At 33.9% G+C, this 71240-nt stretch overlaps 7 protein-coding genes across 12 annotated transcripts; 5 read left to right on the top strand and 2 right to left on the bottom strand.

Annotated features, from left to right (window-relative positions):
* Positions 1-1108: 1108 nt before the first annotated feature.
* Positions 1109-13225, top strand: LOC140884440 (uncharacterized). 5 transcript variants are annotated; one of them, XM_073291205.1, is made up of 17 exons: positions 1109-1180; positions 5018-5106; positions 5718-5806; positions 8389-8776; positions 8850-9059; positions 9155-9247; positions 9370-9486; positions 9569-10029; positions 10120-10371; positions 10461-10595; positions 10853-10907; positions 10996-11103; positions 11180-11249; positions 11326-11433; positions 11524-11610; positions 11926-12028; positions 13003-13225. In XM_073291205.1, the coding sequence occupies exons 4-8, from the start codon at positions 8453-8455 to the stop codon at positions 9695-9697; spliced, it is 873 nt and encodes a 290-aa protein (XP_073147306.1). In that variant the 5' UTR covers positions 1109-1180; positions 5018-5106; positions 5718-5806; positions 8389-8452; the 3' UTR covers positions 9698-10029; positions 10120-10371; positions 10461-10595; positions 10853-10907; positions 10996-11103; positions 11180-11249; positions 11326-11433; positions 11524-11610; positions 11926-12028; positions 13003-13225. The 5 variants fall into 5 exon arrangements, with proteins under 5 accessions (XP_073147306.1, XP_073147304.1, XP_073147308.1 ...); XM_073291203.1 differs by having other exon boundaries at positions 10716-11103; XM_073291204.1 differs by lacking the exon at positions 1109-1180 and adding an exon at positions 4342-4424 and having other exon boundaries at positions 10716-11103.
* On the top strand, positions 6206-7117 carry LOC140884078 (uncharacterized). Its single transcript, XM_073290745.1, has one exon. The coding sequence runs from the start codon at positions 6206-6208 to the stop codon at positions 7115-7117; it is 912 nt and encodes a 303-aa protein (XP_073146846.1).
* Positions 13226-42543: 29318 nt separating the features above from the next.
* On the top strand, positions 42544-45781 carry LOC140879401 (probable protein phosphatase 2C 60). The gene is made up of 5 exons (XM_073283097.1): positions 42544-42922; positions 43393-43810; positions 44265-44632; positions 44741-44977; positions 45242-45781. The coding sequence occupies exons 2-5, from the start codon at positions 43492-43494 to the stop codon at positions 45494-45496; spliced, it is 1179 nt and encodes a 392-aa protein (XP_073139198.1). The 5' UTR covers positions 42544-42922; positions 43393-43491; the 3' UTR covers positions 45497-45781.
* Positions 45782-49143: 3362 nt separating this feature from the next.
* LOC140879423 (V-type proton ATPase subunit B2-like) lies at positions 49144-54925 on the top strand. Of its 2 annotated transcripts, none has more exons than XM_073283122.1 (15): positions 49144-49419; positions 49801-49865; positions 50376-50431; positions 50556-50654; positions 50880-50939; positions 51620-51731; positions 51822-52030; positions 52518-52673; positions 52773-52910; positions 53190-53340; positions 53446-53528; positions 53854-53901; positions 54004-54057; positions 54184-54267; positions 54355-54925. In XM_073283122.1, exons 2-15 carry the CDS (start codon positions 49808-49810, stop codon positions 54538-54540), a joined length of 1494 nt encoding a protein of 497 aa, XP_073139223.1. In that variant the 5' UTR covers positions 49144-49419; positions 49801-49807; the 3' UTR covers positions 54541-54925. The 2 variants fall into 2 exon arrangements, with proteins under 2 accessions (XP_073139223.1, XP_073139224.1); XM_073283123.1 differs by having other exon boundaries at positions 49147-49419; positions 52545-52673.
* Positions 54926-55079: 154 nt separating this feature from the next.
* Positions 55080-58085, bottom strand: LOC140879424 (probable hexosyltransferase MUCI70). Its single transcript, XM_073283124.1, has 7 exons — positions 57921-58085; positions 57637-57807; positions 57087-57155; positions 56794-56990; positions 56049-56464; positions 55723-55907; positions 55080-55534 (listed from the first exon to the last, which is right to left on the bottom strand). The coding sequence occupies exons 1-7, from the start codon at positions 57988-57990 to the stop codon at positions 55164-55166; spliced, it is 1479 nt and encodes a 492-aa protein (XP_073139225.1). The 5' UTR covers positions 57991-58085; the 3' UTR covers positions 55080-55163.
* Positions 58086-60921: 2836 nt separating this feature from the next.
* LOC140883921 (uncharacterized) lies at positions 60922-66708 on the top strand. Its single transcript, XM_073290544.1, has 14 exons — positions 60922-61116; positions 63124-63235; positions 63850-63962; positions 64061-64183; positions 64264-64469; positions 64903-64978; positions 65289-65375; positions 65474-65554; positions 65666-65698; positions 65812-65865; positions 65955-65996; positions 66104-66182; positions 66293-66363; positions 66457-66708. Exons 1-14 carry the CDS (start codon positions 60952-60954, stop codon positions 66538-66540), a joined length of 1326 nt encoding a protein of 441 aa, XP_073146645.1. The 5' UTR covers positions 60922-60951; the 3' UTR covers positions 66541-66708.
* A 1492-nt stretch (positions 66709-68200) lies between these two features.
* On the bottom strand, positions 68201-70796 carry LOC140880896 (subtilisin-like protease SBT1.6). Its single transcript, XM_073285752.1, has one exon. The coding sequence runs from the start codon at positions 70766-70768 to the stop codon at positions 68468-68470; it is 2301 nt and encodes a 766-aa protein (XP_073141853.1). The 5' UTR covers positions 70769-70796; the 3' UTR covers positions 68201-68467.
* Between the last annotated feature and the right edge of the window lie 444 nt (positions 70797-71240).

Genomic DNA, 71240 nt, shown 5'->3' with positions numbered 1-71240 from the left:
AAATTGTTCTTCTCAAGTTCAAAAATCCTCTGTTCATGTCATAGAGGGAAAAAAATTATTGTTTATTTTTTATTGAATTTGGAATCCCTTGGATTTGGAAATGGAAACCCCAATCTGGTTATACCAATAGAGGTATTCCTTGCTTATGGCGCATCAGCCTAACAAAATTCTGGGAAAAAATGATGAGAAATGACCCAGAAACTGGTAAAATATATGGCGATGAAACCATAAAGTCTATAGAGGTCAAAATCAAAGCTTATAAGCAAGACAGAAAAGAAAAAGAGACTCCTAGTCCTTTCAAAATCATTACCCAAAAATATTCTGAAATATATTATCAGAAAGAAATGATTGAGTTATATATAGAAGAAATGAAGAAAGACATATGTAAAAATTTCTCTTATTCAGATTCAAAATCTGACACTTCAATGGCATCAGACTCTAGTGATATCAAATTTCATAAACAAATGATGCAAGATGCTCAAGATCCTCAAGAGGATATTACGGAATTTTCTATTGAAAAAGTATTCAATACTTTAAAAGAATCTTTGAAGGACAATATTAAAAAAGGTTGATGGAAGAACAACATGAGAAGATTTGTCCCAGATGTTTCTGCTATATTCAGTGGAAAAATTTTTGATCAAATTGTTATTGAAGGTCACAATAAGCGACAAAAAAGCTTTGAAGAAAACTACTCATATTTACAAAGGAAGAGGATTGTTAAAGACACCAAAAAATTGCTTCGACAACACAATGCTAAATTTCAGCTTTGTATGAGGAAATATCCAAATACACCAATTTGCATTCAGCAAAATCTTCCCAAAGATATGATGTAAAAATCATGGAAAAAGATGCCAAAAGCTCCTTATCATAATTCCACTACAAGTTAAAGTTTTTTGCTTTGGTGGTCACGGAAATTCTCCAAGCATTCCAAAAATGTCTATGTCTACTTTGATAAAGTAGTATTATTATGTATCCACTTTAATAAAGTTGTTTTGCACTATGTATTGCACTATGTATTTTTGGTTTTGAAGTCCGGGGTTTTATGTCCGGATTTTTTTTCTATTTATAGGATGAGTCTTGTTAGTAATTGCAGGACTTGAATAAGTTTCTAGCTACGTTTTCCTTTTTTCTTTTGTAAAAAAGTGTTCTTGAAGAAATAATATTACTACTGGTTTCCTTTGTAAGTTTTCTTGTTCCCTTTAAAAAATTTTGTTTTGTTATTTAATTTTTATAAATTTTGTGAATCTAGCCTGAATGGCAGGCTAAACTATTTTGTACTAAATCATGATCTGACAATATAATTATTTATAACTTGGTTCTTATGTTGTTTATGGATTCATAAAACATAAATCAAGTTATTATGAGTTAAATAACAGGTTCAAATATTTGATTAAAAGTTTTATTTCAGCTCTTTAGCCGTTTTAGCCGTGTGTTGGCGTTTAGGCGTTTCCGAGCGATTTTTTTAGAACTGATAATCAAACTATTTGGTAATATCCTATGTATGATTTTGTAATATCCTATATTGATTTGTACTATCCCATGATAATGCGATCTCTAGAATGGTTAAGGAAAAACGACAAAATTTTTACTCTAATTTTAAAATATTGGGTGTTATTTAGCTTTATTTTCATCAAGCTAGATTTCAATGTTTATAACATAGCTTTAGTTGTACTAAATGCGTCTCGTAAGAGAAAATAAGTATCAAATAAATAATGTTTTTAGTGTCTTTCGACTTAAAAAAATAAATAAACAAAAAAAATCCAAGTTACTATATGAAATCAAACACTTCAATAATTTAAATCACTAAATTATAACATTCCTCAGACAACTAAAATTGCAATTTTCTGTAATATACTAGTATAGTTGTAAAGTAATGTACGGTGTAAATGTGTACAGTGGCCAAAAGAAAAGTCAAATAAAAAATATAAAATGATGAAAACATATAATATGTACGAACAATATTAATATTATTGGAAATTATATATTAAAATTAGATTGAAAATTATTGTGATGGTGATGTGATGATATTTTAATTTTTGATTATGTAATGGATGACATATTTATTTTTGGACATTTCTCAATTGAGTATCTATAAATAGACCTCAACATTTGTGAAGAAAGTACACAAGTTTAGAGAGAAGATTTTATAAGTGTTTGGTTTGATATATATTTTGAGTTTTAGAGTTTTTAGTTTTTACCATAAATTTTTACTTTTCACAACACGTTATCACCACGATCGCTCGAAGGTTCTCTATAATTTCCGACGCTCCAAAACACAAAGAGAAGACAAAAATATTTAACAAGTAAGTATATTTATTTTATTGTTTATTTATTTGTTGTGTATATATTTAATATATAATATCATGTTATTATCAGACATGATAAAAAAAATAAGTTTTTTTAAAAAAACTTGTTATAAATCCTGGAGGATGTTAAGACGACATCCCACACTCCCAGTAAGGGATACGACAAGTATAAAAACTTCTAAGGTTTTTAAATAATAACGTGATATGATTATACATTAATGTTTGTATAATTTTATTGTGTAATTATATTTGTATAATTTCATGTTATTATATAAGAGGCTGTCTATGACACCGACCTTATAATAACGTGATATGATTATACATTAATGCTTATATAATTTTATTGTCTAATTATATTTGTATAATTTTATGTTATTATATAAGAGGCTGTCTATGACACTGACCTTGTAATAACGTGATATGATATATATTTTATTGCGTATATTAATTATGATTATCATTATATGCATCACATGATTATCACAAATTTTTATTCAACACAACTCGATTTTTTCTTACCCCCAACGGTAACAAACGACTAGTTTTTGCCCTATAAATATGTTCACTCAAACTCATTTTCAATCACAACAAATTCACTCTTTCTCTCAAAATAATTTCTCCTCGATTTTTCGAAGATGAAGATGATGACATTTATAAGACTATTTTTCATAACGACAATGATCATCATACTCGCGAGTCTTGTACTCACCAGCGATCACTACAACAAATATATTAATTAACCACACTGAAACGACAACAGTTTTATATCTAAACTATTGCCTTTTAGTCTTTAACAATGGTTTTTATAAAAAGCGTTGTTGTTGGCCATATTTTATTTAAAAACGACAATGGTTTTAACAAAACCGTTGTCTTATATGTATCAAAGACAACGAAAACCGTTGTCTTTGAGCGGATTTTTTATGATCTACGACAACGGTTTTAATTAACCGTTGTCTATGAGCGTTTTTTTGAAGGTCTAAGACAACAGATTTTGCAATCTGTTGTCGTTGCTATTTATTTATTTATTTATTTTTATTTTTAATATTTTAAAAAATATAATACATATTTTAAAAAATATAATACATATAATAACCATATAGTACTACACGCCTGCCTTAAGAAGAAACGAGAGAAACCCAATCCCTAGCCAAACCCTTCGCCCCCTTCAACCCAGCTCACCTCTGGCACCGATCGATCGCCGAAAAATGGTTGTCTGACCTCTTTGCATCTAGCCCAAGCCTTAGCAACTTTCACTGTGTAAGTTTCGTTGCTTTCTTCTCTTGCTTCGGGCTCATGCTTCGTGGTATTTTTAGTAGATGTTGAGGGTCTAGATTTATTGTTGTTTGGGTTTTCGGTGAATGTCGAGAAAAGGGTGAAAAACGAGACTCTGTTTTGTTTTTTTTTTTGGGTTCTTTCATTAGCTCATCTGTTTGGGCTTATTTTTTTGGGTTCCTTCTTGTTTGGGCACCTCCGAATGTCGAGATGTTCATAGCATAGACGAAGCACATTATATTTGTGCTTTACTCTCATTGACTGACTTGTGTGAAGTTTTGAGTAATTTGACACACGACTCTCGGAAAATAAGCTAGCAGCTGCAAAATTTCCTCCACAATCACTTTTTTTTTATTCTAATAAAGATATTTTTAAACACTATCTTCACGTATTTGAAAGAAGAAAATTATTTTTAAGAGCAGAATTTATTAAATGAGATGATTCAAGTGACATTATTGAATTGAGTTTGGCAGATTTCAGCTGCACTGCTCCTCGCTGCTTTCTGTTGTTTGGGGACACACATATAGGATAATAATAAACTAGAAAGTAAGCGCATAAATTGATTCTGAAGTATAGGTATGATTAAATTAATCAAAAAAGGAAAAAAAGTGAAGTTTAATGAATTTGCCTTGATGTTAGAGTTTCTAGCAGTGTCAGCTGATGCATTATCTTGGGATGAATAACAGTTAATAGGAGTTATAGCTTGTGCCTTGCATTGACTTGTTCCTATGATTTTGCTTGCAGGCGATGCACAATCATTCCTAATGCTTGCAGCTTTAGCTGTATAAGCGCCATCATTGGAGAAGTTCTCCTTCTCCACAAGTTCATCAATACCATCGACGACGGGTGACTTTTCTGTTGACACACCACTGTTTGCGGCATTCCCACTTAGTTTAGACTTTACGTTGGATTTATTTTTGTGGGCCGTCAAGTTAGCTGCTTTCTCAGGAGAAATAGAGTTCTTTGGTTGACGTTTTGGAGCATAGCCAATTTTATGGCAATTGAAAGACCTATTACCAATTCTAATTATCCCAATGAGCTAGTAGATATAAAAGTTTAAGACTCATGTTAAAAGAATAGCTTGGGATGAAGAATCAAACCAATAAGCCTTTTGTACATGTATTAGTCTGGCCTAGAGTCTTGACAGTGCAGTTGTGCGCTCAAATACTTGTTTATTATGCGCTGGTTCAACAAATCCGATCTATAATGCTCGCAAATTTAAAATCTACGAGAAAATAATATGTTTTGATTTTTACATTTGATGGTTTGCTGGCTGTCATTAACAAATCATTTATATTTCGAATGCAACAGTACTCAAGGTATCCATGAAAGAAAAAGGTGGAAATATTTGCATAAAACAACGATTATTTCCAGCTGTGTTAGATAACTTCTTTGTGTGTTTTCTTGGCCATAATGGTGCGTGTTCTAAATTGATACAGGATTATTTCCAGCTGTGTTAGATAACTTCAGTGCCAATGTCTCTGTGGATGGGAACTGATCTGTGAATCTTGCCTGTGGTATACTGCTGGTAAGACAATCCTCTTCTTCATTTCTTATTTTTGATTTCTGAAATATGACCATAAAAAAGTGGTTCTTACTTGGTAAATTCATTTTGTTTGTCAAAAAATATAAATATTTAATTTTTATCATCCTTTTTTAAAATGACCATGCTTATAAATTTCATTGCATAAATTTTTTAATGTCCAGAAATGATATTTTCAATCAAATAAGTTATAGAAGCATGGTCGAAAAATATAAATATTTTCCACTGGGAAATTAAAAATACCATTGGACATTAAATATACCATTTCTGGACATTGAAAAACAATCATGTTCTTCATTTCTTATTGCTGATTATTGAAGTATAACCATCAAATTTGCGCTGGTTCAACAAATCTGATCTATAATGCCCGCAAATTTAAAATCTACGAGAAAATAATATGTTCTGATTTTTACATTTGATGGTTTTCTGGCTGTCATTAACAAATCATTTATATTTCGAATGCAACAGTACTCAAGGTATCCATGAAATAAAAAGGTGGAAATATTTGCATAAAATAGCGATTATTTCCAGCTGTGTTAGATAACTTCTCTGTGTGTTTTCTTGGCCATAATGGTGCATGTTCTAAATTGATACAGGATTATTTCCAGCTGTGTGAGATAACTTCAGTGCCAATGTCTCTGTGGATGGGAACTGATCTTTGAATCTTGCCTGTGGTATACTGCTGGTAAGACAATCCTCTTCTCCATTTCTTATTTTTGATTTTTGAAATATGACCATCAAAAAGTGGTTCTTACTTGGTAAATTCATTTTGTTTGCCATTAAATTCTTTTCACAATTTTTCATTATGTTTCTGGTTGAATATCAAATCATAAAATTTATTTTTCTGAGAAATTCGCTCATTTTCACTCAAATATTTTTGCTTAGTAGAATCAGTTCTTTCCTTATTTTTCCAGAGTCCGTTGGTTGGTGGATTAGATCAATATTTAAGGATTTTATTATAAAGATTAGAAAATTAGTGTTAACTAGTATATTTCTTCAACAAACTAGAATGATAAAACATTGATTAATTTTTTTTAAGTTTTGAAGGATTAGACTCAGTGTTGGTTGCTTATTTGTATGAGTAATGGACAAAGCTTGGATGTCAAAGAACAGATTATCACATGAATATGAGGTTGGGGTAGAATCTTTTCTGCAATTTGCAATGCAAAATGCCAACGATCCAAATGAAATACCTTGCCCCTACACAAGATGTGGTAATCTACAGATGAAAAATATTCGCACTATAAGGGCACATTTGTGTTGTAATGGCATGGATTTAACATATCATACATGGATTTGGCACGGGGAAAGATCTACGGTCAAGAACCCAATGAATGATAGTTATCAAGTAGGACCAGATGAACACAAATATTTTGCCGAGGAAACTATAGATATGGTACATGATGCATATGATATCTATGCTGAGAATCCAAGCCAATTTCATAAGATACTTGAAGATGCCGAGAAACCTTTATACTCTAGATGCACAAAATTTACAAAGTTAACAACACTTGTGAAATTATTTAATTTGAAAGCAAAATATAGTTGGAGCGATAAAAGTTTCACTGACTTGCTTAGTTTGTTAGGAGAAATACTTCCTGATCACAATGAATTGCCTTTATCCTACTATGATGCAAAGAAAAGCTTCAGTGCATTAGGAATGAATTATGTGAAAATACATGCTTGCCCTAATGATTGTATCTTGTACCGGAAAGAGTTTGAGGACTTGTCCAATTGTCCTATTTGCGGTATGTCTAGGTGGAAGTTGGGTAATAATTCTATGGTGAATGAAGGTATTCCTGCAAAGGTTCTTTGGTACTTTCCACCTATTCCAAGATTTCAAAGATTATTTCGGAACAAAGAGGTGTCTAAAGAGTTAACTTGGCATGCTGATAAAAGAATTCGTGATGGATACTTGCGTCATCCAGCTGATTCGCCGGCTTGGAAAGTAGTGGCACAAATGGCCGGATTTTGCATTGGAGTCAAGAAATCTTAGATTGGCCATATCAGCAGATGGGATCAATCCCCATAGTTTGATGAGTTCTGCATATAGCTGTTGGCCAGTTGTGATGATCACTTACAACCTTCCTTCATGGTTGTGTATGAAGAGAAAATTTATGATGCTGACTTTATTGATTTCTGGACCCAAACAACCGGGAAATGATATTGACGTTTATTTAGCACCTCTAGTTGATGACTTAAAATGCTTATGGGAGATAGGTGTTGATGCGTATGATGCATATCGGAAAGAATATTTCTCGCTCAGAGCTGTCTTAATATGGACAATAAATGATTTTCCTGCTTATGGGAACATGTCAGGTTGTGTTGTGAAAGGATATCAAGCATGCCCTATCTGTGGGGAAGAAACATATTCGATCAGGTTGAAGCATAGTAGAAAAATGTCATATACAGGTCATCGAAGGTTTTTCCTAGAAATCATCCTTATCGAAGGCAAAAAAAAAGCTTTTAATGGGAAACAAGAGTTTAACCCCGCACCAAAACCATTAACTGGGCTTGAAGTGTTGGAAAGAGTTGATAAGATTAACTATCGATCGGGAAAAATGAGTGGGAAGCTTCAGCGCAAGGAGTTGGAAACAAAATCATGTTGGAAAAGAAAATCTATATTCTTTGAACTAGAGTATTGGAAACATCTACATGTTCGACATGTGCTTGATGTGATGCACATTGAAAAAAATGTTTGTGAAAGTCTTATTGGTACGCTACTTAATGTTCCAGGAAAAACAAAGGATGGGGTAGCCGCTAGACTAGACCTTGTGGAGATAAATGTGAGGACTGATTTGGCACCAAAGATGGAGGAGAATAGAACTTATTTGCCAGCAGCTTGTTATACACTAAGTAAGGCTGAGAAAAGAAAACTTTGCAATTCTTTGTTTGGAATGAAAGTCCCGACAGGTTACTCATCCAATGTTAAAAATCTGGTGTCAATGAAGGACTTGAAACTTGTTGGCCTCAAGTCACATGACTACCACACTTTGATGCAACAATTGTTTCCAATCGCCATCCATGATGTCTTGCCTAAACATGTTAGAGATACTATCATCCGGTTGTGTGGGTTCTTCAATGTTTTATGCAATAAAGTGATAGATGTCTCAAAGTTGGATGGTCTGCAAAGAGAGATTGTTACCCTATTGTGTATGCTTGAAAAATATTTTCTTTGTATTTTATCTTGAAATTTATAGTTCGTTTTCATTATCACTCTTTTTTTCTTTGTAATATGTATGCCTAACAAGATGTCAACTTTTGCAGGAACTGTGATTGGGGAAACTTGAGGTCTGATTTGGCATTGAATAATCTTATAATTTCTGGCACTATGGAAGCTCGTGAACAGTTTCGTAAGGGTTATCACAATGGTAAAGCTGCTGAAAACAATGAGGGAGAACCGGTGGAATCTACTGAGACCGAGATGACAAGAAGTTCTAGAGGACGTACACGTTTAGATAAGGTCATTAGGCAAAGGGTGCAGGGAGTTAGAAAGGATGTAATGTTCAATAAAATTGGACAGCCAATAGGAGAGTTTGCGGTTGAAATGCAGAGTTTTATAGGAGTTCTCGCTCGAGAAAAGATTAAGATCAGTTACAAGACTTGGAAGCAAGTTCCAAGTGATGTTAAAGAATTAATATGGGAATCAATTAATGTAAGTAAGAAGTATTTGACAGTTTAAATAAATTAAATATTATGTATGGGTTGATATCTACTTTTCTTTACAGCTGACATACAATATTAGCCCAAGCTGGAAGAGGGGCTGTTTGCATTCAGCGAATAGTAAGTGGCGGCAATACAAGGCGCATCTCACTGAGAAGTTCATTTTCTCGAAGCTTGATAAGCCAGAGGAGTTGAAAGAACCGCCAAGTGGCTACGGTATTCCACGGGATGATTGGAGTTCATTTGTAATCATTCGCATGTCCGTTGACTTCATGGTAAGATCGATTATTAATTAGTTCTTAAAAACAATTTAACATGTCATTATTATATATACCGATACATTAACACACGTGGAGGATTATTTAACTAGAACTTAAGTGCTGAGCAAAAGAAGAGAAGAAAGCAGAACATATACCCACATCGGCTTTCCCGTAAAGGTTATGCACAATTTGCTGATGAAATAGTAAGTATTTTTTCATAGCCTATCTTCTATAACAATGGCAATCATTTGATAATTAGCTTTGAATAATTATTACCCCCTACAAGAAAAAACGACAAAAATAATATTTTTTATCTTGTTTGAAGGCAAGTGAATTATGTGATGATGATGATGTCAATCGGGCTCTTATTTGGAAGAAAGGACGGGTGAATAAGGAGGGTGAAGTTGAAGGAGATGATCTAAAAATGAAATTAGAAAAGATTGTATGTAATAAGTACATGAATCCAATAGTATTTATTCAACTAAACTGGTTTTTGGTAAAAAAAAATTTCTTGTGCTTGACAGGATGAATATGTGCAAAAAAAAAAACGGGATGGTAAGTTGCACTTTGAAGGGTCAAAAAAGGATATCCTTTCAAATGTATTGATTCAGAAGAGCATGTTGGACGTGTCAGGGGTGTTGGACGTCATATAACTCCAACTGTTTACTTTAATGTTGGTACATTATGGAAGAGTCCTACTGGTGATGGCCACTTATTGATGAAGCATAAAAAGGAGTTGTCAGAGGCAAAAATATTGATTTCAGAACAATCTACTCGCATTGCAGATCAAGACGAACGCATAAAAAAATTGGAAAAAATGTTCAAAAATGGTGCATGCGCCTCTGAGATTGAAGAGAAAGGTAGTTGCTCCGTAAAGTTACATCTCAGGAATGAAGACAAAATCAAAACAGAAAAGAGTGCCCCAAATTATGAAACTTTCATTGATGATGACATGCAAATTCTGAGCAAAGACGATTTCTTGCAGGTATTTCCTACGCTACTGTTATTATGTAATTAAATGAATGTCACCCGGGAGTTGAATCAATTTATAACATGATGAAACTTTGCTTTATAGGGCAAGTTGGTTACGTTGACACTGGAATCTAATATTATAGTTGCATACGGTACAATTTTTCATGTCAATGGAGGTGGTAACTTACTTCATGGAGTTCCATTGCCCGTAAATTGTATGCGCATCGCCATTGATGAGGTTTTGGAGAAATCAGCACAACTGCCATTCTCAATTCCAAATGAATGTGATACTATTGGTGATGCTATAGGTTGTCACGTGGCTTGGCCTGCGCACTTGGTATTGATGCTGGATGAGGTAAATATGATATTATAGTTGGACTTAACTTGTCCAATAAAATTTAGTGAACTGTACCTAACATATACATCTACATTTGCAATTTTTAGAAGCATGGAAAGAAGAAAAATGTGAAGAAAAAAAGTAGTTGTGTTTTGGCATGAACTACTTGTGCACCTTGAAGACATCATTCCCTTTTATGAGTTGGAGCCAGTATCTGCCAATTGTATGGTTGTTTACATTTGGTAGGTGTTCAATTAACATGAACTTTTATACATTAATTTTTTTAGCATATACGTTGTACATACTTTAATTAATTCAGCATAATAACATTTTTCTGTTGATAATGGCAAACATCTTTACAGAAAGATGAAAAGTGATAACAAGGTTGAGAAATATAGGTTCATGAATCCACACACCATCCAATTCATTCCATTTGTGACCAACCTTGACAGAAATGGTAAAATCGAACACTTCAATGAAAGAGTGACTGTTTTGGCAGATAGGTTGAGTGGTTCATCAAGAAATCAACTAGTTTTGGTGCCAGTTAGTGTTGGGTAAGCAAATGTTATAATATCATATGAAATTGATTTTTGAAAACTGTTTAGGGAAATGTATGCACTAATAATATATTTTTACGCATAGGTTTCATTGGATTCTCACTATTATTGATCCTTACATAGAGATGGTTTATTTTTTGGATCCACTGAGTCATCGTAATCGTTATGAGGACTGAAAATATGTAGTGAATATGTGAGTACATATTTTTGTCTTTATCAAGGACTTAATTATGTGATTCAACATTGATGTGTTAATATTATGTATGAAGGAGCTTGAAATTGTTTAATTCAAACAAAGAAAGAAAAGGCAGAAAACAGGCAATATGGGAAATAGTAAAGGTATGTATGCATGTCTACTTATGATTCATCTACAAATATTATTTGTAGCTGAGGCATTCTGCTTTCTTCTACACAGGGTCCTCGACAACCAGATACAAAACAATGTGGTTATTATGTGAAGAGATTTATGAAAGATATTGTTGAAGAAAATGTTAACAGTGAAAAGCATTCACTGTCCGCTATAGTAAATCTTCTCAAATAATTGTTTTTTTATTTTTTTTCAAAGTCATTTACATTTATTTGGGTAATAATATAATTTATTTGTGGTTTGAAGTTCGTGAAAACAGAGTACTCAATGGAAGAAATTAATGAAGTTCGTTCCGAATGGGCGGAATGCATACAAGATTATATTGATTACTAGGTACGTATATTTATGGATGAACAATGAAGTATTTTTGTAAGGATGATTACTAGGTAGAAAGATGTCATGCTTTTACATAATCACGTTTTCGAAAATTTTCTGAAGCTGATGTGCCTTCATCTTAGTATGGCGCTTGAATATAACTTTAATATATCATATTGTCTTACCTTACCCGTGTAAGTTTTTGTTGTCAAACTACTTTGCTGATCTAACTTTCTCTGTTTTTTGTATTGTTGGTGCAAATTCTCGTCCATTAGATAAGGTACTCTACCTATGCCTGTCACTGTGAATTAAGTATTCTTTTATGCTTATCAGATTTAAATCTCCAGCTGCATGTTTATGCCAAGACCTACAGGACCTGATGATTTTGTCTGGGATCTGTTAATTCTAGAGTAATGTGCTCACATAATAAATATTGGTGAGTCCACTTAGTTGCTATTTCTACTGGCCAAGTCAAGGCTCCTTGTAGAATATTTTCCATTTGCATGTTGTGCATTATAGGTTTGTTGAATTATGAAGTGGTGTAACATGACGATTGGCAGAGTATTCTTGTTTATATGTTCAAGATTCCTTGGTTTAATATTTAAGTGTTGTGTTTAATTTGGTTATATGCAAGATTAATTTGGTTCAAATCTTGCATTTTTAAACAAAGTTTTGCACCTTTTGGTTATTCTCAATGATGTTAATTTCTTATACATTAGTCTTACTGAAGTATTTTTGTAAGGATGATTGATTTTTTAATCTTTTAAGTCTCTGTGGAAACTTGTATAATTTTTTTCATTGTCTGAGAGTTAGAATGAAGGAAAGTAACATTAAAGGACTTTTTATTTATGTTTATAAATTTTTGGTCAGGTAATGATTTAATGCTTCTCGGGTGGTTGGACCTTTAACTAAATGTGTTGTACCTCTTTCCAGTTATATATTATTTTGATAAAAACCTATGTCCAGTTATGATAATGAGATAAAAGAACTTTCTTGCTTAAATAGGTTGCTTGCTTGCACTTGGAACTGAAGGATCAGTTTGTTTTATTGTAATGAGTTTCCTTAGAAATAGAGTTCAGTTTATAAAATAGTGAACTATTCGATCTTAATTTCTATGAATTGACATGGTTTCGGAGTTTTTTTATAACTTTCGGTTGTGAGTTTTTTATGCTTTTGGATGTATACTTTTGTTTGCTAAAGAGGAATAATCTTACAGCATGTGGTGAAGTACTGATATTCATCGTATTTGGTTTGTGATAGATAATTCATTGTGTTTGATAGTGTCATAGTTTACAGATAATTATAGTATACAGCTCTTATTTTCGCTCAAACTATTGATAACTCGTGTGGTGTGTGGTTGAGTTTCGTAATTGGATTGTAACACTATTTGGTATTTGCTGTTACTTGTAGTTTTGGTTGTCGGGTGACTGGAAGTCATGTCGGGCATGGGCATGAAGCTGTGGAATGAACTAGCTGTTTTGGGAAATTGAGGAGAAGCGCTTTGTTTCAAGATCGAACTCTTAACAATTGAGGTGAAGCTGTTTTTGAAAATCGTGATCGAAAATACTTGTAAATTCAGTCAGATAAGTAGATCTATATTTTTTGTACAACTTCCATGACATGTTGGGTTCGAAGTTACTAGCGCTACAATTTCTTCGAAAGTATTTAGATGTATGTAACAGCTTTTGAGACTTGAAGATATATATTATTTCACATATTTTATGCATGTAGTAAATATTTTATTTTGTATGGGTATATACCACTAATTAAATTAGACAATGGTTTTGAATTCATAGTGAAAATTAAATAATGACAACATTTTTAAAATGTTGAGGGCAACGAATAATAACTGTTGTGAAAAGGCAATTTAAGACAATGGTTATAAATTGTTGTTAAAAATAACATACGAAAACGGTTTTAAAACGTGGTTGAATAATAAGCAAACGACAACGGATATAAGAAGTTGCATATGTGTTGTCGTACACCTACATAAGACATCATTTTTAAAATGTGGTTATTTCTCATCATACGACAACGGATATAAAGTGTTGCAAATCTGTTGTCGTATGCCAACATAGACAACAGTTTATAACTGTCGTAAAAGCAGTGTTCTAAAAGGCGCCGCCTAGGCGGTAGGCGGATGCCTTTCGCCTCGCCTTTTGTAAATGCGAGCCTCTAGGCGCAAAGAAATTAATCGGCCGCCCAGGCGGTCCGAAATCCGCCTAGGCGGTCCCAAATTCGCCTAGCCCACCTCGTGTTTTAGGTTTTCTTTTATTTTTTTTAAATTTATTTGCCCAACTTATTATTTTGAAGGTTGTAGACTTGTAGTAAACATATATATGATGGTAGTTTATTGATATTAAAAAACTATTAATATGATAATATTCGTATATTATTATTAATTTATTATTACAACTTTACAAGTATATATATTTTATATAAAAAACATAATAAGAAAACATAAAAATTATATTTTTATGGTAAAACTTACTAATATTCCAAGAAAAATTTACACTTTAGGCTATTAAAAAAAAACCTAGGCATCGCCTAGGCGCTAGGCTATGGGTAGCCGTCCGCCTACCGCCTAGCGCTTTTTAGAACATTGCGTAAAAGACAACTTAAGACAACGGTTATAAACCGTGGTCAAAAAGTGTGTACGACAATAGATATTTACTGTTGCATATCCGTTGTCATATGTTGGAATCCACAACGGATATAAACCGTTGTCGTATGTTATACTTACGACAACACATAAAAGTACAACGGTTTTCTGACCCCTACGACAACGGATTATATCCGTTGTCATTTCCGTTTTTTCTTGTAGTGGATTTTCCACCACATACTTTTTCTCTATTTGTAACACGCACTTGTAATCTTCGTTATTCCATTATTTTTTATTGTCGTACTAATAGAAATTAACTAATAAAATGCATTGTTATTTTTCTAGTACCACCATATCAAATTTGGCAAAGATTGAATTTGTTGCGCTCGATATCACAGGAAAGAATTATATGCCATGGACTCTCGATGTAGAGATGCATCTTGAGTCATTGGGTCTAAGTGATACCATCAAAGAAAATAATATATCATCCTCACAAGAAAAGGCAAAGTCTATGATTTTCTTACGTATACATCTTGATGAAGGATTGAAATGTGAGTATCTCACAGAAAAAGACCCAATGATTTTATGAAAAGGGCTGAAAGAAAGATTTGAGCATATAAGGGAAGTTATACTCCCGACCGCCCGTGATGAATGAAATACGTTGAGATTCCAAGACTTTAAAAAAGTTAGTAATTACAGTTCTGCGATGTATCGAATAGTCTCGCAATTGAAATTTTATGGGCATGTTGTTACTGAGATGGAAATGCTTGAAAAAACATTTTCCACATTCCACGCATCAAATATAACTCTACAACAATAGTATAGAGTGTGTGAATTTTCGAGATATTCTGAACTCATCGCATGTCTTCTTGTGGCGGAAAAGAACAACGAATTGTTAGTAAGAAATCATCAATCCCGACCCACTGGTTCAACGGCATTTCCAAAAGCAAATGTCGTAATTAAAAATGAAAACCAAAATCAAAGGCATAGACAATATTTTGGTCGTTGACGAGGTCGAGGTCACGAACCACCCACCAAAAAGGCAGCATGAAAATACGAGTGAAAATGAAAATCACTCAAAAAGATATGAGAGTGTTTGTTATAGATGTGACACTCCAGGACATTGGTCACATATTTGTCGAACCCCTGAGCACCTATGTAAGTTGTATAAAAAATCGACAAAGGGAAAAGGAAAAGAGACCAATTTTATTGAAAATAGTGACCATTTAATTGGTTCAACTAGTTTCAATGCTGCAGATTTTTTGAATGATTTCGAAGACATTGATTAAAAAATTGGTGGGACTAGATTGTAACAAATTTGTATTTTTCATGCATTCTTGTATTATAAAGCATGTTATATTTTGCATTTGTATTGTACTTAATTTTTATTTATTGCATTTTTGTGAAGTTTGATATGGAAAATGCTATGAGCAAACATGGAAATAATATCATGGAAATTTGCATACCGAATAGTGGTACAACGCACACTATTATGCGAGATAAAAAATATTTCATGGAAATAAAACCAACAAAAACAATGGTGAATACCATATCAAGTCTTGTAGACTTGATTGAAGGTTGTGGTAAAACACAAATTTTGTTACCAAATGGTACAAAATTTCGGATAAATGATGCTTTATATTCACCACAATCGAAAAGAAATTTGTTGAGTTTTAATGACATATATTCTCATGGATATGATACTGAGACGATAACTGATGGAAATCAGAAATATATGTGTCTTACCACATATAAATCAGGAAAGAAATATGTGGTTGAAAAATTATCAATGCTCCCTACTGGATTGCATTATACACATATAAGGTCAATCGAATCAAATATGATGGTTAATAATTCTTCAATATTAACCAATTGACATGATCGATTGGGACATCTTGGTTCAATAATGATGCGAAAAATTATTGAAAATACACATGGTCATCCATTGAAAGACCAGAAGATCTTTCAGAATAATAAGTTTCAATGTAAAGCATGTTCTCTTGGAAAACTTATTATAAGACCATCACCAGCTAAAATCCAAACAGAATCACTCATATTTCTTGAACGTATTTAGGGTGATATTTGTGGGCCAATTCATCCACCATGTGGACCATTTCGATATTTTATGGTATTGATCGATGCTTCCAGCAGATGGTCACATGTATGCTTGTTACGCCTTAAACGCATACAAATCTCATGTTATGAGATTAATGTTTTTAATGCATTAACAAATCTCATATTATTATGTTTTGATTATTACAAAACTCGGTTAATTGTTACTAACCATTTAAAGTGAGACTTTGCAGATTAGATCATATTAACAATCAAATTCTTGGAAGTTACTTTGAAGTTGTAAAAGAAATGGATAAGGACAAGCCAATATTATAAAGCAGAAACTTGCAAAATTCACCGGGCACTTTCCAGTCATCCAAATCAGATCTCCAACAGTGAAAATCAAGATCAGGATGTTCTCAAGCTTCTCTCCAAATTTCATAGCAATCCAACGGCTGGATATGGAGATATGATTTTTTTTAACAAAGCTGCACAGTACTTACTTCTGCAAGGAATGAACTATGAAGACTCAACTTCAGAAAATACCTGGGAATGCTTCGGTTATTAAAATCCAATCTCCAACCGATAACATGGATTTCCATGATGTTTTAAAGTCTGTATCCAAATTTCAAATCAATCCAACGGTTGGATATGGAGTTATGATTTTTGCAAATATGTTGAACAGTTGCTATTTCTGCAAGGAGCTAACTGCTGAAGTATCGGATTCAGAAGACTACTGGAATCGATGGAGGCATCCAAATCCAATCTCCACCAATCACTATCAATATCGGGATGTTACAAAGATTGTGTGTTAATTTCAGGCCAATCCAACGGATGGATTGTGAGATTCGAATTTTTGAAAAGTAATGCTCAGAACAAAAGTGAGAACGTGATTTTGCGACTTCCGAGATTTACTGGACGTGTTTGATTCTTTCAAATTCAATCTCCACCGTTCAGATTGAAGATTGAGATGTTTTCAAGGACTGTCCAAATTTGAGCTCAATCCAACGGTTAGATTGAGAGATATGATTTTTCCACAAAATCTGCTCAGTGCTGGAAAAAGAAGGCAGCGGCGCCTACACTTTGTCTCTACTCCTTGGCTTCCCAATAAACGCTCCAAGCATACAAATTCAAATTCAAATCTTTGCCAACTATAAATAGAGGCTTGCCAAGACCATTTAGAGATATCCCAACTCATTTCTTCTCTCATTTGCAAGCAATATTCTCTCTACCAAAGTGCTCAATCAATATTTGAGAGTTATTTGTGAAAATAGTTTGTGAGTTGGTTGTGCTATTGTTGTAAACACTTAGTGTGAAGCCAAGTGTATTGTGAGATTGTTGTAAACACTTGAGTGTAAAGCCAAGTGTTTGTGTTGAGGCTATCCTTGGAGCCATTAAGGCCAAGTGTTCGAGTTGTATCGGCGCGGTGATCGTGTTGAGTTGTAAAGGCTATCCTTGGAGCCATCAAGGCCAAGTGTTCGAGTGCTAGTGGATCCTTGGTTAATCGTACTTAACCAAGAAGGGGAGACGTAGACGATTTATCGTCGAACTTCCATAAACAATTCCTATCTCTCTTTTACTGCTTTATTTACTTTACGCATTTATTTACCGCTTTATATTTGATTGCTTTACTAGTCTTCCGCTTGCGTTTAGTATAATCGCTTTAAATTGCTAAAGTTGCCGAAGAACCTAATCCCCCCCCCCCCCCCCATTAGGTTCTAACAATGCTTATTGTCAACTCGAAATGTGGCATTTGCAAGATTAATGGCTCAAATAATAAAATTGCGGAATCAATTTTCCGATTATACAATCAAGAAAATAAGACTTGATAATGCTGGAGAATTTACTTCCCAAACTTTCAATGACTATTGTATGTCAATGGAAATTACTGTTGAACATCATGTTGCTCATGTTCATACATAGAATGGATTAGCTGAATCATTGATTAAACGTCTACAACTGATTGCTAGAACAATGATTATGAGAACAAAACTCCCTATTTCTATATGGGGACATGCAATTTTACATGCTGCGGCATTAGTTTGCATCAGACCAAGTGCATATCATAAATTCTCTCCATTGCAACTTGCATTTGGTAAAGAACCAAATATTTTTCATCTGAGAATTTTTGGATGTATGGTGTATGTGCCTATTGCACCACCTCAACGATCAAAAATGGGTTCTCAAATAAAAATCGGTATTTATATCGGTTATGATAGCCCATCAATCATTCGATATCTTGAGCCTCAGACAGGCGATTTGTTTACAGCACGCTTTGCTGATTGTTATTTTAATGAAAAAATCTTCTCAATGTTAGGGAGAGAAAAGAAACACATCGAAAAGGAAATCACATGGTATGTACCATCATTGTTACATTTGGATCCAAGGACCAAACAATGTGAGAGATATGTACAACAAATTGTGCACTTGCAAAGAATTGCAAATCAAATTCCAGATGCATTTGCAGACACAAAAGGGGTAACAAAATCATATATACATGCTGTAAATGCCCCTACTCGAATTGAAATTCCAAAAAAACAAATTGAAGACACTCATGATGTCATAAAACGCTTGAAGCGTGGAAGGCCAGTCGGTTCCAAAGATAAAAATCCTCGGAAAAGAAAGGGCATAGAGAAACACGATGATCATAAAATAGAAAATGGTATTCCAGAAGAAACACCTGATGATGAAAATATTCTGTCAGAACCACAAACTGACAAGAATCGTGAAATCTCTATCAATTATATTAATACTGGAAAAATATGAAACCGAAAAGATATAGAAGATATTGATGAGATATTTTCTTATAATGTGACATGTGACATCATAAATGAAAATGAGGATCATGAACCAAAATCTTTTGGAGAATGTAAAACTCGTCATGATTGGGCCAAATGGAAAGATGTCATCCAGGTTGAATTGGATTCGCTAAATAAACGTAATGTTTTTGGACCTATAGTCCTCACACCTAAAGGTGTAAAACCTGTTGGATACAGATGAGTTTTTATTCGAAAGCGAAATGAGAAAAATGAAATAACAAGATATAAAGCTAGACTTGTTGCATAAGGTTTTTCTCAAAGGCCTGGAATTGATTATGAAAAAACGTATTCTTCTGTTATGGATGCAATTATGTTTCGATATTTGATTAGTTTGGCCGTGTCTGAAAATTTGAAAATGTGTCTTATGGATGTTGTTACAGCTTACTTATACGGATCACTTGATAGTGATATATACATGAAAATCCCAGAAGGATTTAAGATGTCTGAAACACAAAGTTCAAAACCCAGAGAATTTTATTCTATAAAATTGAAAAGATCATTATATGGGTTGAAGCAATCCGGCCGAATGTGGTATAATCGGCTAAGTGAGCACTTGATGAAAAAGGGATATGTAAATGATCCAATATGCCCTTGTGTTTTCATCAAGAAACAACATCCGGATATGTAATTATTGTTGTATATGTTGATGATTTAAATATCATTGGAACGAATAAATAAATTCAAGAAGTTATGATGTACTTGAAAGAAGAATTCGAAATGAAGGATCTTGGAAAAATCAAGTATTGCTTGGGTTTGCAAATTGAACAAAAAGAATGTGAAATTTTTGTTCACCAGGAAAATTATACAGAGAAGATCCTTAAACGTTTTAATATGGATAAATCAAATCCATTAAGTACTCCAATGGTTGTAAGATCATTAAACATAGAAAAGGATCCATTTCGTCCATGTAAAGATGATGAAGTTATTCTTGGTCCAGAAGTACCATATCTAAGTGTCATTGGTGCCCTTATGTATCTTGCAAATTGCTCTAGACCTGATATATCTTTTGCTGTAAATTTATTAGCAAGATTCAGTTCATATCCAACAAAGAGACACTGGAATAGAATTAAACATATATTCCGTTATCTACGAGGAACAACAGATTTGGGACTTTTGTACTCAAAAGACACCAATCAAAGTATCATTGGTTATGCTGATGCCGGATATTTATCTGATCCACATAAGGCACGTTCCCAAACCGGATATGTATTTACTCATGGAGGCACAACAATTTCTTGGCGTTCACAGAAACAAACACTAGTAACAACTTCATCAAATCACACCGAGATTATTGCGCTATATGAAGCAAGTCGTGAATGTGTTTGGATAAAATCAATGACACAACATATCCAAACTTCTTGTGGATTATCAGTAAACAAGAATCCTGTGACGCTGTATGAAGATAATGCTGCATGTATTGCTCAAATGAAAGAAGGATATATCAAAAGTGACAGAACCAAACATATCCCCCCAAAGTTCTTTGCCTACACTCAAGAGCTTGAGAAGAATAAAGATATTGATATCTGTTACATTCAATCAAGTGAGAACTCATCAGATATCTTCCCAAAGGCGCTTCCTACGGCAATATTCAGAAGCATATATATAATATTGGGATGCGAAATCTACAGCGTATGTGAAGAATCGATCGTATTAACATGAGGGGGAATTTACGTGGCTGCAATCTTTTTTCCTTGCTATGGTTTTTATCCACTGAGTTTTTTCTAGTAAGGTTTTTAACGAGGCATTATACAAACACGTAATATCACGATCATCATCACAAGAGGGAGTATTGGAAATTATATATTAAAATTAGATTGAAAATTATTGTGATGGTGATGTGATGATATTTTAATTTTTGATTATGTAATGGATGACATATTTATTTTTGTTCATTTCTCAATTGAGGATCTATAAATATACCTCAATATTTGTTAAGAAAGTACACAAGTTTAGAGAGAAGATTTTATAAGTGTTTGGTTTGATATATATTTTGAGTTTTAGAGTTTTTAGTTTTTACCATAAATTTTTACTTTTCAGAACAAATATTAATTATTAATTATAAAAACACGCAATTCTCATGGAAAAACATTAGAAGTGAGAAAATAATAAAAGTCTAAATCAATTCCTAGGACATTACGACGGGGAAAGAAAACTACACACGCACAGAGTGTTGAAAGTTGAATCAATGTTGATTCAAAAAATTAAAAAAAAAAAAAAAAAATTGAATCAATGAAACCAGGCTACATCAATAATCCAGAATTTGAATTAATTTGAACAAAAGAAACATTAATTATTCATTCACCATTATGTTTGAATTATTCCTTTTCCCCAGATTAATTTATAACCTCGAAAAATCACGTTCCCTATTTAGGAAATATTTGGAAATTCATGGACATATTAATCACGAATTTGATTCGATAAGTTTTTCAACATATACATATATACACACTATTTGAAATTTTAAAAGCTATCAAGATCTTATAAGAAATTTTTTGAAAAATATATAAGATAATGTCAATTTGTGTACTAAAATCATACAGATTTTGTCAAAGATAGCCTAATATTTGAAAATTGTTTTACAAGTTCTTTTTTGTAATATTCTTTTATTGCACATGGTTTTTGTATCCGTCTCTCGTTTTTTCAACTTTAACTTATTTTATTAGAATGTTTTAAAGAATTTAATATTAAACATAGATGTAAAATTAAGCTTGTAAACTATTAATAAAACAACATCTTAATTATAATCTAGCTCCAAAAGATATAATAATATATTTAAAATAATTCATTGGGCTCTCATTATTGTAAAATGAGTAAAACGTTTTAATGTACTCCTTCCGTTTCGATTATATAGTCCTACCTTTTTTTCACACAGATTAAGAAAAATCATTGGAAAAACAAATTTCATATAAACTTTCTATTTTATCTCTATTTAATGTATTAAAGAATGATTGCACAATTTTCAAGATATAGTTAATAGGAGTATATTATTAAAAGAATGTAAAAAAAATATTACTAAATATGGTGTATGACTATATATTTGGGATAAACAAAAAACGAAAATGGACTATATAATTGGGACGGAAAGAGTAATATTTCTTGAAATTCTAAATTTTTATTATTATTTACCAAATTTTAATTTTTTTGAATAATTTTGTTTTATGGTTTAAAATCTCGCATCTAAACCAAATTCAACATTCAAATATTCACACTCTTAAAAAAACATTCAAATATTCACACAGCTATTAGTTAAAATATTACAGTAATTTTAATTATATGTACAACAAAAAAAAACTATATTTATATAACTAAAAATCTGCTTAGATCAGTAGTTACCTCATATTCAGATTCATCATTGATTTTTATACCACTTTGCAAATTCAAAACAAACAAAGAGACAACGAAATGAGAAATTTGCAAGGAAGATTCATTAGCTGTTTTTATATGTTACAATTCAATTAAAAACATACGACTTTAAATTTTTTTTAAGTTGTTCTAACAAAATTAAATCAAGTGATGCCATCGTATATATATCTACTTAGAGGTTGAAAATGAAACGTAATTTGTACCTTTTCTACTTTCTGTTAATAATGAATTTGTACTTTCAAAACCTAATTGTTTTTGTGGAGTTGCGAATGTTGACATGGATTTTTGAAATGTCACATAATTTTCAAAAAAAAAATAAAAATCTCAACATATACACAAGCAGCTTCTTTCTAAAAATTCATGTATCATCCACGTGCTCCAGATAAAAATTTTGATGTACTCAAAAAAAATTCCCAAAAAAAAAAGCTAAAAATGCAATTCACCGATAACAGAACTGAAAATATAAATATATATATATATATATTCAAGTAACATTATTAAAAAAAATCCACCGTTAAAAGTATCAGAATAGAAAAATTATAATTTAATTACAAGACAAAAAACTGAAGTAATTATTCGTCTATGTGAGAGTAGAGACTTGTCCATTTCCAAATTTATTAATCTATATTTTCAAAGAAAAATTTGACTCCTTTTGCTTAGTTAAATGTGTACTTATATGCTACCCCGTTTGTCATGCTATGACAATATTAACCCTTCTCGATAGAGGAAAAGTTTAGGTTTGATCCCAATTATGATACCGAAAAACTCTTATCCAACCATCATGTGGATTTAAAAAAAATGCATATTTATTCTAAAATCATGGGTTTTATATTAAGGGAGTGTTTTCAAACTCTACAAATAAGTGATCATATATTTTTTTTTAACAAATTTGTGAAGACTAAAATTTCATCATCACTTATTTTTAAAAGTTATACAAATATTACATACCATTCATTTCCACATATACTTCACATTTTGGATATATAATGGGAATGGGTGATTTACTTTGATTAAAGGGATGGCTCAGTCTAATTGTCAGCATTGATCAATTTTGATGCAAGCAAAGTAAAACTTGTCGAGATATTATAATAATAGTTTTATATACTTTAATATATAATAGCAGATGAAGCTGAAATATATATAATCTTCTTTCATGTTGACTGCCGAGGAACAATCCAATTGCGACTCGAATTTTCGCAGTTTCAATCTGGTGTAGGTCTGGAAGAGTTTAGTTGACCAATATAATTGCATGGAATCACCAAACCATTGTTTTCAAGCATTTGAATTTTAATAAAAAAAAAAAATTATGTATGATGTCCAGTAATGTAGCAGACAAAATATTAGAGTTCTCAAGTTTTTACAAAATTTGAAAGTTTAGGATGAAATATAATCTTTATTCTTGTTTCTTTGATTGTTAATATTGGTTTCTATTTATTGTATGTATTGTTATGAAAAACAGTAGATGGTAGGCGAACGCGTGTTTAAGCTAGCGCCTAGATTTTTTTTTAAAATCTAAATATATACTTAATTTTTATTGTTCATATTATTTCTGAATGAATGGATGCCTATGTAGGTACGCAAAAGTGTTTTTATTTGAAACAGAAACAAGTATTTATTTGAAAGTAATTCTGTTGGGGTATAATAATTGTTCATGTTAAGTAGAGCGATCGAATCATGATTCTTGAGCATGATGTGCGATTTAAAAGATTTGAGTTGTAGTACTATACCACCAGCTATAGCTTTGGTAAAGCGACAAGCGATTGGTCCTACAAATTCAAACGACAATCCGGCGTAGCCCCAGCTGTATATTTCTGATTATATCATTTTTCAAATAATTTATATATATATATATATATATATATATATATATATATATATATATATTGTTTTACATATATATTAATCGGAGGGGAAAATTACAAAATCGATTGACCCTGTCAGTACTTTTGACTTGTAGACTTATAGTATGAACAATTTTGATCCTTTTTATGTCTTAAGTATCTACGTAGGGCTAGCTAATATTACAAAATAAGCAGATCATGTTACGTGAAGATTAATTGAAACGCGACTAACCAAATGACCAAACTGATCAAAACTAGCTAGGGCCAATTTAAAGGACCAACTTCGTCATTCTCCTTTAATCCTAATATCTCATTGGATCGTGAGCATGCTATAAAAACTACTTCGTATGTTTACTTTGTCATATATATATATATATGAAGAATTACAATTTTGGTCATATATATTTGTCACTTTACAACTTCGTTTCTCTATATTTTCAGATTTTAATTTTAGTCATGCATTCCTATTTTTGGCAATTAATTTTATTCATTTTTATTCGAAAATTCCTACGTCGCACTATACATGTCAGCTCCACATCAACAAAACATTGATGGCAAATCAGCACCACATAGAAAAAAAGACTAAAATTTCCATAAAAACAAAGATAGCGAGCTAAAATTTAAATGTGAAAATATAAAGTATCGAAATTGCAAAGTAACAAACATACATGACAAAAAAAGTAATTTTTTCGATATGTGATAACGATTATGTGTTGGAAAATTTTGATTGTGCTTAATGAATTGAAATTAAGCAATGCAAAGTTCGAAAAAGAAAAAAAGATTGAGAAAATCGAAAAAAAAAAATTTATTGAAGTGCAGGGGCGCTGAAAATTGCGCCCCTGCTCTAGTCATGCTGCCTGGGTGTGTGCCCAGGCAAGCAGGGGTGGCGCAGAGGCGCAATATATTGCGCCCCTGCACTAGTGCTTCTGACTTGGAATTTTCCAAGGCACCTAGAGTGGTGCAAGGGCGCAATATGTTGTGCCCCTGTACCGGTGCTTTTGGCCACACGAAAAGTTACATCTTTTTTTCGAATTTTTGACTTTTTTTTGGTGACTTTAGTCAGTTATTTTTACCAAAAGACATACCTCATGAGTGAAAAGTTTTGTCTTTTCATATAAACAATATAAATATGAGAATCAAACATTATTTTTGATATAGATAATCAGATTCTCAGATTTTCAAATACATTCTTCACATATTTTGTTTCTTCTTCTTTTTACAAAAGAGAGTTCATATCATTTCTGGTTGTAAGAACTTATGATATATAGTGCTATATTCACAAGTACAAGTTGTTGTATCTTGGGAGAAGATTGCCAAACACCGTAAGCATCAGGAGCGGGGCAAAATCTTCTTAAGGAAATCGTGTTCAACACGAGCCTCAACTGTTGAATTTTTTTCATGTTTTCTTCAGCCATATTCAAGTTTTTCCAACAAATATACCAACAAGCTTAAGAAGATTTTTCTGAACAAATTTGAAGATGGCATCATCATCAACAACGACGAACACTCCTGCGACACATGGAGAAAAACCTGAAAAATTTAATGGTGCAGACTTTAAAAGATGGCAACAGAAAATTTTATTCTATCTCACAACTTTGAGTCTGGCCAGATTTCTGAAAGAAGATCCTTCTTCCATTCCTGAAGATGAAGTCGATCCTCGAAGAAGGGCCGCAGCAAACGCATGGAACCAAAGCGACTTCCTTTGCAAGAACTACATTCTGAATGGACTAGACAATGCATTATACAATGTGTATTGTCAAGTCAAAACTGCGAAGGAATTGTGGGAGATGCTTGAAAAGAAGTACAAAGCAGAGGATGTTGGCCTTAAAAAATTCATTGTAGGACAGATGGTAGACTCCAAATCTGTAGTGAGTCAAGTGCAGGAACTACAAGTATTACTGCACGAGATTCATGCGGAGGGGATGAGTCTAAGCGAGTAATTTCAAGTTGCTGCATTGATCGAGAAACTCCCTCCTTTGTGGAAGGACTTCAAAAATTACTTGAAGCACAAGAGGAAGGAAATGAAACTCGAAGATCTGATCACAAGACTGAGGATTGAGGAAGATAATCGTGCTACTAAGAACAAGACAAGTAAGATGGCTGCTAAAGTTAATATTGTGGAATCGAGCAACAAAGTGAAGAAGAGGAAATTTGTGAATGAACAACAACCATCGAAGTATCAAAAGAAGTTTAAAGGAAATTGTTACAACTACGAAAAACCAAACCATATGGCAAAGGATTGTAGACGCCCAAAGAAAAGGAAGAAACAAGCAAACATGGTTCAAGAAAGGTCAGTACCTTTTAATTTTTCTGAACTTGAGTTAACTACAGTTGTATTTGAGACGAATATGGTGGAGAACCCAAACGATTGGTGGGTTGATACGGGCGCTACCCGTCACATATGCTCCGATAAGGAGATGTTTTCCACATACACTCCAAGTTCTGGGAGAAAGTTGTTTATGGGAAATTCTGCCACATCGGACATTGTGGGGGTTGGAACACTACAACAAAAATGCTTTTTCGCAGCGTGCAAATCGCCTTTTCGCAGCGCGCATCGCTAGTTGCACAAATACAAGCTGTTAAAAGTCATGGGTCATCGACAGCGCGCTATGCATGCCGCAAAAAAATTATTGGCAGCACGCAATACACGCCGCGAAAACATTATTGGCAGCGCTCAATGCACGCTGCGAAAGAGTTATTGGCAGCGTGCAATACACGCCGCGAAAACATTATTAGCAGCGCACATTTGCACGGTGTGGAAGCATTTTTGCAGCCAGCATGTGCACGTCGTTGAATTGTATTTTTTATATTTAATTTATTATTGCATTATTATAGTATACATGTACAAATTGAAATAAATTGAAACTCAATCAATGATCAATTCATAATCAATCATCATCAACACATTTAAAAAAAAAGATATATCATACAAACTAATTAATTCCTCATTATCCAAATAAGATATACACATTATCCTCGTCAAGAAGGTGGAAGATGGTGCAGTAAAGAACTTAGAAGATGTGGCATTAGTAGTTCTGATAGAACCTTGGCAGTTGGATACTTGATTTGATGTCAGGGAGGACCATGTTTCCGATGGCTTCATTAAGCAATTGTTCCTACAATAGTAAAATTTGAGAATATTCAAAGTAAGCAAGAGACGTATGATATATCCACCTACAATGACTCGATTGGGGTCTCACCTTAAGTATGTTGCCGAATCGTTCGGCCATATTTGGAAGTTTTAATGTGTTCACAAGCTTTATGGCATTTGTTGCTGATTTTTCTAGATAAAAAAGTTTCACAAATTCATTTGCTCTTACAAGTTTGTTGCCTGAAAAAAGTACAAAACATAATAAACACAATGGAAAACAGAAATGATAATCAGTGTGCACTTGTGAAAAACTCACTGTTGCAACAGGACGCGATGAGACTCAAGATGCATGTATCTAAGGAAGTTTCCAGATTGAAAGACTCATCTTCAAGAGAGGTTCTATCATGGCCGAGAGCTCACAGTTCTTCTATTCTTTTTCTTAATCTGTGAAAATTCTCGTTCATGATCAGCAATCACACAATAATCGGATTCTTGAAGAAAGCACAGAGATGAAAATGAAGTGAATCCATCTATACATTGTCTAAACATTTATATAATTCATAGTCTGATTATCTGATATAACATTGGCAATATAGTAGCTGAACCATTTGCCGATACTAAAATATCTTGTGCTGATGATGCTATAAACAACACAAAGCAAACCCAACGAAATAGTGACAGTGCAAACTTGCCTCAAAAAAACGATAATGAAATTATATAATTCTTTGTAGTTAAGATGCTAACTTACTAAGGCTGCAATTTATGAATAATCATAATACCTAAGGGAAGGATTCAGGAGACTTGCAAACAATGAAAAATAACTTTCATTTGAAGTATTTCTTTTCAATCTTTCCACTACGAAATTAATTTAAACTAAAACCATCACTAACAATTTATTTGGTCGGCTAAGTCAAGGAACCATATTTATCAAGCTCCTAAGCCCCTTATATCCAGAAAACTAAAGAAACTTATCCATACTGAAACTAACCACCTAATGTGTGAGACCTCGGTTCTAAACATCTAATCTCGAGATAAACGATAATTAAGCATACAAGATCCAAGATTAAAAGCAAAGGATTTTTTTTTAAAAAAAATAGTGCTCGCTTGATCGGTAAAACATTACCGATCGAGCGGGCCAGAAATTCCAAGTCTCTGCCGAGGCTTAACAAAAGCCCTCCGCTCGATCTGTAAAATCTTAGCGATCGAGCGGATACAAAAGTCCAACACTCTGCCTCAGCTCAGGGGTGCTCGCTCGATCGGTAAGATTCAACCGATCGAGCGGGCACAAATCTGAAGAAAAGAAAACATATTGCTTGACTCCATTCAATTCCAAGTCTTCAAAACTAACTCCTTTCAACATGCATAAATCATTCAATACAAGGTAGTTCTAGAGTCATACAATCTCAAACTATTAGAGCATGCTTCAGTCTAGCTTATTCAATGCAATACAATACAGTACGAGTTCGAATACAATCTAAGTTCGATTACATATTCGACTTCTACAACAACAAGGCCTCACTCTATCAACTCGACCACCTAGACATGCGATCTTTGACTCGGTCCTGCCCCACCTGTTGCCAAGTACATATACAAACAAAGACAACAGCCGGATAATCCAGTGGGAATACAATTCCCAGTAAAAGAGACAAACATGCATATCAAATAAGCATTTCAAAATGAAATACATCAACTTCCAAATATCAAATATCAACCATGCAACTTCAAGACAATCAAAATAAAATGCATGTCTTTAAAACTCTGGGATTATCAAGTCCGGATAATCAAGGTAATCAGCTCTTCTCTTCCTCTATTGGGATCCCGAGGATGAACTATCACACAAAATCGCACCGACCCTCCACTCGGGGTGGATAGTGTATAATTCAATCCTCTAGACTCTGAAGCAACTATATAGAGTTAAGTCGGTCATTGCAGTAAATCGCCTGCCAATGCCCCCTACTATAGTTCTCAGAACGTCTAACTCAAAATGAAATAAATCCATTGGCTCAATATGAATGCAATGCAAATCATAACTCATTCAAGTAAATCAAATAACATGCAAGTATGTGATTTTTCCGGAACACTCGAATCAAGTCGGATTCGAGTCACTTGTTCCATTCCAGTCTAAGTCGTCTTATACCTCTTTCAAATGTCGATGCTCCAACCTGGAAACAACAACAATACTCATTCAAGATTCAATCAAACTTCCTAGTCAAAAATAAGAAAGTCGATACCATACCGGCTACAATCTTCGAAGTGATTCAACTCCTGAAATCTCACAACTCAACGGCCTTCGAACGAATTTGTACGGAGGTAAGAGAAGATCAACAATGACGATCAAACTCAATAGCCAAATATCATCAACTCAAAACGGTTCAAAATCCCAATTACAAACCGGCGGCATAACGACTATATTCTAATCAAACCGAAAACGCAGACAGCATAATATCAATCCAATAAACTCAAAACAACCAACATTCAACCATAACAATCCGATTCCAACAAATCACAAAAACTCAACTTTCGAACAATCTTCCAAAAATCATAACAAATCCGGACGACGCTCTATTTCAAAACCGACAGAGAATAAACGATCAGAACTTTGCCAATAACAACATACTCAAAACTCAATCGATTCTAACGACATCCGAAAATAGAAGTCTAGCTGATCGAAGAAAAACTTACAATAGAACGAAGCTCTCGCAGCCGTGATCGCTAATCTGCCTTCAAAAATAAATTCTAACAGACAGATCGACAAAACCGGGGAATTTCAAAACTTGAAACTCACGCTTGGAGTTCTTCAATGGAGGAGGCGGTTTGGAGTAAGGAGATGGGATGAAAGAATGAGTCAAATCCCTCTGAAATATCTAACAAAACCTATATTTGCATTTTAGTTCCTGAAAATTCCAAAATTTGCAAAATAGACTCTGATCAAAATCATGTCGGCTCTTGAACTCTGTAATCTCCGATTATCTCAAATAAAGTCAATTAAGATAATTTGGGGAGTTACATAATGTGTTAACTTCTGATAATGTGTAAATTTTGAGAATATGTTGTATCATAAAAGCATAATTAATTTATATATAAGTATATATAGGCTTCTATGTGTTTCATCATATTACCAATTAATATTTGAAGAATAATATAATCATCATCAATAATTTATATGTTAATGGAATCTAATTCTTACTTTTAATTGCAATAAGAAATTGCCTTATTACGTTTATAATGGTTTAATTGTACATTTACAGTACACATGCAACCTGAATTGACAAATGAATTATATTCTCTTAGTACATAGAGTCCACTAGGTTATTACGATAATTTCTTCTTCCAACACCTGCTAGAAAACCTTGCATTGTTCCTTCATAAATCAACACACAGATGTACCTGAAGAGTGGGAGCCAACTACCCCCTAAAGACACCCTACATTTATATTTAGTTTCAACACTCAAATGAGTTTATATATATATATATTTAAAATTAAAACAAAAAACAAAAAAAAGTCACACATCCAAGGTCAAATATTTACCCTTGGAATCAAACGAACTTAGTTGGCCATCATCACTAAAAGTGGTAGAAATCAGGAAAAATCATGAAAATGACGATGGACCTTGAATCTAGATGAGCTCTCCATTTCCAGTAAATCGTGTCATCGCCCCACGCAATTCAAATAACACCTTGCTCCAAGAATATAACATATCTTTCCATCCCTTCCATCTGGAAAAATCTATGTCAAGTTAAAAATAAGTTCAAATTGCATCAGATAACAAGGCACAGATAAGCAAAAATTACTCAATGCATTCCTAGACAAGGCAAGACATACCCGATAAATCGACGATGATATTGTTTCTTGATAGTACAGCATCACGAACTTCTCCAAAAAAAACTCGATGTATTCCTAAACAAATGACCTTTGGTAAACATCATCTCGAAATACAATCACGGATTTAGAGGCCCATATCAAGAAATCATGGAATCGCAATGAACAATAATTGGCAAGAGTGTCACTCGAATAGGGCTTTGTTCTCGGCTAGAAATTGGGGAAAATGGCCGGGCTAGCTTGAAATGGAATGAAATCGTGAGCAAAACCAGCGCGCCTTAACAAATCAAAGGTACACGACAAGAGCTACAACTCACGGTGGCTGCTGACTAATTTTCGGTGGATGAGCGGCGGCGTAAAACGAAGAGGAAAAAGTATTCAGCGATTTGTGGAGATACCGATGGGGTTTGGGATTTGGGTTGGCTTTATTCTTTTTAGAAAATGTGTTTTGCTTTGAGTTGTGCGATTTGGAGCTACGTAGAATTGAAGGAGGTTTGGAGAATTGGCAACTTGCTTGTAAGCTGTGCTGCGAAAAAAAAAATCAAATCAAATCAAATTTTTAATGAGTTTATTAATAGCGTACAAAGTTAGCCGTAAATATTTATTTTTAACAGCTCACACAAAGTGCACCGTTGAAATACATATCTACATCATACTTTTTGTGCATGCTGTTGCATTAATAATTTTACTAATATTAACGGCGCACGTAAATGCGCACGCCGTAAATAACAGAATTGACGGCGTGCTTTTTTGTTGTAGTGGAAAAGTCGTCTTGAAGATGACGTCTGGAATGAAAGTGACCCTTGCTGAAGTGCTACATGTTCCTGAAATAAGGAAGAATCTGGTGTCGGGGTCATCACTAGTGAAACATGGATTTAGGCTGATTTTTGAATCAAATAAGTTTGTAATGACCAAGAATGGTCATTTTGTTGGAAAGGGGTATCTCGATGAGAGCCTCTTCAAGTTAAATGTAATCGCGGTTCACCGCAAGATTGATGGCAATAAAGTTGATAATTCTATTTACTTGGTTAAATGTTTTAATTTATGGCATGTTCGTTTAGGACACGTAAATTTTAATACTCTGCGACGTTTAATGAATTTGGAATTATTGCCAAAGTACAAAATTGATCCAACACATAAATGCGAAATATGTGTTGAAGCAAAAATGACCAAAGCGCCTTTCCATTCTATTCAAAGATGTACAACTCCTCTTGAATTGATTCATTCCGACATTGGGGATTTAAAATTTGTGCAAACAAGAGAGGAGGAAAGAAATACTACATAACATTCATAGACGATTGCACAAGGTACTGTTATGTATATCTTTTGAGAGGTAAAGATGAAGCACTTGATGCGTTCAAAACTTATAAAACCGAAGTTGAAAATCAACTTTGTAAGCAAATAAAAAGTATTCGCAGTGATAGAGGAGGAGAATATGGAGCTCCATTTGATGAGTTTTGCTCATCCTTGGGTATTATACATCAAACTAAAGCTCCATATTCGCCTCAATCTAATGGGATTGCCGAAAGGAAAAATCGAACTCTACAAGAAATGATGAAAGCGATGTTGATAAGTTCGGGCTTACCTCAAAACCTGTGGGGGAAGCAATATTGTCGGCCAATCACATACTGAACAATATTCCCTACAAGAAAAATGATAAGTCACCATATGAATTGTGGAAAGGCCACAAACCTTCCTACAAATACATCAAAGTGTGGGGGCGCTTGGCAAAGGTTGAAATACCAAAGGCAAAGCAAGTGAGAATAGGACCAAAGACAGTCGACGGCATATTCATTGGATATGCACTTAATAGTAGTGCCTATAGATTTATAGTGCACAAATCTGAAATTTCTGGAATGACCAATGGGATAACTATTGAATCCAGAAATGCAGTATTTTTTGAAATCATATTTCCCTGCAAAAAGAGAGAATATGACACAAATAAAAAAAAAGAAATGCCAAATGAAGGTTCTTCTCAAGGAGATGAACCGAATACTAATAGAGGTCTAATTGATTTGGAAAGTAAAAACATTATTCAAGAAGAATTGCCTAGTCAACAGACAGACAATTCTGAAAATAATGATCCTAGTTTTCATAAAAGAACTAGAGAAATGGTGAATGAAGGTTCTGCCCATAAAGATGAACCTCGAAGGAGTAAAAAAGCTAGAACCGTGAATTCTTTTGGACCAGATTTTCTTACTTATATTCTGGAAAATGAACCAAAGACTTTACAAGATGCGTTGTCTAGCCCTGAGGCTCCATATTGGAAAGAAGCCATCAATACCGAAATGGAGTCCATTTTGCATAATCACACTTGGGATTTGGTGGATCTTCCACCAGGAACCAAGACGTTGGGATGCAAATGGGTCCTAAAAAGAAAGTACAAAGTCGATGGAACATTCGAAAAATACAAGGCTAGATTGGTGGCTAAAGGATATAGACAAAAACAAGGCCTTGATTTTTTCGATACCTATTCACCAGTCTCAAGAATAACCTCCATTCGGGTACTCATTGCAATCGCGTCATTTCATAACCTTGAGATACACCAGATGGATGCCAAGACATCATTCTTGAATGGTGAGTTGGAAGAAGAGATCTATATGGATCAACCCGAAGGATTTGTTGTTCGAGGTCAAGAAAAGAAGGTGTGTCGACTCGTTAAGTCCTTATATGGGCTGAAGCAAGCGCCTAAATAATGACATCAAAAATTTGATACTACAATGCTATCAAATGGATTTAAAATAAACGAGTGTGACAAGTGTGTCTACATTAAAGGCACAAGAAACTCTTATGTCATAGTATGTCTTTATGTTGATGACATGCTTATAATGGAAAGTAATCATGAAGTGATAAAAGCAACAAAGAAAATGTTAACGAAACATTTTTATATGAAGGATTTGGGCATTGCCAATGTAATACTAGGGATTAAAATCTCTAGGACTTCTGAGGCGATAGTCCTGTCTCAATCTCATTATGTTGAGACCGTCTTGAAAAAATTTAATGCTTATGATTGTTTCCCTGTAAAAACGCCTCTTGATATGAGCGTCCACTTGAATAAGAATCGTGGAGAACCGATTTCTCAATTGGAATACTCCAGAATTATTGGAAGCCTCATGTATATCACGAATTGTACTCGATCTGATATTGCTTGTGCAGTAAACAAGTTGAGTCAATTCACAAGTAATCCAAATGAGGTTCATTGGAAAGCTTTGACAAGGATGCTTAGATACCTAAGGCACTCTCTGGAGTATGGATTGCATTACACAATATATCATGCGGTGCTTGAAAGATACAGCGATGCAAATTGGATTTCTGACACCAAAGACTCTAAATCCACAAGTGACTATGTTTTTAGTATTGGTGGTGGCGCAGTCTCTTGGAGGTCATCCAAACAAACTTGCATCGCTAGATCAACAATGGAATCTGAATTCATAGCACTTGATAAAGCCGCAGAAGAAGCAGAATGACTTAGAAATTTTTTGGAGGATATTCCTTGTTGGTCAAAGCCAGTGCCTGCAATTATGATATATTGTGACAGTCAATCGGCAATTGCAAGGGCACATAATGCTATGTATAATGGTAAGTCTCGACATATTCGTCGAAGACACAATATCGTACGACAATTGATCTCAAATGGAGTTATCACAATTGATTACGTCAAATCAAAAGATAACTTAGCGGATCCGCTTACAAAAGCATTGAATAGAGATCAAATGTACAACTTGTCAAGAGAAATGGGCTTAAAGTCTACAAAATAAAGCTCTCATAGTGGTAACCCAACCTTGTTGATTGGAGATCCCAAATCTTGGTTCAATGGACAACTAAATTATGAGAACTTGAGTTAACACTCTGGAATTTTTTCCAACTCATTCCTAGGACTAAGAGTGTTGTAGCCTACGCATGTAGTGAGGTTAAGTTTGAACTTTTAATGGTTCCTTACCTGGAAAAGGTGGAGTACTGTAGGATACTTTTCAAAGGAGACCACCTATGTAAGTGTGAGGACGGGCCGTCTCAATGAAACATTTATGAAGCCAAGATGTGTTCCATGGCTAAAACGGACACAACCGGAAAACCAATAGAAATGAAGAAAATTCATTGTGTAGGTACAATTATCTGGGTTTAAATAAACCGCCAAGAAGTTCAAGACATCATGTTCACTTCGTGGCCTAGTAAATCCGATAGTATTCTACTACGGAAGGTTCAAAGTCATAAGCTACCTCTCCTGACGCATTGAATTTTCGTGTAGACTCTCTTAGACATCATGTGCATTCATTCAATAATTTCATTCATGTGGGGGATTGTTAGAAAATTTTGATTGTGCTTAATGAATTGAAATTAAGCAATGCAAATTTCGGAAAAGAAAAAAGGATTGAGAAGCTTGGAAAAAAAAAAAAGAAAAAAAATTTATTGAAGTGCAGGGGCGCTGAAAATTGCGCCCCTGCCCTATTCATGCTGCCTGGGCGTGTGCCCAGGCAAGCAGGGGTGGCGTATATTGCGCCCCTGCACTAGTGCTTCTGCCTTGGAATTTTCCAAGGCACCTAGACTGGTGCAAGGGCGCAATATGTTGCGCCCCTGCACCGGTGCTTCTGGCCACACGAAAAGTTGCATCTTTTTTTCGAATTTTTAGATATTTTTGACTTCTTTTGGTGACTTTAGTCAGTTATTTTTATCAAAAGACATATCACATGAGTGAAAAGTTTTGTCTTTTCATATAAACAATATAAATATGAGAATCAAACATCATTTTTGATATAGATAATCAGATTCTCAGATTTTCAAATACATTCTTCACATATTTTGTTGCTTCTTCTTTTTACAAAAAAGAGTTCATATCATTTCTGGTTGTAAAAACTTGTGATATATAGTGTTATATTCACAAGTAGAAGTTGTTGTATCTTGGGAGAAGATTGCCAAACACTGTAAGCACCAGGAGCGGGGCAAAATCTTCTTAAGGAAATCATGTTCAACACGAGCCTCAACTGTTGAATTATTTTCCTGTTTTCTTCTGCCATATTCAAGTTTTTCCAACAAATATACCAACATTATGGTACGAGTAGTACTAGTACATTCAGACACCGCTTGATTCTCTTGACATATAAAGTAACGATCGAACAAAGATCGATGATTCATAAATGATTCGATAAATTAATGAAATGACGACTCATCATCCGAACCGAACGATGCCTCATGTACAAATCATGAGTCGACGAGAGATATGATAATAATTATAGAGGTGGGATTTATCATTTATGCAAAGGAAGGCTTGAAAATTCAAGGTAGAGGCTCCACATCTTAAATGCATGCATGCAGAGAGACGCGAGTTGTCACAATAATAAGAGGGTAGGAATTGTAGTTTATCGTCGACTTCGAGCCGGTGGTTGAGATAAGGTCAGCCAAAACATGACCGGTCGTGCGTTTTGTTTCGTGTCAAATAATTTTAATCCAATTCCCATCGCTAAATTCCAACCCACAAACGGTCCCATTGCTTATATTTCATATATTTGTAGGGTTTGTGCCTTCGATATATAATTAATGAATCACACGATGGGCAAGGGGCCGAGGTGTCTTGTTAGTATATTAAAAATTTTCCAATGTTACATTGTGTAATGTCACATCGACACTCTCAGATAGAAAAAATTGAAATTGCTAAAATTGGATTACACATAAGGGCTAAGACTAAAATTTTATGATATAATTAACCAAAATAGAGAATGGACAATGATTAAAATTACAATTTTACATGTTAAAATTTGATCGAAACTTTGTGGTGTATATACGGGTTAGTACAGATACAAAATGGATGTAAACAGTAGAAGAATTTACAGACTATAGCAAAATGAAATAAATGTCACGTCTAAAATTTTGTTTTTGAATTCATATGCGTTCGTGTATGTGTACCTTTCCTTTTGATCAGTGATTCGATTCTAATTCGATGAACTGAATTAATAAGATTCGTGGTGAATTTCAATTCAAAAAGTCGCCTTACACAAATATATAATGCATAAATCCCATGACAAAATTCCTTCGAAGGAATTTGAATACTCGAATGTCGTGTGCCTAGCCAGAAATTCAATGGAATCCGAGTCAAATATTGCACTGTGGATATTAACATACAATAATGTCATACTTGGCTGTTGGTTGAATGTTTCAATTATACTTAGGTTCAGTTTAGTACGTGTGATGTGATAAATAATATATAGATAAGTAATGTAATGTAATAAAAAATAAATAAGAAATGATAGTGAATATTTGATTTGATTTGATTGATATATTATAGTTTATTTGATTTGATTGATTAAATTTTATATAAAAATGATAAATTACCATATTATCCTTTTAATAATAAAAAAATATAAATAATATTATTTATAAAGGGTAATATAGTAATTTTAATTCTGTTATTGATTGATCTAAAATAAATAATTAATGATTTAATTGATGTATAATTATAATTAATAGATGGATAAATAATATGATAAGAATAACGTGTGATTAGACAGAATAATTTTATACATAGATTATTAATAACGGTACCAAACGGAGACTTTAAAAATTGGACACAGACTTTTATTACATGTAGAATGGTGCGTATGATGTAAAATTTAGTAAAATAAATATTGGACGTACGAGAAAATAAACTGAAAATATATATCTAAGTTTTTTGTAAAAAAATATATGTATTATATATATATATATATATATATATATATAGTTTTTATCACATGGGCAACCACCATGGGCAATTACGTGAGCAACAACTGACGTGGCAATCACTCATTGGATGTACAAGGTGCCACGTCAGCTGTTGCTCACGTAGTTGCCCATGATAATTGCCCTTGTGATCAAAACTATATATATATATATATATATATATATATATATATGAAGTATATTTTTTGTTTCATCCACGTTCAAAAAAAATGTTCAAAATATATATCAGCATATTACATTTTACCGTTTGGTTTGAGGTATGATATAAGTAATATATAGATAAGTAATATAATATAATAAAAAATAAATAAGAAATGGTAGTTAAAAACTTTAAATAGTATTGGATTTGATTGATAGAATTCAATGATTTGATTGATGTAAGATAAATAATTAATGATTTGATTGATATAAAATAAATAGTTAATATATGAATAAATAATATGACGAAATGAACGTGAAATGAGATGAGATAAATTATATATATTAGTAATATGATAAACAAATTTGTGGCTTAATATACGTCAAATAATTTTTGTATAAAAACAATGTTTATATATTATGGATTGCGTACCGAGACTATGGGGGGAGATATAAAAAGGCAAAATAGGTTATATATAAAAAAATCGTAATATTATGAAACCATGCATATTTTAATATAAAATATTATTCAATGATGGAAACCCATCAGGCAAAGTAAAATGATTGCGCTCAATTTTCAATGAGAAATTCAATAAGACAAATACTGAAATGACATGCAATCAAATTATTGTGCTATCATAATGAATCGTCTTCCCTACCAATTTTTTCAAGAAACCAACGTAAAATCGAAAATCAATTTAACCACACACACGCACATCTATATAAATACACATATATATATATATATATATATATATATATATATATATATATATATATATATATATATATTATAACAAAACACACATCTATATATTTAATCAAGTGCCTTATCTCATTAGCTTTTATTATAGTTTTAAATTGGAAAATTTTGCATATGTTATACAAAAATTGATGCAAAAAAAGAAGAAGATCGGACACCTTAAGAAATGGACTAAACATATATGCATGATATATCTCCCTGTCACAAACAACAAACATGGTGTACAGTGAAGCTCAAATCCTGCAATCATATCTGAAATCGAAAACGACTATTCGTTCAAGTCTCACCCAACCTAAATTTACCCTCAATTTTTTTTATTATTTTTTTGTTAGCATTTACAAGTATTGATTAAATTGTGATATTCAAAAGTATCTAAAGATGTAATCGAGTGAAGTCAAATCGAGCTAATCTCTTGAAAGTTTGGCTTGATTTGTTTATAATCAAAATAAATTCGAGATTTATTTAATGAATATGTTTCTGATTTACGAGTTTATTTGAGTTTTTATCGAGTTTAAAAAAATTTAATAAATATAAAATATAAAATATAAATTTAAACATTAATTCATTAAATTTATTAAAAACTACGTTTGATATTAAGAGGAGACAATAATATTTTTATTAAAATTTGTAATTTTATTATTATAATAGATTGTTATATATTTAACATAGTGAAAATCTATAAATCAAATATCAAAACTACTATTTTTCATCTAAGAACTAACTCACGAGCATACGAATGAATATGTTCACGAGATAACGAACAGAATATCGTGAAGTTCGAGCTTGATTCGTTTATCTTAACGAATCTCATTAAACAAGCTCGAAAGATCTTTATCGAATTGAGCTTCGAATAACTCGATCACAAGCGGCTTTGTTGATTTACATCCCTAAATATACCTAGAATAACTATTATCTAGAACAACATACGATTTTTATGTATTTAATTTGTATCTTTCGCTTCACGTTTTCGATCCATGACAGATTACATCGAATCAATGTAAAACAAAGACTGATATAAATTTACAAGTGCTAAATCACTTTTTGTTAATATAGATTGTTTTAATTATTTTGGCCTAACTGAACTATTACAAAAATCAATCAAAAAATTGCTATTTTGGGAAAATAAAGGTGTAAAGTGTGAAGTGGGGATAGGCATTGATTGGATTAAAAACACGAACCACCAAAGGTAATTAAAGGTCTCTGTTCGGATGAGCTGGCGCTTAGCGGATGTGTGTACCATCGTCATTGACTCATTGTTTGCAAATCCAATCTTCAAATTCGTAAAATCTTAAATCAATATTCGTTTAAGTTTGTGACGAACTATAGGTTAATGAATCATACTTTGATTATAACAAAAATTGGTGCGCTTTGCTATTCGATTTTTTTCACTTTTTTTGTTTTGTTAGTAATTTGTATTTTTTTTACCGTGCTTTGTAAATTATAAATGAAAAGCGAATAAACAAACCTATAGATTAAAATAAATTGTGGATTGTGAATTCTGATTTCGAACAATTAACATAGAGATTGTTCACTTCGACACCTCACATGACTAGGTCGTGATTGTTGAACATATAAATCCAACCCTAGCTGATTGTTGATTATATAGACTATGCATATAACTAACAATTCGATTGTACAAAAATGTAACATGCACATGCACAATGTACTAATTAATATGTGTATATTGACCAAATACTCTAAAGTGCCATCGTGATCATAAGAGTAACGTACACTTCCATTGGACAATTCGTTTCCTCCATTTTATGAATATATTTTATGCATAGAACAGAGTGTATTCAACATTAATTAGTACATAGACGATCTAAATGTTGCTTGTTTGTATAATTTTTTTAATTAATTTGATTTATTTTATAACGATAATATCATATATATATATATTTGTTCACATTTGTAAAAAAGTAATTGCTATTCATACATTCATTTGAATTGACTATGTTATTCATATGAGAGTGGTGTCATAATTTTAAAAAATATTAAGAGACTAAACTGTAATTTGAAATATTAAAATAAAAAAATTTAACAAAAAAAAAACAAAAGTCTAATATCTATAAACTATACCAGAGCAATTTTGGGAAAAAGACGAAGTTTTTTGTTTTTTTTAATCTGTCGAAGATATTTTTAATATATAATAATGTAGATAAAATAGAGTACGTAAAATTGCAAATTATAGCCTTTGCGCATATATTTTCCACTCCTTGGTTTGAGCATAAGTGGAGTTCGAAAATACCTACATCTCTAGGTACGTGTTTCCATCTCTCGAGCCTTACTCACAAAAGCACAAGCGATCATTAATCATATGTATTTAAAAGACAAACATTTATAAATATATAAGAAGTTTATTATTATTTTTTCATACGATTAAGATATAAATAACATGGTAATATGAAATTTTTCCAAACGTGCTCGCAAACATATGTCATATATTACAAGTTTCACCCTATCATCTGCGTATCACCCGATTTTTAGGAGCATCGACTTTTGATGGTGGTCGAACCCATTCATAAACAATTGATCCGTATAAATTATAATAACAGGAAAGTTGTATGTATATAGATTCCAAAAATCTTACATATACTTTACATTAGGCCTCTATGTTTTACTATTAATATAAATTATATTTATTGAATACTTTATTTCTAAATTTTACTGTTAAAGATATACGATAAAAGATTACACCACACGTACACCTAGTCTATTTATCTTTTGACAGAAGAATTTTCGTCAAAAAATATATACATAATACAGATTTTATCTTGTATTAACTAACTAAATTATTAGATTTGAAATTTTAGCACTACATATTAATTAGTCCAAATCCTTGTTAAGAGGAAAATTCGATGCTGGGTGTAAGAGCACTATTTGACCATGGTTAATGTGACTCTACCTCAATATCATTAGATCACGTGAAACCCTTATATTTTGTATGGAAATTGAAATATATGTTGATTAGCCAATAATTGTTGTAATTTGACCATATCATGGGGGAGAAGTACTCCATGTGTAGTATAAAATAATAATTACAAATCTCTTTCTTTGATATGATTCATATCCATCACAGTATGTATACAACAATTAATTGATTGAGAAATGAGATGTCAATCTCCAATAATTATTTTAGTCGTGATATGTTCTTTAGGAAACTTGCTGAATATGTTGTAAAGTTTCCAATACTAATTATCACGATTAAATGTGGGGTGAAATGTGCAAAACACCTGGAAAATGATTTTATCTCGGTAAAATTATTAGCTAAAATTTAAGAAAACCAACATATGGATCTTGGTTTTATTAGTTCTTTTCACAAAATTGTAATTGTAATTTTAGGGTTCTTCAATGTAACACAAAAACTCACAAGTAACTGTTTAATGAGTTATTTTGTCAAATGAATATCTTAATTGGTTCAAAACATGAAAAAAAAATTATTTGTTTATATTAAAAATATTACTTTTAACTCTTTTTTTTTTCCAAGTTGACGTGTCTCACAAAACTCTCTATAAATATGATTTCACACCAGAATTATTATTATACCATATCAATGAATTAATTTTATTTCGCGAAACGACTCTTTTATTCAATCCAAACGACTTCACCAAAATTATCCATAATTCCTTTAATTAATTGAGTTCTTTTATTATTATTATTATTATTATTATTATTAATTTTCTTTTTTCGGTTTCTTTTTCTTCTTCTCTTCCTCTTATCCTGATTTGCCTTATGTTTCTTGTTTCTCTCTCTAAAATCTGTCTATGGAACAGTGTGTGGAGCCCATAACTGGTCCACTTCTTCGCTGGCTTCGAGCTCTCCATTGTTGGATTTTAATGCGCTTTGTCTGCTGAGAGAGACCAGAGTTTCAGTTGCCTCAATCATACATTTCTTCATACAAATACCGCTCCCCTTTCCTCTTCACTATTGCATTTCTCTTTTTTTACCTTTTTCCCCCTTTTCTATTCCATCACTTCATCGTCTTTAGTAATCTTTTCTATATTCTTCAGCAATCGGGGAGCTACGAGACAAAAACCCACTTCAATTTTCGCCCTTTTCCTTCGATTTGATGGATCTGTAGATCTAAATCCCCTTCCACTTTCAGATCTTTTTCTTGATCAGCTCTTGAGGTAACTTCATCAGCATCCTCCCTTGTCTTTCTTGGTATCAATCGGAAAAGCTGTGGTGTATGTGTGATTGATGGTTGCTCGAGGGTTATGGGGTTCCATGAAGTTGGGGTTTTTTTTTTGTTCTTTTGCAAATTTCATTTCTTTAATTTTTTTCCAATTTGAATTGGCCCTTCTAGAATTTGAAGTACCTGGGCCAACTTAGAAAACGCTGGTTTGACCATTGTTGAAACCTTCACATTCCGTTTTCCTTGCTTTTGAATTTTCTTGATATCGATGTCTATATCTACGCAGGTTTGCGAGTACATATCTTAAATCTGTGTGGCCTTGAAAGATCTTTGTTATTGGTTTTCTTATTGCATTTCTCAGCTGAATCGAACTTAATTTAGCAATCTCTCTTACATTTCTATTCTTTTTCATTTTGTGAGGTTGCTGATGTCCTAATTGAAATCCGTTTGTTTGTACTATCCTAGATTTTAATGCGTATACTCTGTGCTTGCTGACAACGAGGAATTGTTACGAGGTTTCAAATTTGAGCTTTATTTTGGATGGTGTTTTGGATGAGATGAGGGATGTTTTCAGGCTTATTGAAATTTTTGAGGGCCTGTTTTCGGCCGAACGCCGATCGATATATTCACTCTGCTTCGGATTCTGGGGGTCGGCAAGATGGTCTTTTATGGTATAAGGACTCCGGGCAACATTGTAATGGAGATTTTTCAATGGCTGTTGTTCAAGCCAATAATTTACTTGAGGATCAAAGTCAACTCGAGTCTGGCTCTCTGAGCTTGAATGATTCAGGGCCATATGGTACTTTCGTCGGGATTTATGATGGGCATGGTGGCCCCGAAACTTCACGGTACATCAACGAGCATCTCTTTCAACATCTAAAGAGTAAGTTTTTCAACATCTCTTTCAGCATCTAAAAAGCAAGTCTTTCAACATCGAAAGTCTAAGTCTTGTCCATGGCGGGTATTTTTGAGTTGTTATCAGCTTTGATCAATGTTTTCAAAACTGAAGTTTGAGCATTTTCATAGTTTAACATGTCCCTTCACTTTCTTACATGTAATGAAAGCGGCGAATATTTCTAAAGCTCAGAAATAACAATCGAGAGCGACCTGATAAAATATAAAGGGGATTATCTGCTGAATTCGATCTTATGACGACCTCTGTTTGGGGGGTGCCATGAAACTATTTTGTAAAATGCTCGAGTTTACTGGAACCAGACAAAGTGACAAACAATGATTTTATGCTTCCACGATTACAAATCTGTGTTCTCTCAAGAAAGTTGATTGATCATGGTGTTGTGAAATTCCAGTTTATTCTATTTAATGCATAAAATTTCCAGGGTTCACTGCCGAAAACCAATCTATGTCTGTCGAGGTGATTCGGAAGGCGTTTCAAGCAACAGAAGATGGGTTTTTCTCGGTTGTGAGCAGGCAATGGCTCATGAAACCGCAAATAGCTGCGGTTGGCTCTTGCTGCCTTGTTGGGATCGTCTGCAGTGGGACTCTTTATGTTGCCAGTCTTGGTGATTCGCGTGCTGTTTTAGGGAGACTTGTTAAGGCTACCGGGGAAGTCCTTGCTATTCAACTCTCAGAAGAGCATAATGCGAGCTTTGAGTCTGTGAGAAAGGAGCTGCAATCTCTGCACCCAGATGACCCGCATATTGTTGTGCTTAAGCATAATGTGTGGCGTGTGAAAGGTCTTATACAGGTTGGTTCATTGAGAAGTATCTGCTTCATGTCATAAAAATTCCGTAGTTTATGAAACTATTGTTATATATGTCTCTAATTAAACTAATATATTTCTTTTGGATTACAGATTTCTAGATCGATTGGAGACTTTTATTTGAAGAAGGCAGAATACAACAGGGAGCCGTTGTATGCAAAATTTCGACTCCGGGAACCATTCAAAAGACCAATTTTGAGCGCTGAACCTGCTATTACTGTGCACCAGTTACTACCTCATGATCAGTTCATTGTATTTGCATCGGATGGCCTTTGGGAGCATCTTTCAAATCAAGAAGCCATCGATCTGGTCCAAAATCATCCCCGGAGTGTAAGATTTCGAAAGAAAACTCCTTTATGTTCTTTCTTTCATTTATGGAGGAGAAAAATGGAATAAGAATATCTACGATCGACTGTGAAAGCATAATATGCATGTGATTTCCATGTTGCTATCCCTTTGACAAACCATTTTTTCTAAACGTTTAAATTTATAGAAGTTGGCTCAATCTTATTCTGGTCTTCTGCATTTAACTTAATTTTTTGAAGAAAATAATACAAGAAAGTACTGTAATCATTTTGCACCTCAATCTTGCAGGGGAGTGCTAGAAGATTAGTTAAAACAGCACTGCAAGAGGCGGCAAAGAAGAGGGAGATGAGATACTCAGACTTGAAGAAAATTGATCGTGGGGTGCGTCGCCATTTCCACGACGACATCACAGTCGTGGTTGTATTCCTCGACACACATCTTGTGAGCAGGGCTACCTCGGCGAGGAGTCCTAACCTCTCCGTTAAAGGGGGTGGCGTTAATCTTGCTTCAAACGCTCTCGCACCGCTATCTGTGCCTACTTGAAAGAAAAAGAGAGCGGTCCTTGAATTCTTTAATGTACACTGTAATCCTTAACTGAGAACAAATTCTACTTGGGATAGGTGAGAAGTTCAAGAAACAGTACACTGGAAAAAAAAAAAACCGAACTCATTCGAGGTGATATTCGTCATAGAATATGTTTTCTGAATAGAATTATTCTTCTTTATTTTTTGTTTTTCATGTTTGTATTATTTTCCCTTATTTCCATGTCCTTTATTTACTTGTGTAATACTTGTGAAGTGGAGGCTAAATAGTATGATTCTTATTTGAGACGAGTTCCAGCTATTAAGATCACTGAAAGCTGTTAAAAATGCTTGGCAAATATGGTGGTTACTTGTTTTTATTCATGTTACTCATTCGTTGCTGTTGTTTTTCAATTGGGTGATTTTGATACTAAAATCTCCCATATCATATCCATTATTGGCTATAAATAATTTAGCAAGCCAGTGGGCTTTAAATGGACTCCACAAAATTGAATAATTATGGGTAGTTAGTAAGAACATGTTTTTATTCTGATTTTTTTCCCAAACAAAATATGAATTCATAAGCCAATAGCTTACAAAAATCAATTTACCATTTTTAACATATGATATAGTTATCGAAAAATTAGATCGTGTTTCGTGTCATTTATCAGACTAATCGCAATTATCACAATAGATTTTTATTTAAATATTAAATATCACATCAATTTGAAATTGATTTACTCACACACTTGTCCAATATTTATGAGTGTTGGATGTTTGGCCACGGAAGAGGAATCGAGGAACGGGGAAAGTGGGCGATATTATAGACATAGTCAATGGATTAAATTAATTGATTAAATGCGAGGGTTGAAACAAGAATTTGACATATATCGATGGAGATTAATGTTCTATTAAAAAGATTAACCATTATTAGTATTCACTAAGAAGCCTCCACAAACTTCCTATGAATGACAAATCTCTTCTTAATCGGTGCACGTATAGGTTTCATGAATTCATGCATGTTGGTAATTTGGACGAAACAAAACAAGGTAAAAGGTAGAATATGTTTACTTTATGGGTCAAAACAAAATACATGAAGAAGTTCTTGAATATATTAACTCAAGTTGATTATTCTTGTGAAAAATTTTAAGTCGTGTATGAATTGATGGATTTTAAATCTTCTAACTTGATTGTTTAGACAAAATATATGCTACTTTCAAATTCATTTTATATCAAATTATATAATTTCAAATGTGATTAATTTCAAATATATATATATATATATATATATATATATATATACTTTCAAATTCATTTTATATCAAATTATATCAAATTATATAATTTCAAATGTGATTAATTTCAAATATATATATATATATATATATATATATAATCTTGTTCCCCTGCACACCAGTATGCATGGATTTTGTGTGCACCCTTTGATGTTCGCGTGAACATCTGAACAACAGTATGTATGGATTTTGTGTGCACCCTTTGATGTTCGCGTGAACATCTGAGATGTTCTCGCGAACATCTGATTTTTTTTTTAGATGTTCGCGCGAACATCCTGCGGTGCACACAAAATCCCTGCACACTGGTGTGCAGTGGATCATGACTATATCATTTTATATATATATATATATATATATATATATATAAAATGAATTCCTTACATTAAATCTCTAACTTCCGTAACAAATTAATCAGTCCAAATGCAACATTAAAGAATTTTTCTAATGCTTGTTATTCACTTAGTCCAACTTGGACTTCAACAACGAGGCTTTGACTTCTAATTTTACCTAATGTGGTACAAAAGGTTGTAATTTATGGGAGACCTAGAATCTATATAATTTATAGATGGAAGTATGGAACATGAAACATAATATGCAAATTTAAAATTTTCATGGAAATCGGATAAATTGCATACAACTCCTTCGTGAAATTTTAAAAGACTAATAACCATAGTCATTGACCCCTTTATAAAAATAAAAATATGAGAAGAGTTTCCAAAATGTCCAAGTAACGATTTATTCTTTTATTGCAGTGCAAACAATCACTACGCCCCAAAGAGATTTGGGATATACCGACAATTGTGCCATCGCTGACGTCTTTCTTCCATATTAAACGATCGGCGAATGTAGTCGAACATACTTTAGCAAATTTTCTATTTCTGCCCACTCATATTTTTATTGGGTGTTTGAGAATTTTTCGATTTGGCTGACAAAACTTATACATGAGGATCTTATTAATTCTCAATAAAGATTACGAGTTTTCATGTTCAAAAAATACATAAACATATATATATATATATATATATATATATAAAATTAACAAATTCCAATTATTTGATTTTTTTGTTAAGCATTATTTATTTATTTTAATTTTGTTAGATATTAGAAAAAGATAGTATGCAGTTTACAGGAAATTCGATCTTATAGATGGATAGTAGTGGTAGTGGTACTATCCTAAGGTAAAATTAAAAGCAAAAATTGGTTCTTTGTCATGTGAGCCCCAAATAAAAAAGATGTGTGGTCAAATACTGGTCATATCTACAATCAGACATTAACATAAAGAGAATATCGTAACAAAATTTTAAAATTTTGTGAAATCTTGTTAATGAAAAGCTGAAAAATACTAGGGGTGAGAATTCGGTTAATTCGGTCAAAAATCGAACCGAATTAACCGAAATCGAATTAACCTAATTGCATTTTGGTTAACCGAATCGAACCGAATTTATACTAAAACCGATTTAACCGAACCGATTTAAAAATCGGTTAATTCGGTTAACCGACCGAATTAACCGATTTTTATTAAAAAAATTAAAAAATTAATAAAATTAATAATTTAAATATGATATTTTTTATCATTATAAAAATATATTGAGCTTAAAAAATTAAAATAAGAAAAATTAAGTAAAATATTAAATATTAAAACATTTACAATATATTATAAATTATATATAAGGCCTAAAAAAAATTCAAATTTTAATTATTTATAATTCGGTTAACCGAATTAACCGAATTTTTTTTTAAGAAAACCGAACCGAATTAAACGATTTAACCGAAATTTTATAATATAAAAACTGAATTTCCTAATTAACCGAATCAAATTTCCAAATTAATTCGGTTTAATCGAAATTTTGCTCACCCCTAAAAAAATACTTTAAAAAAACTCTCTCAAACACTGGCTCTAGAAGCAAAAAGCACCCGCAATTTACCATGTGGCCATATACTGTCATACAACAGTTGACATAGCGGGGTGAATTCCCATTTAAATCCTCAAGTTGGTGCGTTAGACAGTTAGAGGGGGTGCAAAAAAAAAAAAAAATGGTTAAAAAATTCCTTTTGTCCAAAAGAATATGCGATGAGGCTGTCCTGTCAAAGTGGGTCCCCCCACGTCCGCCATCTGCTTGCCACGTGGCCTCATATTAAACCCCCGAGTCGAATCCAACCCGAGTCAAAATTGTAAATCGTGCTCCGGTGGTTGTACGCTGCGTTTCACCGTTGCACTCAATTTTATTCATTTATTGTTTATTTGGGCATGTAAAAAAATATTATTTTTATATTAAAATATTACGTTTTATTTTAAATACGAGATCTCGACGGAAATATTGATACGTGAAATTTATACAGACATATTAGTAACCATATTCACAGTTGCGATTCATAAATATCATAGCATAGCGCAGCTGTAAATGAAGAAGGGTCTTTCATATCACGTGTTACTTACCTTACACATCCAAAGAAAATGTGGAATAATTATTTGTTAGATATATATAATAATATCATATCATAAATAAATAAATTAATTAAAATAATAGCTCGTCTCTTGAGCATCAGCCTCAGATCTCAGTGTAATTGTCATATAATTTTTTTTTTGTTTGGTTTGGTTCGCTCTGATCTCTTTCTCCTGCTGTCCTGTCGGATTCATAGCGGAATTGAGGTATGTAATTTTCGAGATCCGAAGTTCTAATTTTTGAATTTCAATTGATTATGATTGTGCTTTTTCCTTATTTATTTTTTTTAATAAATGTATGCGTATTGTGGTAATCACATGTGAGGGTGTTTGCCTGAACCGAGGGATCGGAGCTTCGCAGTTTATGGGATTCATTTGTCTCAAATGCTTTCGTTGACGTTTGATGGACCATATGTTCATGTTATTGTATTGTGGACTTTTCTTGTAGGATTGTAGTCAGTTCTTTTTAGGATTATAGTTGATTTTCTCAGGTTTCGAATAATTGGAATCACTGCAAGTCTGCAACTGAGTTTCAGTGCTTCAAGTTGTTTTCTATTGACGTTGAGTGGTGTGCGATTTTGTTGATAGATTCAATATGGGGGAGTCACAAAATAACGTTGACTTGGAGGAGGGAACTCTGGAAATCGGAATGGGTATGTTCTCATTTCGACATTTTTTTTTTTGTTGCACGACGAAAAATAATTTGAATTGAAGTCCAGTTCTGTTTCTCTTTTTGTTGTGGTCTGGAGGTGATGCGAGCATCATCACCCTGCAATAGATGTGATGTCTTAAACCATTCTGTTTCCTACTATGATGTTGTTGGTTATGGATGCCTCACACGACTGTTGTCACTATGAAAATGTGGGCTGTCATTAATAGTTGGAATGCATGTGAAAACTGTCTAAGATATGCCCTAACCTTGTTAGTGCTCTCTGCACACGTCATAGGAAATGATAATAATGACAGTTGCCATTATATAAAGTTTTAGATGTACTTGAGATTACAAGATGTATTTTCAGTGGCTTATTTAGCTGGTGGGCGGTGGCCATCTCAAATGGTTATCATGCAGTTGTCATGATGAGACATTTTCATGCCTTAGAACACTATTCATGCATGTGTGTATGATAAGAACATATTTACTAATGCTCTTTAGTTACTTGCAGAATACAGAACTGTGTCTGGAGTTGCTGGACCTCTGGTTATTCTTGACAAAGTCAAGGTCGGTGTTGTATACCTAGTCATTTACTTCTTCTCGTATCTCTTCGTTCACATATACTTCTCTCAGTATTGTTTTTATAGATTTGGGGACAAGATCTCATAAATGTGTCTATGATATTCTTCAGGGACCTAAGTACCAAGAGATTGTTAATATTCGCCTAGGAGATGGAACAACCCGACGTGGGCAAGTTTTGGAAGTTGATGGGGAAAAGGCTGTTGTTCAGGTGATGACTTCAGTATTTCTAGCCTTTTTGTTTCTCTCTCCCGCATTACTTAGGATTCTAGTGGCATTTTGTTGAGTCTTCTTGAGCTATCCTTTTTGTTGCCTGGTCGGAGTTGTGCATGCTGCATGATAACTCTTGATTTCAGTAACTTCAATACACCGTCGATGTTTTCAATGTGAAGAATGCAACATTGAGAGAAGTGTTTATCATCCTATTTTTTACCAGGTCTTTGAAGGAACATCCGGAATTGATAACAAGTACACAACTGTCCAGTTCACAGGGGAGGTAAACTAATTCGTTCTTGCTTTTATTTTCACCTAAAATCATGTTGTGCCCGGTTTCCATGACTAAAGTAGTTTGGACTTCTTGGTCCATGATTATCATCATTCCCTAATATGCTCGTATGTTTCCACCCACCGGCAAAACAAGACAAAAAGTAGTATCCTTTTTCTATATCTTGGATTGTCTGCACCATGAACTTGTTTTATTGAATTGCATTAATTAAATTTTATTAACTGTCAGATACATATACGAAATCAGCACTTGGTTTGTGATTTTTTTTATAGTAATGTCGTGTTGAAACCTGTGATACGGGTCACGTGTTTGGAGTAGACTTTGCCCTTGAGGTTTGACATTTGTTTATGAACACAACTACCTTTACTATTTTCCTGTTTATATGTTCACCAATTGCCATGTTACATATTGTTGTTACTATGAATGAACACACACTGACTGTCATCTCTTTATGTGCCTTCCTGATATAGTATTCTGAACTTGGTATACTACTTCGTAGACGGGTCGAATCTGTAGTTAGCCTGTTTAAGCAATCCATGAATTGCAATTTTATTTTGGTTGAATAGGAATTATTCTCACGAATAATTTTCACTGCTTAGTATAACTAAATTTTTAATTTTGTTCTGTTTTGTTTACAATGTCTGTTTTCATAATAATTCATTTGCAACCAGGTTTTAAAAACACCTGTTTCATTGGACATGCTTGGCCGTATTTTTAATGGTTCTGGGAAACCCATAGACAACGGTCCTCCTATTCTTCCAGAGGCTTACTTGGATATATCTGGTGAGTGACAGCGGACGAGGAAGTTGACTTATGTCTTAATGTATGTCGGTTGCTTGCCCATAAGTATATTCTTTACCCTCTGCTCTTTAGGGAGTTCTATCAATCCTAGTGAGAGAACCTATCCCGAAGAAATGATACAGACTGGAATTTCAACTATTGATGTCATGAACTCAATTGCCCGAGGGCAGAAAATCCCTCTTTTCTCTGCTGCTGGTCTTCCCCACAACGAAATTGCTGCCCAGATCTGTCGTCAGGCTGGTTTGGTGAAACGGTTGGAGAAATCTGATAATCTTCTTGAGGTATAAGAGCATCGCCCCAATAGCTCTTCATCTCTACATCAAATATTTATTCATTAGCCTTCTGCGTAGGACTTTTCTTTTTATGCTTGATATCCTTATAGTTTTCCTTTTGTTGCTTTTTATTTTGTTATGCCATAACTTGATGCGGTGAAACCAACAGTCCATTCTTATCACCTTTTGAAGGCTCTGCATTGTGTGATACTAAATACGAAATTGACAAGTGTAATATTTATGATTGATGTGTGTAGTAATAAATACGACATTGAGATTCAACGTGATATTGTGGAGAGGGAATCTCCTAGCTTTCTTGTTGGGATAGGCATAGGCTTCATTAGTCATGTGAACGTGCCTATTATAATGTATTAGTTAAAATTGTCTCTAAAATTTTCTACTGTGTGGGTACTTAATCAGTTTATCTATTTTTGTATGTGTCTTATGCTGATATCCCAAGTAATGGGTGTTAACTTTGGTCTGATCATCTATTTAGGTTTTGATGATCTATTTTATAATACAGCACGATGGAGAGGACAATTTTGCCATTGTCTTTGCGGCTATGGGAGTCAACATGGAGACTGCCCAGTTCTTTAAACGTGATTTTGAGGAAAATGGATCCATGGAGAGGGTGACCCTTTTCCTTAACTTGGTAGTGTTCGCTTCCATAAATTAATTAATCCATCTGTTTTTTGTTAATCTTGATAGCAGTTGTCCACATTTCTTCTGTTCTAATATGAACTAATTACAGGCCAATGACCCTACAATAGAACGTATCATTACTCCTCGTATTGCTCTGACAACTGCAGAATATTTAGCATATGAATGTGGGAAGCATGTCCTGGTCATATTGACAGATATGAGTTCTTATGCTGATGCTCTCCGTGAGGTATCTCATCGGCAACAATTCATGCTTTATTATCTATGATATATGAGGATTGTCTCCTATTATAGAATATAATTGTCATTAAAGTACGAAATACGCCTTATCTTTTATTTAAACAGTTGGAGTATGAAGCGCTTTTTTTACGGTGGTTAAGTAATGCCTCTACTTTTCAGTACTATTTTATCCTTGCTCCCATTTAATTTACACGTCAGTGAACTTGATTTTTGTGTTCAAGTTCTTTAAAAAGCTGTAGTGTCAACTATGGTATTAATTCCTTCATAGGTGTCCGCTGCTCGAGAGGAAGTTCCTGGAAGGCGTGGATATCCTGGTTACATGTACACCGATCTTGCGACTATCTATGAGCGAGCTGGGCGTATTGAAGGGCGGAAGGGATCCATCACACAAATTCCTATCTTGACCATGCCTAATGATGGTTCTGCAACATTTTTTTTATAAACGTGTAGTGAAATTAATCTCACATGTCATTGAATTTTTTATCAACCAGATTCTGTTTTTCTTTTTCTGTTTCAATCTGTAGACATCACACATCCAACTCCAGATCTTACTGGTTACATTACCGAAGGTCAGATATATATTGACAGACAACTTCATAATCGGCAGGTAAAGATAGATTGTTGCGCACCAGTTAGTCTACAGAAGTCATATACAACCGGTGACACCCTACCTTTACGACTTTGTCTTTTAAATATATAGAGAAAATCTTAATACAACCTTTTACAGTTTTGAACTTGTGTCAAACAATTTGGTGAATCAAATTGTCTCGCTGTGGTGAAATATATTTCAAGTGACTGCTTGTAGTCCTTCATATTGGACTTGATGGCACAATTTATGTTTGGGATTTTCTTCCTTGTCGATGGATATGAATGCATGGATTCTGAATTTTGAAACATTTACCTGAACAAATGATGCGTTACTGAACTCGCAGATATACCCTCCAATTAATGTGCTGCCATCGTTGTCCCGTTTGATGAAGGTATGTAGAATGCAGATACGTGATTTATTTTGGTTTGATTCATCGAAGAGGAATTATAATTGACAATGTTAGCACAAAATTAAATGTCACTTCTTATTGCAGAGTGCAATTGGTGAGGGCATGACCCGAAGGGATCACTCCGATGTATCTAACCAGGTAGATTACCTTTTTCTTAGTAACATTTGTTCACATTCTGCTGGCGGTCTGTCTCACTCCGACTGTCTTTGCTTTTCTTCATCATATGTTTTCAACTGTCGATCCCTGTATTTTAAATATTCTCAGCTTTATGCAAACTATGCCATTGGAAAGGATGTCCAGGCAATGAAAGCTGTGGTCGGAGAAGAAGCACTTTCGTCGGAAGATCTGGTCAGTTACTTGTGCATAACAAATTTGATTTTTAAAATTTCATGAATAAAATAAGTGAGATGACTAATAAAAAACATTAATTAACAGCTATACCTCGAGTTTCTTGATAAATTTGAGAGGAAGTTTGTCGCACAAGGAGCCTACGACACCCGCAACATCTTCCAGTCACTTGATCTGGCTTGGACACTGCTTCGGATCTTCCCGCGGGAGCTTCTTCATCGTATTCCTGCAAAGACTCTCGATCAATACTATAGCAGGGATGCAGCAAACTAGTGAAAAAGGCAAACACACTCCCCCTAGTACTTGGTTCCTCTTTTTGTCTGGATGTGTTATTCGCTGTGCAATTTTTTTTCAAAAAATGCCGTATATCCCCCCTACATCTTGTTTAAAATAAGGGTTGAATGAGATCTTTTATGAGCACCACAGAAGCCATAGCTCTCCGGCAGTGCAAGACGAACACATTCTTTTGCCAGATCGTGTAATTTTATATAATGGCAATCACCCTAGATAAACTGGTGTGTTTTTGGTTCGTAAAGTATTTGACATATTGCGTGGCCTCTATAATCTGGCAGCATGCGTCTTGTATCTCTCCATTGCTGTTGGAATTTTTTGTCTTTGGACATTTTCGTTAAAGAGTGTTCTCTATATCATTCTCATACGTGTATCATCTTAAATAACATGCGACACTTTTTACATACAAATTCTGTTGCCTCCGTTGTATAAAGACACAAGAACTCACAATAGTACGCCTCAAGAACACATGCATCCTTACTATCCACTTGCAGCATACAATTGAAATACTACAAAAGAAGTTGATGTAACACTAAATATTGATTCGCTCAAGTGGAATTTGAAGACCAGAATACAACCTCCTTAAAAATGGAGGGAAAAAAAATTCACCCAGCTTTGGAAGTTCTAGCTACAGGTGGTAACACAACCAAATCAAGATTCCCGGGATATGGAGTCCACAGTCCTAATCCACCTCTACTCTCCATCAACTCGGGATGTTTCTTAATCTCAGATATGGTTTTTGCCCACTCGACTTTAGACGAATGCTCGCGATTGTGAGGATGCAATATGAAGATAGAATTGTATTCACAGTTCGGAAACATGAAAAATTTGAACATGTCACCTAACCTATAAACAACGTATCCAAAACTTAGTTGATCTCTTGGCGTCAAGAGGTTGACCTCGTTGAACCATAAGCAACTAAAAAGATTATTCAGTGCAGTATGTTCCCGTATGATTATGGCTCCTTCGGGGACGTCTGCACAAAGGAAGTAGTCCAATAAATAAAGGAAACCGCGACTGTGGCGGAGCAAACAAGAGAGGCGAAAAGAGAAGGAAATAACTTTATGAAAAGAGAAGGAAATAACTTTATAAGAGAATTTAACAGGGAGCAATAGGTGACATAAATGATTACAGACTTTGTAGGAAAGGGCATGGAGGGGTTACCACTGATGACACTTTTTCTGGGACTCCAGGGCTCCATGCCTTCATAACGATAAATTTTCATGTGTAGATCAATCAGAGGACGAGCGTATCGCTTCCTCCTTTTGTTGGAATCCGCTTCTTCGTAGATACTTCGATGGTGTTTATGTTGCGCGATAGCAAATGTTTGCTTCCCGCGCCATAAGTATCTGCAAATGCAAAATGTAAAGCACTTGTTCAATCACACCTGATGCAGTTCCAACCAATATCGATTCGATTCATAAAGTGGGGAATAACATAAGAATACAAAACAAACTGAACACATATGGCTTAAATAGAAACAATCATACCTGTCTAATAGAAGCAAAGGGTCAACTACAAGTTCCATTTTACCATCAATCCATATGCTGTAACGTGCTTGAGGAAATAATCTGTGGGTTAATATCTTCGGAACCTTCCCATTTCTTCTGGGTTCATCATATGGCTTCTGCTTAAGCAGAATCAGACGCCAGATACCGACCCACTGCCCTCCATCAGTATCTTCTCTGAGTGTAACGTTCTTTTTGATGAAGTCGAGAGACACTTCATCAACCACCATTAGAAAACAGAAAAGACTCTTTGAACGATTACTGATATTGGATGGCTGGTGAGGCGTATCGTAAGCGTCAAAGATGCCTGTTGCAACAACAAATTTACATTTCTTCACATAGTGGACATCTTTTGAAGCCATTTCCGCACCTCCACCTTGCATAAAACCACAATGAACCTGAAAGTATGATGCATATAAATATCTTATGTATGTACAGAGCTCGATCATTTCAATGAATACTCTTGCCGTCCTATCTGGCTGCTTATCGGGCACAATGTTCGAATGTGGCAACTACAAATTTTAATATAAGTTCAGATGCTGGATTTTGCAATAAATTTCCATCTATATGTTTGGTGCATGTGAGAAAGGGTTCTAAATTGAAGATTTTTTTTGTTTTTGCAAATGAGGCCAGAATCAAATTCATGCGAGTAGAGAAGAGTAGTAAATTCTTTGGAAGCTAGTACAGAATATATAACTTAAAAAATATAGCTCCTCATGCAATTCACCTTCATCGTTGGGTTAACTTTGAAGCTCTCCTCTCTCTGTTGCCAAGTCTGATGCCCACCAAAGAGAGGAGCTTGGGATCCATTACTTGGAACAATGTCTTCCATTATGTAGGAGAGTCTTTGGACAAACTTTTCGGGCGAATTATCCTCGGGAATAACTATCTTATTTGGGTCATCAGCAACAGGGATTGGACAACCTAATTGTGAATGAGAAGAAACAGGTAAGAGTATAGTAGTGCATTAAAAAATAAAGAGAAAAATACAAAATTGATCAGCAAAATCTCCAGTCTTACGATGTGGTGGTGTCACAAGTCCCATTGTATGCAGCATGCCAAAAACTTTGCTAGCTTTGGTACAAAGGGCTGCAAAGAGAACTATGTTTTTAAACGGCAAAGTACCATTCATCACGGATAAACATCCAGTCGTTAATGCAAATGAAAACCATATTAGCATTTACCTTTGCATTTTTAGACCAGCAAACTATAGTAATGAAACCTCTTTAACTTCAATACATTTTCCTACTTGATGAATGCACTATCCTTACCAAACATATGCAGCACACTTAAACTACATAATCTTCTCAGATATGTAGCCAAAACTAGCTCCTCAAAGCCACTGAAGTAAAACTCAATAAAAGAAGTTTGACACAACCAGAGGTCTCTACATAAGTGCCCTGCTAAATCATTGGTCGGCCGACCAGAATCATGGATTAAATACCACTTTCATTAACTTCAAAATAGGCAACCAAACTCGACGATTTCTCCAGCAACCATTTTAACTAAAAAAACATTAAGGCTTTCAAACTTTCACAAGAAATGTAGAAAAGATCAAGAAGCAACTAACCTGCAAAAAAAGCAACAGAAGACTGGCAAGACCAAACGTGAAACAGCAAAACGGCGAGGATGGTCATCATCCATATAATACCAGCAGTAAGAACTAATCGAATGAAACCCTTTTTCCAAATTATCCTCATCGTGTAATCTTGCGACAGTTTCCCACAGTTCAAAGACACAACTGCAGGTGAGACGAAAAAAAACAAAAACAAAAACCCATTTAAAATCCCATTAAAAAATAAAACCTCGCCTAAATCATAAGCATGCCACATCAATTGAATGGCGAAAATGTACCTTTCGTATCTTGATGCTGCTGATTTCTTCGCACAGCCCGTGGAACGGCCCGCTGAAAATCATTATCCATAGATACGATCAAATTCCTCAAAGCAAGGTTCTTTCCATGGCAAGAAAGTGCAATTAATAATTGCGTTGAATCACAAGATCTGATCCTGAACTGGGTTTCAAGTGTTCGAATCCAGCAGCTTGTTTTTCAGTACAAATATATATATACATTCGTACTGGGCGTTTCGAATGATTGGGAAATGGGAACTCCAGCGAGCGGGTCAATCTCGGCCCATTACTGAAACTCCGTTCCACTCAGCCCAATTGTCTTTGATCCATTCTTAACAGGGCAATGTCTGTAGGCCGGACCAAACCATTTTACAAGTATTCTAGGCCCACTTATCAATCCTATCTGGCTCAAACACAAATTTTATCGCATGTGCATTTTATATGAATTAATTTTTTTTGTTAAAGTAATTCCTGTGCAAAAGTTTATTGATTATAGTAAAATTAAAAATTTTATTACTTATTGTTTAGAATATGATTAATAAAAAATTTTGTCATTTATTATAACTGTGAATGGAAATAGTTTTATGTCATAGTTCATTTACGGTTTGTTTAACATTATAAAATATTAAATGAGGTGTATTCATTGCATAAATATAACGAAAGGCGTGTGTTCAATATTGTATTGTGTATGTGAATATTAAAAACATTTCATAAAAATTTAAAGTATCTTCATCTCGTTAAATAATCATCATATATCTAGTCATGGATTAGACGGGAAATTTGTAATAGAACTTGTAGGAAAGATTATGTATAGAAAGTTTTACATGTTATTTTAAGAGCTTAGAAAGTCTTACCAACAAAATCGACCACACCCCACAATTTTCTAAGCAAATTGCTATAATCCTAATAGTGTAAATTTAGTGTGAGACTGTATGATGAATCTATATTCGTGAGATAAATCTATCAGGTTTATATTTACAATAAAAATAATATTTTTGACATAAATAAATAATATTTTTCATTGATCAAATCAATTAACAGATCTTGCGTGACTTCTTATAAAGTTTTTGTGATCTCAATATCCTTTGCCTTTAGCTTGTAAATATTCTATCAAAATAATTTGTTTTTCACAATAAAAATTTGCTGCAAGCTAAGGACAACTTGTGCGTAGTTTAAAATTATATCGAGCAAAATTATTCTTATACTTAAATATTAATCTGACGAAGATTTCGCCAAATTAATAGTTTTGATCGTTCCCTACTACTTAAATTAAAGGTCAATGATCCAATTTATTATAATATATATATATATATATAAGAAATGAAATAACAGATCCAATAATATATTAATGGTTCTCATGAGATGAAAGATTCTTGCTTCCTTCCGTGAACCCAACCACTCTTTTTTAATTAGTTTTAATTTCTAAACCACTGATTGTGTACTTATTTCTGGTTGGAAAATATTAATGTCAAGTTTGTTACGAATTAAAAAATAAAAATCAGATATGATCAAATAAAATTAAATAAAATAAAATTAAAATGGATGTTGAAAATATGTTCGCTACAACCAATGTAATTAATGACGTACGTAGTAGGAATAGCTATAACTTATTAAATTATCAAACGGACAATCAATTGTTTTTCGCTTTCAAAATCCATAAATAATGATATAACTTAAGTATTTTAATATATATATCATTTACAAATTAAAATTATTGTATCACAACAATTTAGTGTAGGTTTCTCGTGATATTCGATCAGGTCCATACATAGTACATTGAAAAATAATAATTTCGATATAAAAAAGTAATAGTTTTCACATGTCGGATCGGGTTGAAGACGCGTCTCACGAAATTGACACGTGTGATGGTTTAAGAGTTTTCGTGAACAAAATATGACATGATCATTATGATTTGAACTTTATTGTTATTTTTTAAGAGGATAATTAATTAAGTATATTTTATAATAAAATAAGATCTCATATCATATAGTTTTTAAAGAGAAGGTGATGCTTCAAGTCATCAAGAAAAAAAAGGGGGGGTTTTTAATTTGCATAAAGTGGGAAACTTAAAAAGTCCAGTCTTTATTAATTATTAATATGAAACGATAAGAGGCAACATTGAATGAATGTTTCACCAGAGAATATATAATGCCTTTTTAGAGTATTAATAATTTAGGGTAGCATGAAAATTTTATAGCAAAAATAGCAATAAATGTGATAGGAATAAAATATATATAAAGATGAATAATATATTGTTTGATATGTTTTTACTTCCAATTACTGTGTTTACTATTTTATAATATCTAAATATCCTTACAAAATCTAAATCAATTATATATATTTGTAAATTCATTCATGTCGTACTTGTTATTATGTCATATGTTCATCATGTGGTTAGAGAGGGATGTATAATTAATATAACTGATTATATCTAGTTTTTTTTTTTTTTTTGGTTGAGGGTGCAAATTGCAACAAAATTAATATTTTTAGTGGCGTTACACCGATACAAATTGTTGATAAGAAGCTGATTAATTATAAAACTGCAGTACTAATCATGATTAATTATATATATATTTGTAGATTCATTCATGTCGTACTTATTTTAAAAATTTTAAAAATAAATAAATTGTTTGAAAAATCATTAATGTTACTAATAAATTAAACATAAATAGAAATTCATCTAAGTATAACAACTCCCTTCTGCTCACCAACCACAAGAGCATATATAAATATGCATCTACAACTTTTATTTTTATTTTTTTAAAAAAATAATAATAATTTCTCAACACAAACAGCGAGCCAGCTAATCGTGTACCTTTAACTGATCAGTTTCAAAGACATAATTAGAATATTTTAATTGTCTAATTTAATAACCAAAATGTGTTTGGTGAGAAAAGGCCAAGTTTAAGATTCCTTGAGAATTTGGTGTTTCTTTTTATGTATATATACATGGTGGCTTTTGGTATGCAAACTGGGAAGAAGTAGTAGTACATATATATTATCACCAAGTTAATTTGGATACATATAAAAAAAAATGGATAATTTGAAGAATTTGATTCATCTATTCGTGACGGTGTTCTTATCGACGTTCGCTTGGTTGTTAGTGAACCCGACGATCGCCGACGTGACGATGGAAGCCATCTGCCCCGGCAAATATGAATGCTCCCTCGCCATCTATCTTACAGGCTTACAACAAGCGGTACTATATATGATATATATATATATATATTTCATGCATACTTTTAATTAGAGTTTGTGATCGATTGATATATGTTTCTGTTTTTTTGTTTGTGAAAAAAAATAAAATAAGATCATATTAATTTGGATCAGAAGTTCCCTATAAAAATTGTCGGGGAATGATGTTAAGTTGTTAGTTTATGATCAAGTGTAGGTATCTAGATATCTACCTGTGGTTACTTTGGAGATGAATTAACAAGAGAAACGTTCGAAATAATAAAGCTTGTAGATATGTATCAAGTTTGGTTCGAAAGATGAAATCATTTGCATATAATCTCTATGTTTTATTGGAGATGGTAGGAAACTCGAAATTTTTTTTTAAAAAAAACATTACATTGGATTTCGTGTGAGACGGCCGTCTCAACTCTCATGAATATTTTTCCGTGAAATGAGTCAACTTTACAAATATATATTTACAATAAAAAATAATATTTTTAACATTAAAAACAATATGTTTTCATGGTTTGTCCAATTAAGATATTTGTCTCACGAATATACTTGTGAGACCATTTACACGGGTTTTTGTGTTAGTTAAATGGGCAAAATTCAATTCTTTATAACAGATGATGTGTATAGTGTATTCAAAATTACAAAGAAAATTATGGTTGTTATACTCGTGGTTATTATTATTATTATTATTGTAATTCTCGTTATGGATTTTTCAAAATTTGGTTTAATTTTGATATACTAATTTTTAAGTTTTTTTGTTATATTAACCAATTATTGACGTGACACATAAATTTTTTCTACCACGTCAGTATTTTTCGGTGTCATTTACACGTGAAGAAATAAGATTGATTAAAAAGTCAAAAAAATTTAATAGTAATAAAGTTGGTACAATACAACCAAAATTTGGAATTATATATGAATTCAAGATGGAAGATGAGCAGACAGTTTGAAATTTGATGATGTCAAAACCAAATTGGATATGTACGTGTCCTAAGTTCTGACCTAATTTGGTTTTAGACCAATCATTATCTATTTATTATAAAAACACGTTCCTTTATTTAGGAGAAAACAAATAATTATTTTAGCTAGCTTGTTGTGCTTTCCATGTTACTTTCTTGATTGTGACCTACCCCCGTCCAATTCATCATGGAAGCACATCTATAATAAACTCAAAGTATCGCAACTTATAACTCAAATGATATTAAAGTTTTAAATTTGAGATTATATTTCAGATTTGAGATTCGATTACAAAAAACCCATTCCCCGACTCAAAAGAAAAGAAAAGAAAAAACAATAAAATCAAGTGGCTTGTATGCCTTGTAACTCATCTCACACCAAAATTCTAAATTTTAAATTACATGAGATATTGATTTCAAGATCCAATAAAATTTATTAATATGTCGAATGATTAATCTATTCCACTAAAACCCGTTTACAAATTTATTCATATCAACTTATTAAATTAATTACATTAACTTATGTAGTATTTTTATTTTGTTAGTTATCTATTCGTATATTAAATTTACACGAAAGAAAATTATAGAAATTATTCAATTCAATCAATTCGGTAATACAATTTATTAAATAGTAAAAAAGGGTTTTTAAAAATATAATTCTTTTATTTATTTACAAAATAAATAAGAAATCTCAACTCTCTTATCTGTGCATTTATGAAAAAAAAATTAACTTAATCATTAAAATTATTAATCCAATTCTAAAAAATTAATGCAGAGAGAGTGTTGCCCATATATGCCTATATGGTTCGACGAGTCAGAGGTTGAGTTCAAAATTGTCGTTACATTCTATGGATTATCTGAAAATCAAACTGCTAAAGAACTCAAAAATCTATCGGGACACTTGATGTAAAAACAATGATCTAGCTAGATGGTGCATGCATTACGAGTATTTGATGCTCAAATTTGTATCCGATCATACAAAATATCACACGGCATGGTGTAGATTTGGAGGATATATTACATGAATTTGTTCAATTTCACTGATATTAATTAATTTCATGCAGATTGCAGGAGTGGGGTCTGTGGTATTGACTCCACTTATTGGGAAGCTGTCTGATGCTTATGGACGAAAAGTTTTGCTCACAATCCCCTTGACCCTCGGCAGTCTTCCACTGGGTCCGTATGCAAGCTAGCTACATGAAATTCGGTTTCGCATAGCAGATTGCATCATATAATATAGGCACCATTTGTATGAAACGTGCTTGTTTCATCTAGTATTTGGTTCGGCTCGAGTTATATGATAATTGGAGTTACACGTTCTTCGTATCATCCTCATAAGTCATATCATACACCCTTTACAAAATTATGCCTCAGCGTGATCGATACTAACTCGAATGTGTACTCTATGGTCATATAATAGTGGCTGTTTTGATTAGCAAATCATTGTTCAATGTTCATCTATAGTTTATTGATGGGAGTACATTGGTTGAGATCCCTGTTTTGATCTGGAATGTGAACTCTTGTATATGATGCTGAGGGGTATAGTTGTTTGCCACAAGAAAAAGTTTTAAAATTTCATATCTAAGGTTTCTAAATATTCGTGTTTTTCGAGCTTTAGTGGTTTTCTTCTGCTGATATGGTTCTTTTCATCTATTTTGCCCTGTGTAGTAGGCAAAAAGTCGAACCACATCGCGTTCTTGGAAGTTTCTGTTATTTTATTTTGCCTAAAATCTTAACTTTACACAACATTTTCTATTTATCTACATGTTTTATCTGGGAATTGTGTGCAGTGATATTGGCAGTGAATCGGACATCGACTTCCTTCTATGTGTATTTTGCTTTGAAGACTTTAGCTTCCATGATCAGCGATGGTGGTCTCATCTGCCTTTCCCTTGGTTATTTGGTTAGTAAAACATTGTCACATTTATACTTAGTGTTTCTGTACACGAATATTGTTCACAGTTACTGTTTTGATCATTAGATGTAAACAATTTTATTCAGGCAGACAATGTATCAGAGGGGAAACGTGTCTCGGCGTTTGGACTCTTGTCTGGTGTAGTATCCGCAGGAACCGTCTGTGGTACATTAGCTGCCAGATTACTCCCCCCTACTCAGATATTTCAGGTTCCTATAACAAGCATGCTACCCTTTAGTATCCTCTGTGTTTCGGCAGCTGGCCAGTTTAACGTTTCTATTCGTTGCAGGTAGCAGCAGTTGTATCTGTTGTTGCAGCAGTGTACATGAGAGTCTTTCTTCAGGAGACACGGACACCCCACCATGTTAATGCTCTGGAGCAGCCAATCTTGAAGCCAGGGACTGAAGCCAATGAGACTGATAATGGAACAATGAAGAAGACAGAGGACACAAAAGGCTCATTTCTCCGGGATTTAGTTCAAATGCTGAGGAGCAGGTAGGGTGATTACCTGCCTGTGATTTCGGCCTCAGTTTGAACTCCATTATTTAAAAACATGCTGCTTTCTCAGCCATTTTCATGGATAGGGTGTAGAGTTTTTATCTTTCTGTTCATCATTTTTATATGCAATCTCGGATTTCTTGATTGGTTTTTTCATATTGATGTGCTGCATTAACTCACTGCTGAAACAGATTGCATTTTCAAATACTTCTCCACATAATTGTCACTTCAATAATCTGACCTATTTATTTTTTTTCTACTATCATGGTACAAGGTTTACTTTTGCCTCTAATATGGCTTCTATTGCATTCATGATTCTTGAAGTCGTGTTATGCAATACATGGACAATTTGCCGATTTTCAGCGTGATTGAGAATTCTGATGGATTTTATGAAATGACAAGTCATTTCGATCTCTGATTGTATCTGCAGCACTACTCTTTCGCTCGCAACAGCTATATCTTTCTTCAATGGCCTTTCGGAGGCAGGAGTTCAAGCTTTCTTGATGGTACCGTACACTCACTCCCTCTATGTTTATGTTACTTTTCTAGTAATGATCAAAACGTGATTCTTTTAAGTTTTCACTGTATATGACAAATCCATCCCAGCATGTAGCAAACTGCTGAGTTTTTCATGGACATTCATACTGGCTGTTATCTTACTTCCGACGAATCCTTTTCTGATCTTTGCTTTTTCTGAATTTTCACCTTTTACTCAATGTTGTAGTATTGGCATTGTATTGCACTGAATGTGATTAAATGAAACAGGAAGCCGGAATTATGTCAACAATCATGTACCTTTTTTTTTTTTCTCTGCAGTATTACTTGAAGGCAAGATTCCAGTTCGGGAAAGATCAATTTGCTGATATATGGCTCATCACCTACATTGGAGCAACCTTATCAAATGTATCTTACAATTGCTTATGTCTTATGTGTTTTCCTATGTTTTCTATTAATCGGTCGGGTTTGGCGATTGATCTGTGAAATTTGAAACATGTTTGAAGATGCTCTTGATGCCAGTCCTTGGTCCAATTCTGGGAGAGGAGACACTGCTTTCTATAGGACTTTTTGCTGGATTTCTGAATGTATGCTACTTCCCAACTCTTGAACCTTTCTTTTATGGCAGTAAATTTTTGAATCCTCTGGAAAATAGTGAGATTCTTAGTTGCATTTTTTGTCTTTTTGGTTTTGTGCAGATGTTATTTTACAGCATAGCATGGACTCCATGGGTAAGATTTTCGGATCTAATCTATCTCATACAATTTGAATCCCCATGAATAGTACTTGAATTTTTTTCATTGAAAACTTTGTTTCAAGTCCTAATCACTTGCATAATCTGCAGGTACCTTATGCCTCTGCTTTGCTGGGAACCTTCCTTTTCCTTGCTAGTCCTAGTGTAAGCTGCGCAAACTTTCAGTCGTCATCCGATTCTACTATTAGTTTTACCAATATTTGAGAAAAAAAAAATGTCTCTGTAACTTACAGATAAGATGCATTATTTCAAAGCAAGTTGGACCCTGCGAACAGGTTATACTTTCTTAAAGGCCTGTAAACTTTCAATCCGAATAGGATCGGTTTTCATTCTGTGGTGGAACATTGACATTTGGACTTTGTGTTTGCTTTAATTGTATCAGGGGATTGCCCAAGGATGCATGTTGAGCGTCGCTTCACTCGCCAATGCGGTCTCTCCACTGGCATTCAGTCCTCTTTCAGGTACATGTTCATGTGTTGGACTTGGAACGGTTGCGAATTGTAAACAAAAACTTCCACATCTTCGTGTGTTGGAATGGTTTGCGTATTCTCATCTTAACTTTGTTTTCCAGCTCTATTCTTGTCCGATGAAGCTCCTTTCAACTTCCCTGGCTTCAGTATCCTCTGCCTTGGACTTTCTTGGGTACTTGGATTTTCTTCGCAATAATTACTCTCATTCCTAAATACAATAATATAGCCATCTCTTGGACTAAAATCCTTCATTTATGTGGTGCAGCTTATAGGTTTCATTCTCAGTATAATGATAAAGATTGCGCCCCATTTCTCTAGAGACCGAAACAAGGTCTGCACTTTGGCCTAGTCCAATGATACCGAAAAAAATTTCGGAACGAAACCTGTACATTTTGTGTGAAGGTTTGATTCAAGTACGCAATGGAATGCACGCAATATGTAAATGGCAATTCCATTCCCATACTGAGAATGTAAATATGATATCTGCAATAAAAGTTTGATGTATACAGTAGATTGTTTTGACAGTGCCTCCACAACATCTATTTTAATGTCAAATGAGATGAAAGATAAGTTCCACTTTATAAATTATATTTAAAAAAATTCCTTCATTGTAATGAATATTGATTTTAATCTGAAGAAGTAGTCTTATCCAAGGACCACATATCTTGTTATACTGTCAATCAAACAAAATTTAAAATATAAATAATCGAGAGGATACGAAACTTTTTTATCTGTGAGATGATGATATTTGTCACAATTATTTTGTCGTTTTAAAGATTTTTTTCTTAATTGTTTTTGGAAAAGATCTTTTCAAAGATTTACGTATAAGAATCGGGCTTGCATTTTAGTCGGTAGGCTCTTGTCAATTGCAATTAATCTCTTGACATGACTCATTAGCCCCATACAATTGGTTCCGATTTCATAATCAATTTATTATGGCACTATATAAATTTCTTTCCAATTTCATCTTATTAATTTTTGCATGCATATAGTATTGACATTGATATATGTATCTTATGGCACATTTCAAAATTTATTGACTCACATATAATAATTTAAAAAATTAAAAAATTGACCCTTTTTTTATGATTTAAAAACTCGTAGTTGTTACTTATTGATGTACACATCGTAAAACCTCAAACCAACAGAATAGTATGCACAACTCACATTAGTTGGGTAAATTGCACTGGACAAGCTTCTTTCGATAAGCTTGTCTGAGAAAGTGCTAGAAAAAAAAAATCAAACTTCTGATCATTGATATAACTTTTTACCTACTCCACAAACTCATACACTAGCTAAAATAAAATATAAAATCGACCCCCAAACCCCAACCCCTCCCCTTTTTCTTTTTCTTTTTTTCCTTTTTTTTAACTACTACATACCTATATGTCTACATAGGTGGAATGGAAAATAATTGGCATCCCATGTGGAACAAGATTGGAAGACTCAATTATAGCCTTTGATAATGGGATGTGGAACCCCTAGCTCATTTTTCATTCCATAAATTTAGATTACTGTTCTTTTGCTTTAATTGGCCATATTGATTTTAATATAAAATTCACTTTACTAACAATAATGTTAACAACAAATATGTCCACTTTAGAACTAATGATTTACAAAATTTTATTTGCAACTGAATAGCATAACAATATAGGTCCCATAAATCATGCTACGCCAAGAAGAATGAAAATAAATTAATAGTAAAAAAATTTATATCTTGAGTTTGCAATTTGATGTATACTTTATATCCCAAAATCGACCGTTTCTGCTTCCAACTCGATTCGAGCAATAATTTGAATTGAATTCAAACATTCAATGGATAAGAATTATACAAGTATTTATTTATACTTCAAAGGACTTTAATTTTGAGTTGATGTATGTTAAATTCAATAGTGAAAATTGAACTAAGTTAGTTGTGTCAGAAGCACAACAGTAGTCTTTATGTGCGGTTCCTATGTTTAATGAATGGGATGTGGGCACAACACAACACTGCAGAACTCCAAATAATGCTTCTCTTTCTTGCACTCTATTTTACATGACAATAAAATGAGAGCACCAAACAACATTTGATTCTCATAAGTACATCACACTATTCAGTATTCACAGTACTCACAAGCAACAAACTAAGAGAAAAATAACTCAGAAGTAATATAAAAAATTCATACCAAAACACACAAACTAAAAACCATCTGCCCTTTCCCAGCTTACTCTACAACTCATCCTCCATGGGATAATTCTATGATGAAGGAACCATGATCAAGTTCCGAATTTTCTACCTACAACGGGTCGATTTGTGTGACCACGATGGGGCTACGAACCACATGCTTCCCATCGAGCCAAGAAAGTGATCCAAACAGAGCCCCGGATTCACCCATCACCAAGTTATTAGCGTCAACGGTAATTGTAACATAGTACCCGAGCCTCCTGACGGACTCGGAGAAGACCAACTTCTCGGGCTTAACACTGACCTTGACCCCCTTAGGCTGCTCGACTCTCACTTGATAAACCGCATTTGCCTCTCCCACATTCGTCACCATTCGAAAGAACACCTTTTTGGATGCCCCTTTGGACGAGCTTGGAAATAACGCCGATATTGATGGATAATTCAAACTCTCTGGCAATTGCTTCCTAACCGGACAACTCACCCGTGATCGAGTGATCACTTGAATAGTCTTTGGGCCGTATTCTAGAGCGCACAAGAAGCTCACATAGTCATCGTTTTTCAGGTCATAAACGAGTCCAGGATCCATAGCTAAATCCAAGTTCAAGTGCCCGGCTCCATAATCGTACGGAGTTGCTGGTTTTTTGCTGGACTCATCAAGAACTGGGTTCCAAGAATTATCATACAAATTGGCAGTGGTCATCAAAGCAGACCGGATCGCAGCAGGGCTCCAATCCGGGTGCGCTGATTTAAGCAAAGCTGCTGCACCACTTACATGAGGGCAAGCCATGGATGTGCCCGAAAGGATATTAAACTCGGTTTTTCGAGTGTCCAAATCCAGGCCAGTCGGGCCAACTGCTTCCGTCCAGGCAGCCAAGATGTTAACTCCAGGGGCAATCAAATCCGGTTTAAGAATCTCCGGGTTCAACCCATTCGGCCCCCTGCCAGAAAATGAGGCCACAACCGGAGCCGGTTTGATTCCAATGACCGTGCCCCGGAAGTTTATCGTGGCGGTGGCCTCTGGATTGGATGATAAATATGCCTTAATTTTATCACCTTCATCAGAGCCAATGGCGCAAGCTGGAAGCAAGTGAGCATCGCCCACTAAACCTTCGCCATTGGACACACCATTGGCGAGGATCATTCCAACCCCGCCGGCTTTCTTCACGACCAATCCTTTGGCCACGCGCGGGCTGCTGCCACGATCACATATCACAATCTTGCCTCTAACAGAGTTGGGATCCAGTGAATTTTCCATACAAAGGGAGGCAGAGAGGACACCTGATTTACCGGGGTAAACTAGATGATACATTTTGCCATACAATGGTTTGCCTGAATACAAAGAGACACCGAAAAATTTTCTGCCGTCACCGAGAACGACCTCTGCCGGAAAATTACGGTCGATAGTGCCGGCACCGACGGTGGTCAGCCACGGCGCAAGGTTAGTTACTGACATACCATTGGGGCCGTCGTTTCCAGCGGAGGAGGAGACGAAAATCCCCCGTGAAACAGCACCGTAAGCTCCGATTGCTATAGGGTCGAGATAATATGGCGAGGAAACTCCGTCACCGCCGCCGATGGAGATAGAGATGACGTCGACACCGTCATTCACGGCAGCGTCAAATGCCGCCAAAATGTCTGAATCAAAGCACCCAGCTTTGTTCCAGCACACTTTGTACACAGCCAAACGAGCCTTCGGCGCCACGCCTTTCGCTATTCCAGAAGCGTAACCCTCCATGCTCGCACGAAAAGCGTGCCTTCCGGCAGCCGTCGACGCCGTGTGGGTCCCATGCCCATCTGCATCCCTCGGGGACTTGAACTCGATGGTTTCGTTAATTCCACCGACAATCCCTCCAAATCCAGCAGCAGCCTCATGCCCTTTAGCAAAAAACCTAGCTCCAACAATTTTTCTGTTACAATTTTTCCAGCTAAACTTCACACCAGCTTCGCAAACGCCCTTCCACCTTCTCGGAACCGGGCCAAGATTCAAATCAGAAAAGCTCCGGCGCTCAGGCCAAATCCCAGTATCAAAAACTCCAATAATAACATCAGAACCGTAATCAGACTCCGACCACAGACCTCTCTGGTTCCGAAGCCCAAGAAACTGCGGAGATCTTGTGGTATGAAGCTCCCGGCGGCGATCTTCGAAAGAAGCTAGCACCGATGGATGCTGAAGAGCTGCAGCAGCCTGCTTTGGGGTCAAAACTGCAGAAAATCCTTCGAAAACAGTGTCGTACACATGGAGAATGGTGGCGGATTCCGTGAACTCAGAGGTGTACCAGTGGTAATGAGTGGGGAAAACTGACGGCTTGGATGAACTGTCCACTCTGACAATGTAAGTTTTGGCCGTTGGATCACAATTTATTTGGGTCAGTGTGAGAGTAAGGAGGAGGATGCGAAGTAGAAGAGTAGCCATTGAAGAGTGTTCGAACTTCGAAGGTGGGAGTGAGTGAGCTTGCTTTTAAGTAAGAAAGAAAAATAATTTGGACTATTAGACTTTAGTTTTTTGAGTCAAAATAATATGATTTACTATAATTTTCTATATTTTTATCATTTAATTATATTGAAACATACCATTCATTAAACTAAAAAAGGTACGTTAAATATTTTTGTTTCATTTATTTAAAAGATTAAATTAAAAATTATATATATATATATATAATCGATAATTAAATTTGTGGGTAACGGAGACATAATTGTGTCCCTTTCAAAGTGGCTTTAATTTTTTTAAAAAAATAATAATAACAATAAAAAGAAGAACACCGAATTTTGCTGCAATCGAGGCGGCAAAGTGCAAACACTTGTTTTGAGGAAGGAACGGCGTCGTAAGAGGATAGACGATAAAACGGCGTCGTTTTTAATCTTGTAGAGAATGTGTGTTACTGTAA

The sequence above is a fragment of the Henckelia pumila genome, chromosome 2 (assembly GCF_033568475.1).
Source record: "Henckelia pumila isolate YLH828 chromosome 2, ASM3356847v2, whole genome shotgun sequence".
NCBI classification, from domain to species: domain Eukaryota; kingdom Viridiplantae; phylum Streptophyta; class Magnoliopsida; order Lamiales; family Gesneriaceae; genus Henckelia; species Henckelia pumila.
The sequence above is the reverse complement of the archived record's forward strand: the minus strand, read 5'-3'. Positions and strand labels throughout refer to the sequence as shown.

Excerpts from the sequence above, each read along its gene's own strand:
- LOC140884078 (XM_073290745.1), top strand. The coding sequence starts at position 6,206 with ATGGACAAAGCTTGGATGTCAAAGAACAGATTATCACATGAATATGAG.
- LOC140884440 (XM_073291206.1), top strand. The coding sequence starts at position 8,453 with ATGGAAGCTCGTGAACAGTTTCGTAAGGGTTATCACAATGGTAAAGCT. Across the intron at positions 9,060-9,154 it reads GCATGTCCGTTGACTTCATG|AACTTAAGTGCTGAGCAAAA; the intron begins GTAAGATCGATT and ends TTATTTAACTAG. Across the intron at positions 9,487-9,568 it reads AAATGAAATTAGAAAAGATT|GATGAATATGTGCAAAAAAA; the intron begins GTATGTAATAAG and ends TGTGCTTGACAG.
- LOC140879401 (XM_073283097.1), top strand. The coding sequence starts at position 43,492 with ATGTTTTCAGGCTTATTGAAATTTTTGAGGGCCTGTTTTCGGCCGAAC. Across the intron at positions 43,811-44,264 it reads TCTCTTTCAACATCTAAAGA|GGTTCACTGCCGAAAACCAA; the intron begins GTAAGTTTTTCA and ends TAAAATTTCCAG. Across the intron at positions 44,978-45,241 it reads TCCAAAATCATCCCCGGAGT|GGGAGTGCTAGAAGATTAGT; the intron begins GTAAGATTTCGA and ends TCAATCTTGCAG.
- LOC140879423 (XM_073283122.1), top strand. The coding sequence starts at position 49,808 with ATGGGGGAGTCACAAAATAACGTTGACTTGGAGGAGGGAACTCTGGAA. Across the intron at positions 51,732-51,821 it reads GGCTTACTTGGATATATCTG|GGAGTTCTATCAATCCTAGT; the intron begins GTGAGTGACAGC and ends TCTGCTCTTTAG. Across the intron at positions 52,911-53,189 it reads ATGCTGATGCTCTCCGTGAG|GTGTCCGCTGCTCGAGAGGA; the intron begins GTATCTCATCGG and ends ATTCCTTCATAG.
- LOC140879424 (XM_073283124.1), bottom strand. The coding sequence starts at position 57,990 with ATGGATAATGATTTTCAGCGGGCCGTTCCACGGGCTGTGCGAAGAAAT. Across the intron at positions 57,156-57,636 it reads TTCTGTTGCTTTTTTTGCAG|CCCTTTGTACCAAAGCTAGC; the intron begins GTTAGTTGCTTC and ends TTCTCTTTGCAG. Across the intron at positions 55,535-55,722 it reads CAGAAAAAGTGTCATCAGTG|ACGTCCCCGAAGGAGCCATA; the intron begins GTAACCCCTCCA and ends TCCTTTGTGCAG.
- LOC140883921 (XM_073290544.1), top strand. The coding sequence starts at position 60,952 with ATGGATAATTTGAAGAATTTGATTCATCTATTCGTGACGGTGTTCTTA. Across the intron at positions 64,470-64,902 it reads GTTCAAATGCTGAGGAGCAG|CACTACTCTTTCGCTCGCAA; the intron begins GTAGGGTGATTA and ends TTGTATCTGCAG. Across the intron at positions 65,997-66,103 it reads AAGTTGGACCCTGCGAACAG|GGGATTGCCCAAGGATGCAT; the intron begins GTTATACTTTCT and ends TAATTGTATCAG.
- LOC140880896 (XM_073285752.1), bottom strand. The coding sequence starts at position 70,768 with ATGGCTACTCTTCTACTTCGCATCCTCCTCCTTACTCTCACACTGACC.